The 72,089-nt window shown below is 42.8% G+C and overlaps 1 protein-coding gene across 1 annotated transcript in view; it reads right to left on the minus strand.

Annotated features, from left to right (window-relative positions):
- The window catches only part of Nr2e1 (nuclear receptor subfamily 2 group E member 1), an 18,889-nt gene extending 17,354 nt beyond the window's left edge, over positions 1–1,535 (minus strand). The window contains exon 1 of the mRNA XM_026389668.2: positions 1,511–1,535. Coding sequence (XP_026245453.1) covers positions 1,511–1,535 — 25 coding nt within the window. The remainder of the gene's footprint in view (positions 1–1,510) is intronic.
- Between the last annotated feature and the right edge of the window lie 70,554 nt (positions 1,536–72,089).

Below are 72,089 nucleotides of genomic sequence, written 5' to 3' on the forward strand. Positions count from 1 at the left end.
GCCTGCCCAGGCCCGAAGCTTCGTTTTTTGAAATAGACTTAGAATGCCCCAGGAAAGGCCTCCTTCTGCGCCTCCAGTGAAGGGCAGGCACTCTGGGAACTGGGGCAACAAAAAGGGAGCCCGCCTCACCTCCCGGAGATTCTAACAGCGACAGCAAGGATAGGCCCGAGGGACCCGCCAGTCCTGCGCAAGGGTCGGCTGTGTGTTCCCAGCGAGGCTAAGATCCCTTCTCTTTCTCTCTGCTCTAGCCCGAAATATTCCTCCTTTTCTCTTTTTGTTCACGCTCACTTTGCTCTAATTTTTTTTTAACGGCATTACCCTAATCAAAACAAGTGAACAAAATAAAAACACCACCTACTTCTTGCGGGGGTGGAAGGCAGGGGCGGGAATTGCATCCCTCCTAAGTGGAACTTCATTATCAGTCCTCACAAGTATCTTGGACTCTCCCAACTTTCAGACTCTGGACAATGAGGGCGAGTGAGGGGGGGAGGGGGCGGGAAGGACGCACTGAGCGTCAAAAATGTTATAGGCGAAAACCACACCGGCGGCGGGAGAACTCCGGGATGTGAGGGCTGTGGCAGCCACAGTCCTGTACACTGGAACCCGCAGCCCCCGACCCAGAGAAGGCGGGAACTGAAAAGCCTGGGGGGGAGATCCGAGCCCCGCGGCCGCGCTTTCCCAACGCCGGCGCAGGCCTGCACATTCTCGGGTTCCGCTGGGACTGCACACACAAATGTCCTCACGCTCTCAAGTAGCCCTGCAGTCCCGCAGTGGGGTGGGTACAGGTCAGCTGCGGGTTGGCAGTGGGTGAGACTGGCAGCGGCTAAGGAAGTTTGAGGAAGGAGAGAGCGCGCGGAGGGAGCAGGCCGCGTACTCCTGCCTCTGCTGAGCTTCGGCTCGAAAAGTCCTTGGGATTAGGGATTTGGTTCTCTCTTTGCTAGAGTGGTTCGCCATACTTTAAATTCCCCAGTTATGACCTACGCGGATTTAGGATTAAAGAAAATGTGACTTTTAAATTGTTTCTGCTTCCCAGTTTTGCAGGATTATTTGAAATAGCTAGAAAAGGGGTGCAAAGCATTCCATTCAAAATCCGCTTTGCAGAGAGTTGCTTTTGCGCGCTGGAGCTCCGAGTTTTGAGCGAATGTGTTATTGTGCTGCCGCCTGGAGCTGCGGCCCAGTTCCCGCCCCCGTCGCACCCCTCCCATCCCCAGCACCTGGCGGCTAAATGGAAACAACTCGCTGGACTGGTGGGCTGAGTGGGTCGCAACCTTCCCACCATACCAGAGAGAGGGGGAATCTAGCAATCCAGAAGCAACGAAATTGCTCTCCACTCTCCACGAAACCATCCGACTCACGGTCTACGAGGACCTGGGCCAAAGGGCACTCGCCCGCTGACGTCCCTCTCGGGGGCTCAGGAGCCGCAGCGCACCGAACAGGATCTCCCCGGCCTCCCGCCAGCCCGCCCCAGGCTGCGCGCCTGGGCCCCACCGCGGCGGGGAGAGGTACCCACTTGTTGATCCTGCCGGCTTGCTCATGCTGGCGGTCCCGGGGCGGAGCGGTTGGTGGGCACTGCCGGAGTCCCGGCCGGCAGCGCCCGCCTCGCTGCCGGGCGCCGCAGCTCGCCAGCCGCCCTCCAGCCTGCAAAGCTTCGGGGCCCGACAGGTGGGTATCGGTCGCGCGCGGCGCTGCTCTCCCGGTGCTCAGAATTCGTTCCACAGTGGAAATTTAAGCATCCTTAAGTTTCTTCCCGCCTCTTGCAAAACTGCGGCTGCTGGGATTGCTGCTTAAGATGGACATACACATGGACAGACAGATGGAGAGATGGACAGGAAGGCTGAAGAAGGGAGGACAGTACGAGAAGGGTATTGAAAGACAGATGGAGACACGAAAATGGTCTGCCTATGGAACAAAAAGGGTAAAATCCCTCTCTTTCCCCATTCCTGTCACTCAGTCTTCAACCTCTCCCTCTACATAGGCATGCAGAGTGTGGGCAGATCTCTACAGACCGCTGGTCTTCTAAAGAAAGATGGAAAAACACAACCGCAGGCTCAGAGGCAGATGGGCTCCGTGCTGCCGGAACCCGAGAGCCGAGTGGGAAAACTAGATTGCTGGGAAATCTTCCGAGGGAAGAAACGGCCAGGTCCGGGTTTCCGGGGAGAGCCGCGCACGCAGCGGCAAAGGGTCCCCGAAGTTCATTACCCCGTGACTTTGTGCCTGTCGCTGCGGGCTGGGTCCTCTGAAATATCTCCAGAAGCGCTCTGACAGGCAGCCGCGGGGAGGGGAATAGGGCGTCCCTGGCCCACTTAGCTTTTCCCCCAACTCCTGGCGGGGTCTGACGTCAGCCATGTGCGGGGAGGAGATGGGAAGAGGGAGGGGGTTAAATGCTAATGATATTAATGAACCTCCAAGCGGCTCCCAAAGAAAATGCAGGCGCTCTCGGAGCTGACGAGTTAGAGTGTGAATATGGGAGTGAGGCTCTGTGCGTGCGTGATGGTGAGGACGGTGCTGCTCTTGTAATAAAAAATGAATTATTATATTTCATGGTAAGGGAGAAGGGGAGGGGTGATGGGGCTTTCTCAAAACGCTTTCCCCCCTCTCTCCAGAGTGCCAGACAGATAAAATCGTGGAAGAAATGGGGTGGCTGTGTTTGTGTGTGATTGTGCACGCTGGACATAGCCACATGAGTTGGTTCATTCTTGGTCCCGTGCCTCTTCTGTTGGGTAAAACTTGGATCTGGCCCGAGGTGAGTAATATATTCATTTTGCAACTCTCTATGAAAAGTCAGAGCTGAGGATGCTGTGTGCGGTCATGGGGCCTGGGATGGGTTCTTGCGGAGGCACCGCGTTCCTTCGACCTTCCGCGTGGTGGGTTTGGGCACTTGATGTGTGGGGAGGGCAACGCCAGTTTCTCCCAAGCAAAACCGGCCCATCCGGAACTGAACGAAGCTCCGGTGACTCCGTTATGCACACTGGAGAGGCTGGAAAGCAGAGCTTTCCCTCCCGCAGCTTGTCCCCAGCGGGCGTCGCTGGCTCCCTCTCTCCAGGCTCAGAGATCCTGGAGAGGTCCCCCACTCCCGCCCCATCCCACTAGCCTTCCCGCGATTTCTGAGCCCTGGCGTCCCGGTCCTTGCACAGCGCTGGGAGAGCGCACGCCAAGAGAGCGGTGATCTCCGATCACTAAGAGATTAATTCTCTTTAAGCTCTTTGGGCAGCTTGAACTTGTTGAACAAGAGCTTGCTAGCCTCTCCTCAGGGCGTGGGCCTGGCCAGGGGTCAGGGGTCATGCCTCCGGCCCTTTGCGCGGTGTTCTGGGGTGAAGGAGAGGTGGCCAGCGCTAAGTAATTCCTACCTCCCGCCCCCAGTCCCTGGCCTCCACTTTCTCCCGACTCGGTGTCAACTTGAATCTCCAAATAGAATTTGTGCATGGAAGTGAGTGCTTGAGTTCCCCGAGCCCACGGAGAACGCAGCAGATCGACCCCCCACCAGCGTCCCAGGGGGCGCAGGCTGTTAATTCAGGTTGGCGGCCTCAACACGTGACCTCAACTTTCCACAGCTATCTAGCTGTGGCCTGAAGCCCCAGGCGGCGCACACCACGCACACCAGATCCCGCGTCCTCCTCACAATGCAGCCAGCAGGGCGCGGGGGCCCGGGCGACCCGGAAAGAACAAGAGGTGGATGACTATTTCCTAAGTCATCCTCGGTCTTTCGAATTGGGACGAGATTAGGGCATTGAGGGACAAAGCCATAGCCTAAGAGATTTTTTAGGTAGCAAGCCGAGAAATCAACATTTTTTTTCTTTTTTTACGGTCAAGTTGGGCAGACGCGTGCGCATCGAGCCCTGTGTGCGACTAGGCAAGCTCGAACTCCGCGCCCAGGGAGCAAAAGGATTTCCGGTAAGGGTTTGAGAAACAATTAAGATGCCAGGCTCTGTTTGGGATCCTCAGGTTCTGGTTCCCGCCAGAAATCCACTTGCTGCTGCTGCCGCCGCCACCACCACCACGATCAGGATGCGGAGGCGGAAGGGGGCGCTTGGTTAAGGACAAAGAACTTCAAGAGTCAAACTAATTTGTCTCGGGCAAAGATGAGGGCCGGGGTGGGAGACTAGACCCGGGCCTGTCTTTAGGGGAAAGTTTAAGTGTGTGTAGCCAGGAGGAGAACTGGGAGCTGCTTTGTGAGTGCGGGGGCTCAGAAATAGGACAATAATGGCTTTCCTGGGCTCCAAATCACCTCTTTCCCTATTCCCCCTCCCCACATCCCCACTGCTGGCTCATTTGCAAGCACCAACGCTTATGAAAAATATTCCTGAGACGCACCAAATTGTCACAAAATCAAAATCGGAATGTTCTTTCTTTCTCATGACACCAGTTTCTAATCAAGCCGTGTGTCAAGATGTCCACTGAACACGCGTTTATGTGCGCGCGCGCCTACACACACACACAGACACACACACACACACACACACAATCTATCCCTGGCAAAAGGCACAAACGGGCACACACACCCGCAGCATATGCGTCCTGTGTTCTGAGCGCCCGGCTGTAATTATCCGGGCGCTTTGCATAATTCACAATGCAGTTCTGAAATCATCATGATGACTTTCTGGCATGATTGGTTCGATGGTAACGGCGGCAACAAGCTCCAAGGGTAGGCGGGAGGGGCTGGGACCCACTGGCCCATCAGGTCCCAGAAAAGCCTGGAGCCTAAGTGTCCATCAATCTCTGCTCACACCAAGATGCTGCAGGCCACGAGAACCTTGGCTCAAAGCTGTGGAAAAGTAGGAGCTCTCTTGGGTGCAGGTCAGAGAAGAAAGCCTCTGAGGGGCAAAGACTGTTGTCTTTTAATTTTCCTGTGCATGGTCCCGGCACACTGCCTGACTCACAGTAGGTGCTACATAAATGTTGGGTGAAGGAAGTCAGTCAGTCAGTCAGTGGCAGATTTCCCTAGAGGCCACTAGAGGCACAGCAAGGTTAACCACAGGAAGCCAGATGAGAAATCAGGCCCTGTTCCAACCTGCTGTGAACTTTGGGCAAATGACTAGACCTCTCTTAGCTGTACATAGTTATTTTTAAGGAATTCTGAGTCTGTTCAGCTTTACGTTTCAAAGATTATTCCTGTGAGACCACTAAGGGAAATGATTAGTAAGTGGCAAGTGCCACCTATCTCAGAGATACCTTTTAAGAGAAATAAGACTTTAAGTTCCACCAGAGGGGAAAACCACAGCCCAGAGGTTCTGGAACCCTTCTGACCAGTTCTAAACATAGTTTCTCACTTCCCCTGTAGCCTCTTGTGAGTATGAGTCTCTCAAACAAAATAAACACCAAAAACATAGGGAAGGCATCTTTTATTAAAGGGTGTTTTTATTTAGTCCAGAAAATGAGAAATAAGACCAACAGCTGGCTTTGGGGACTCAGGAGGCTGAGGCAGGATGATCCAAAGTTTGAGGCTAGCATCAGCAATTTAGTGAGACTATGTCTTGAAATAAAAAGAAATATAAAAGGGCTAGAGATGCAGCTCAGAGGTAGAGCACCCTTGGGTACCATCCTCAATATGGAGTAAAGGAGGAGAGAAAGAAAGAAAGAAAGAAGGAAGGAAGGAAGGAAGGAAGGAAGGAAGGAAGGAAGGAGACTGAGAAGGACCATGGTATCAAGGGGCATTTTCTGTCCATCCATCAACCCACTGCATTCATCAAGAGCTTGTGCACCCACTATGTGCCAATTCCTGTGGATATAGATTAATGACATGGCCCCTTTCTCAAGGAGTCTACATCAGGGCAGAGGAGAAGACATTAAAGTGTTTTGTGTTTTAGATTGGGGTAAAACACAGGAAACTCCAGAAAAATATACAAGGCCTTCTAAACCAGTATGCAGTGGGGTGGGCTGTCAGGGGCTCTGTGGAAAACTTCCTGTATTAGAGGACTCTGCTGCTTCTGAGAACTGTCTTGTGATATATAGCTTACTCTTCTGCTAAGGTCTCTTCCAGTCTAAAAAGGGAGGTAGAGGACTGTTACAAAGGTTGTGTTGAGAGAGATGGTAGAAAGCACCCTTCCAATCACCAGACCTCTGGGTTTGATTGCTAGTTCTGCCACTCATTGGCTACTCCAAAAATTAAAGAAAAAAAGATGCTATTTTATCCATTTATCAAATCCCCTTCCTAAATCAAAAGACAAGGGAGAAAGGAAAGGCTTTCCCATCAATGAGCAGATCTTAGACCATTCTGCCTCCAGAAGGCCCTTCCTTTAAAATGCTCTTCATCTTTATCTACAAAGAGTAAGAAATAGACCCAGGAAACTGGGAGAGCCTACTTGCTGAACTTGGCTGAGTTTTAATGTTCAGCCTCCAAAAGACACTCTGACACAAGTTTTTATTTGTTTGATTGTGTACACAAAAGAGAAAGTTCATGTTCATTGGCTTCCAAGTCATTCAACCTATGGTGTTGCTTGACTAATGGTTGGTGAGTGAGAGATGGGTCATGGAGCAGAGTGTGTAGCATTATGTGTGTGCTCAGTAAGGGCTTGCTAAGTAACAGAATGAAAGAAAAAAAGTATTGCCAGCTTGCTCCTGATTCTGCTGTGCACCTCATTATAAATTGTTTTGCTCCAATCTAAGAAAATAAATATGGAGAACAATCCAGAAAAGAGACCCAGGTCTTCTAACTCCAGTGGATGCTGAGTTGCAGAGTTTTAACTTGACACACATTGCAATACTGTGCTCTGTATTCTTAGCACCGTATTGCTAAGTACTTCCTGGTACTTCTCACTCATGAGAAGAAGACCACTGCTAACAGCAACAGCGATGAGACAATACCATGTGCAAGAGGCTTTCCACCTTAACAAATAGCAAATCATATCCCCACATTTATTTGCACCCTCATTTGGCAGAAGAAATTTAGTTCTAGGATCAGGCTGAGCATTCGAGGCTCATAGAGAGTCCCACTGCCCCTTGATATTATTCTTGCTCTAAGAATAAGCAAACAGAAACACCTACCTAGCTCCAGGTACCTGGCACACAGTGGGGCTTTACAACAGTGGGATGTATGAGAAGCTGCCTAGTGGTACTCACAATGAAAGCTGAAGCTTAAAGGGGCTCACCCTTGGTCAGCCCCAGAAGGGAATAGGGATAGATCCTCTGACTCCCCAAACCTTGGGAAGTAGTGCAGTTCATTTTTGGCTTTCTAACACAAAACAAAATAACTAGAGAAACAAGAAGGCAGACTCCATTCAGGAAGAGATTGGCCACCCAGCCTTCTTCAGCCTCTTAATTTTCTGTGATTTTCAAAGTCTGATTTCCATATAGTCCAGAATCACAGAGCACTCAAATTAGAGAGGGCCATAGTACTCATTAATTTAATCAATTTACAGATGAGGAAACCGAGACGCTTCAAGACAAAACTTGTCCTTGGTCACTCATCTAGAAATAGAGACCACCCCAGAACTCAGATCTCTTAACACCGAGTCCAGCGCTCTTTGAAATATTCATTCCACTGCATTGAGCTACTTCTCGTTTCCCAGAAGGACTTCTAGAAGCTCCAATTAAGGCAATTTCGCTCATTTACTAGTGAAGTAATCAAAATTAAGAACAGTGTTTTGTAATCTTAAAGCAATAGTTCAGCATCTCTTCAACTTCAGCCTCCTATGCTTTTTTTTTTTTTTTTACAGATTTTTCTTCAAATTCCCTGTTAGTACTTAAAGTTTGCTGTATCCCAAGGGATAAGAAAGTCTGGGAGGTCTCTTTCTGTTTTGTAGTATGAATGCTGTGATCTACGAGAGAAATACTAAGTGGATGCTTAGTACTTAAGAGGCACTACTCATAGATGTTGAGAAAAAGTCAATGATCAATGAATCACTGAATTTGATCGGTGTAGATTGGCAACCTGGGTCTTTTAGATTTTTAAAAACACTCCTGTCTTCCCTCTATAGCAGGTTTAGGATCTGCTTTATCCAGATTAGTGTTTCAACACTACTAGAAGCGATTGTTATGTAAAACTGGGTAGCCTGGTTTAAATGTGGCTAACATATTTGAGAACAGGCTATGATTCTTTATTATGTGACTAAGTATATCAGGACCACGTATTTGATCTCTGCCAATGCAATGAAAAGCATCATACATTCTAGTATGCTTTGTTTCCAATGGATCTAGTTCACACAGTACTCTGTTATCCTATTCTAGTAAGTAATTTCAGAATTCACATCACTTACAAAGATGCCGAGTGGCTATTTAGGGAAGTCTGTTTCAAAAAAAAAAAAATCCCTCCCAAACAAAACAAACCTCCCCCTCTCCTCTCCCTCCCCCAAACCCCACGTGCTTTGTGCAAGAAGGAGTCAACCAGTGGGATTCACAGGAGGTCCCCAAGTCAAATGCTGCAGCTGCGTTTTAAAAAAGGGTTGGATAAACTACAGCCGTTAATAACATCTGTATCTATGCAAGCTAAGATGATGATAGGGGTAATCAGATCTCATGCTTCAGGGCATAAGATGATTGCCTGCTGGGAGGAGAGGATTTGGCCTTTCAGGTATAGGAGTTCACAACTCAGGGACCAGGTTGCAGACATTGCTCCCAGTCTCTAAAATTTCATATGTAACTACATGAATATGGGGTAGATAAAAAAGGGATTTGAAGTCTAACCTTTCTATCCAGTCAGGACATTAAATAATGAGATATTTGAAACACCCACCTGTACCATGTGTAACTGTGCGTATCTCTTTATAAAGATACAAATATTTAGATGCCTTTTTTGAAGGTTGAGGTTCTTTGATATGTTTTGACCATCTTTTAGTGCTAAGTGGATGCTTAGTACTGAAAAATAACAATGAAAACAGTGGAAGTAATTCAACTTTAGTCCCTGCACTTATGACTAGCTACAATAATGTATAATTACCCAAGTATTCATAATTGTACACATTTGTATTCCTAAATATAAGTATTTCCAATTGCATTAGCTAAATAATAATTGTAATTGCATATTTGGGGTATACAAGAAATGCATTCATTCTAATGTCCTGATCACTAAAGTAATTTTTATTTATTAATTTATTGTAGTGTTGGGGATTGAACCCAGGGCCTAGTGTATGCTAGGCAAGTGCTGTATCACTAAGTGATATCCTGAGAGTCTAAAAGTAATTTTAAAAATTTGATATTTGTCTGGAAGAGAGAGAAAGAAATTATGCAAAATTACCTTACCTTTGCTTTTGATTTTAAAATATTTTTAAACCCCAGGAGGGGTACACTTTACTAGAATGGAATAATTTAATCAATTTTGAAAACACTCTTGCAAGTGGGAGCAGGGTCATGGAGCTCCATTTACTTAGATATGTAAACCATACTGAAGGTCAGACAGCTATCAGCACTGCAGAGACACGGATAATCTTTTCAAGTAGTGGATTTCTAGCAGAGTGGTTAGAGTCGTTTGGCATGAAACACATTCTTACTATGTGCTTCATTGCCATTACTAAACCATTCACTTCAGTTGCACCCAGAGGGACTGTTCTGGAAAATATGGCTGTTAAATGCAATTTTTAAAATGATGCACATAAACAGTTTTTAAAGGGGGGAAAAACCCTGCAGCTGTTTGGCTGCAGACAGACATGAGAAATTAGTCAGAAGCCCAAAGCATCATAGTTAATAACCATTATTCTGTTGTCTGGGATGTTTGTTTAAATACTATTGACACTGTGTATGTATTGTCATCTTCTCTAAATTGTAGCTCTTAACCACTGAAATCTTGTTAAAGACCACCTAGGGTTTCCTCTGTATGATGCTGAAGAGTGTATTCACCTGATGGATAAACAAAACCCAGAATTTGTTTTGTTGTTGTTGTTTCAATTTTCCCCTCATGTGCAACTAGCAGGAAAATTTCTGGACTGAAGGAAGAGATTGCTTGAGTACAGTAGAAACAGACACAGTGGAGTCCCAACCTTTGTATTTCTCGTCTAGTGATAAAAAAAAAAAAAAAATGAACAAACCCATCAACTGATTAATACAATTCAGTTCTGCTTAAAATTCACAGATCTGTTTGGTATGAGACTGTATTTTAAAAGACTCATACTTGCCATTAAGTGTGAAGAAATCAGTAACTATTCTTTTCATCAACAGCGTGTTGGGTTTTTTTTTTTTCTTCCCCATTTAAATTTTGCTTATTAAGTGAGGTCATTTGGGAGAAGAGTGGCTCTGGTAGGTGGTGTGTGTGGGGTGGGTGGAGGGGACAATCTAACAGCCTGACTCCCAAGTCGAGAGCTCCAGATCATGGGCCATTCAGTACAAAGCGTTTTATATCTTGACTTATGAGGAGACAATAGCCGGTCTTACAAAGGCACCACCTGTGATTTAACACGGTTGACATCTTTGTTAAGGGGGCGCGGAGGGCAGAACAGAGACAGCACGTGCACAATCCGGAGCTTGTTACCACGACCCACGTTCGAGGCAGGCGGCTGCCCACGGTCACTGAGGCCTCGCTCCCAGTTCTGGAAGGGGAGGTGGGCAAAGAGAAAGGAAACCGAGGCCGTGCGCTCGGATGGAGCCAAAGCTCTGGACTTCCCGGCTCCCAATCGCCAAGCTGCCCCCGTTTGCCAGATGGGGAAAGTGGAGGTCGGGCGCGCAGCGCGTCTGGCTCTGCAGGTGCGCGCATCCGCGACGCGCGGAGGCACCGGGGCCGAGGGGCTGGGGGCGCAGAGGGCGGCGCGGCCGCGGGTGGGACGCCCCAGTCCTGGTCCCGGGCCCAACCTTCAGGCCGGTGGCTTTTTGCTTCCTTCCCGAAGGTCGCTCCTGACAAATCTATCTATTTGGGGCAAATTGTCAGTGAGAAACTTCCGCTCGAACTGCCCTGGACAAAACCGGCTGTTTGAAAAGGGTAAATCCCGCGGCCCGGCGAGGCCGAACAATGGGCCGCTGGTGCTGCTGCGGTGGGGGCGGCCGGGCGGGCCGCACAAAGGGCGGATTAATTGGGGCCGCGGCTGAGCGGTTCGCTCTAGCTCCACTCAGCCTGCGCCGCGGGGCGCCCCATTGACTGGGCCCCGAGCCCCACTTTTCACAAACTCCAAACAAAAGTCAATTTCTTTTTTATAAGGAGGAGGAGGGGGCCGTGGCCAAGATTCTCCACTCGCTCCTGGCCTCACTCTGGCTGCGGGGGCGAGGGGGGGTGTCAAGGAACTGGAGGGACCTCGGGGGAACCCAGGAGTGGGAAGGACGCGGGTGTGCCTGCCGGTTCCCTGTCCCCGCCTCCGCTATCCCCTCCGGACGCGTGTCGCACCCTCCCGGCTGCACCCTACAGGCGGAAGTTGAGATCCCAGCCAGAGCCCAGCTAGCCTCAGGGAAACCGGGTGGTGACCGGACCCAGGTGGGGATTGGGGCACCCAGTTGGGAGAAGTACAGGCAGGTAGTTTAGAGGAGAGGGAAAACCTGCCTCATTGGTATTTTAGGCCTGGAGTTGTGACCATTCTTTGGATAGTACTGCATTGAGCAACTACTATGTTCCTAGGGAGCTTGACTTCAACATACAGACACAGCAGGTGAGGGAGAGGGGTCCTGGTCTGGGGAACGCAAGAGAAGTCATCAGCTCTCTGAAAAGATGGGAAAAGATGTAGCATATGGGAAAAGATGTCTGATTATTCTTTAGACACACTGTACTTGGAGAAGTGTTAGTGATTTAAAACAAACAAAAACAAATGACATCGGTTGTAGGATTAACATTGTCACTGGTCTAAACACCACATATGGAGGGCCCAGGAGTTCATGTCCTCTTGTTCCCTTCTTCTCAAAATTGGAGAATGAGTACAAAGGGCTCTTCAACTGACACTGAGAGGAGAAGGGAATTCCTTTAACAATAAAAATCGACACATTCCCCAGCAGAGGAGCCTCTTTTATAAGCTGGATTTGGCAGTGGTTACATCTAAGACACCCCAGTCTTTGTGATCAGTGCAAAGGCCACATTCTTCTGTGAGGAGTAGCTCCCAAAGGGAATGAACTTGGAGGAGGGACGATGTGTGTAAGGGAGGTCACCTGTTGGGTGGAGGGCTTAAGCCAAGTGCTAACAGAAGAGGTCCCAAGGTGTTAATCCCACGTGTTTACTTGGAGGTGGGTGGGGTTCTGCTCTTGGGGCACTTGTGCGTTTTATAGCCTGCAAAGTGACTTTGTAAGAGGGTTGAAGTCTTTAAGAGCCAGGCTTTCATGTGGAGTCTCCGTAAAGGCATCTGGCTAGTGTGTTGGCATCCCTCTGGGCGGGCACAGTGAGAGCGGGGATCTGGTGCCAGGTATTGAAATCTGTGGCAGGCACAGTAACGGGTGAAGCCAACGTTCAAGGGACAGATTGAAACTCTGCTGGAGGCAGAGACCTAGACGTTGGTAGTGGGGAAGCAACAGCAGCCGACAGACCTGCTGGCAGAATCCAACCTGGGCTCCTTTTCAACCACATTTTAAAGCTGTCAATTTAAGACAATCTTCTCTGGGCCAAACTGTGAACCCTTCCAGATTTCTGTTGAATCAGAGGCTGTGAAAATCAAGGACAAATATTTATCTAAAGATGTCACAACTTTGAATTTCAATAATAACTTATCTGCTAATCTCTGATGGAAATCTAGAACAGCTGTGCTCTATTGTGTATTTCTGAATTCCCAAAAGACGAATTTGGGAATCAACATTTTTCTTCACCCATTCTCAGTATGCTTTCTTTTAGTTTATTGATGCCTTTGCAAGTTCAAATCAAGTAAATGACAAGAATGTTAGCTTATTTTGAAAGTTGTTAGTGCCTGCCAAAAATTAATATAGTTTTTGACCTTTATTGGAAAGTGTGATAATGCTGAGCAAGTCCATTCCAGCAAAAGTTGAGTGAGGGTGTAAAGACTGGGATATCACATTATTAAGAAGAAAAAAAAAAAAAAACAAGCAAGAATGAGTCAGACCTGAGGAAACTTCCAGGCTGTAGGGATGTGTAGGTTTAGTCAGAATTGATGAGAGTCTTTATTGTCTATTAATAGAAAGCTTATAACCACAGCTTCTAAGAACACTCAGCACAATTGCTTATCATTTCCACTTAACAGAGGAAGGTCGTCAGAGTGGAGGATGCTGGGTAATTTTGGTAGCATCAACCCATGGATGGGGTGAGTGACATGCCTGGTATCAGGCATTTCCATGCCTCCCTGGTTAACCTTCAAGGCTTGATTACTGACTTCTTGAAAAAACATGTTTTGAAGTCACTCAGTGGAGACATCATTGGAGGAAAGTCCTAGAGGTCTAATCAGAATTAAACTTAATACCACCCCCCCCCCTTATGCTTATAGCCTGAGCAAACTCTGTTGGAAAGGGACCTTTGGAGTCTTGGTACCTTAAGGCTTAGATTGCCAGAAAAGTGCAGAAATCTAATATCTAATGATGGCGGAGCAGGGGCAAGTTCAGTATTAGATATTGAACGTGGTAGTCACAAGCTAAAAAAGCAGGAACACTCAATCCTCAGGGTTCTACTATATTGAAACAAATAAGGGAATGGATTTAAAGTGGCTTTTCATTGCAGAGGGAAAACAGAAGAGTCAGAGGCTGAGCCTCAGCATGTTAGCCAGGATACCAGAAATAACACAATGAACATTTGATTTGAAATGTATCATACATATTAAATACTGTCTGAGCATATCTGAACAATTAAAATAATGAACTTAAATGAATGTCCACATTCTAGCAGCTATGTTAAAAATAGAATCTTAGTGTCCGCAAGGAGATCCCTGTGTGACCTTTTGGATGGCACAGCCTCTCCCCACCAACACACACCAGAGGTAATCACCACTTGGGATTGTATTTTACATATTTGCTTGCTTTCTTTATAACTTTACATCTTCTATATGTATCCTTTAAATAGTGTGAAGTTTTGCTTTTTTAAAAAACTTTGGTTCTTTTTTCTCTAACATGTTTAATTTCAGTTTTAAATTAATCCTACACTCATACGATGTGGCATCTTCCTTCCCATTGTCATATGTTATTCCACTGTGGGACTGTGCCACCATGATTGATCCTGCCTTCTATCCCTCAGTTATGAGTGATGCTGCCGTGAACATCTCGTGTGCAGCCTTTCCTAACACTCAGTTTTACTAGAGACTGTCATGATGTTTCCCTAAATGGTTGTCATTTGTGTTTTATTTTGTAGATCGAACCCAGGGCCTGTCTCATGCCAAGCATGTACTCTACCACTGAGCTACACTGCCAGCTGGTCAACACTTGGTATTGATTGATTTTAAAATTTTTTTTTGTTATTCAGATAGTAAAAAGATCTATTTGTGGTTTTAATTTGCATTTCTCTCTTAATAGAGTTGAACATTTCTTAGGTATTTGTGGGCCATTTGTATTTTTTTCTTTTCTTTTATGAAATGCCTGTTTCTAAGTTTTCCCATCTTTTCATTGGGTTGTTTTGATTCATAGGTGCTTAAAAATATTTTGGATACCCCTCCTCTTCATTTATTTGTTTATTTTTATGTGGTACTTAGGACCAACCCAGTGCCTCATACATGCTAGGCAAGTGCTCTGCCACTGAGCCCCAGCCCCAGCCCTCGCCCTCTCCTCCTCTTCACTAAATGGCTTGTCTTTTCACTCTCCTTCCAATGTTGTTTGTTTTTCTTTTTTATCCCTCTGTGACAGGGTTTTCAAATGTCTCCCCCACCCCTGTTGGCCCTGGGATGAAACCAAGAGGTGCTTTGCCATGAAGGTACATTCCCAACCCTTTGTATTTTGAGACAGGGTTTAAGTTGATGAGCCTGGCCTTGAACTTGTGAGCCTCCTGTCTCAGTCTCTGGAATAGCTGGGATTATAGGTGTGTGCCACCATGCTCAGCTCAAATGTCTTCTGATGAACCAAGATCTTAACTTTATGTGGTAGAATTTCTTAACATTTTCCTTGATGAGTTGTTTTTTTTTTAATATTTACTTTATAGTTGTAGTTGGACACCTTTATTTTATTTTATTTTTATGTGGTGCTGAGGATCCAATCCAGGGCCTCCCAAGTGCCTGTCAAGGGCTCTACTGCTGAGCCACAACCCCAGCCCCATGAGTTGATATTTTTTGTCTTCTTTAGAAACTCTTACCCCCTATGAGGTTATATCAATATTCTCCTAAATTGTTTCCTAAATTTTATAGTTTTACTTTCTACAGATAAATCTTTAGTCCCATTAGAATTGACTTTTGTGTTTGGTATGAAGTGGAAATCCAAATTTAATTTTTTAAATAAATTCTCCTAGTGCATGGATTGAATTTTTTTTCACTGCTTATTTCTAGATGTGTAGAATCAAGTCTCTGCACATGCACTGATTTGTTTCCAGGTTCTCTATCATATGCCAAAGGCCCTTTTGTCTACCTTTCTGCCAGGAGCCCATTGTCTAACTCTAGCTTTTATATCTAAGTCTTGCTATCTGGGAGGGTGGTAAGCCTTACCTCATTATTATTCTTATGGAGACTTGGCTAGTTTTGAACTTTTGCTGTTACATTGAAAATTTAGTTTGTCAAGTTCCATGAAAAATATTGTTGAGATTTTTACTGGAATTGGATTTAGTCAGTATGGGGACAATTGACATTTTGGGGCTATTGAAACCCCCTACTAACAATTTGCTATTTCTCCATTTTCTTAAGCCTTTCTCTGGTGTTTTTCAGTAAGGTATAATTTTTCTCTATAAATGTGGTACACAACTTTTCTTAGATTTATAACTAGAATTGTTATATATTTTTGCTATTACAATGGCATTCTTTTAAAAATCATATTTTCTTATTGATAAATTTTTCTTTAGGAAATATATATTGATGGGAAAACTCTATCTGAAATTTCTTTGGGGTTTTCTGTGTGGTCAATAGCATCATGTGCAAATATGACAGTTTTGTTTCTTTCATGTGAATCTTTAATTTTTTTCCTTTTTTTTTTTTTTTTTGGTACTGGAAATTTAACCCAGGGGCACTCCAACTCCAGCCCTTTTTATTTTTTTTTTCATTTTGAGACAGGGTCTCTTTAAGTCACTGAGGGTCTCACTAAGTTGCTGAGGCTGGCCTTGAACTTGCAATTCTCTTGCATCAGCCTCCTGAGTCTCTGCGATTACAAATGTGTGCCACTGTGCTGACTTTCTTGTTAATCTTTTGTGTGTGTGTGTGTGTGTGCCAGAGATTGAATTCAGGGGCACTGGACCACTGAGCCACATCCTCAGCCCTAATTTGTATTTTATTTAGAGGAGAGGTCTCACTGAGTTGCTTAGTGCCTCGCTTTTGGTGAGGCTGGCTTTGAACTGGCAATCCTCCTGCCTCAGCCTCCCCAGCCACTGAGATTACAGGTATGAGCCACCGTGCCTGGCTCTTGTAAATCTTTTAACCTTTAGTTTTTCTCTGTTCTTGTCATTCTATACAGGTTAGGTCTTTGAATATATTATTGAATAACAGCCACAATAGCACTAACTGCATTTTCTTTTATATTCAAGGGAAGTGTATGATTTTGAGAACATATCAGTATAAAATTGGTATACCTTGTTAGTTAATTAGGTAATCCTTTTCATTTCTCATAATTCTTTGGCCATAGTATTTTTAAAAATGCATATATATGTTTAAAATATATACATTTCCATACTTCTAGTAATTTTGGTTTTCTATACTTTGAATTTTAACATTTCTATGATTTTATGTTTTTAGAATTTCTTACAAACAGTGTATCTCTGATTTAAAAAAAATCAGTCTGATAATTTTTGAATTTTCCTACTTTTTCTCCCCTGCCTCCCTCCCTCTCTTTCTTCCTTCCATTTGAGGTTGGGTCTCATTATATTAGCCCAGGTTTATCTTGAACTCATGGCTCATGTGATTTTCCTGTCTCAGCCTCCCAAGTACCTGGGACTATAGTCTTGCCTGAAAATTTTTTGTCTTATAACTGGAATCTTAATTTTGTTTATATTTTGTGTGCTGAGGATTGAACCCAGGGCTTCCTGCACACTAGGCAAGCACTCCGTCAATGAGCTACACCCCTTGACCTTACAGGGAGACTTTAGTTCATATTTATTATTGTATGTACTGATCTACTAGGATTTATTCCTATCACCTTTTTGGTGCTTTATATTTCTCCATTTTGTCATTCTCATTTTTTTTTATTCCTTTGCATTGATTGAAGGTTTCCCCCCTCTTCTCAGTCCAGTCTCCTCTGTTCTTGCTTAGAAGTTATAATCTTTGTGCATCTATTGTTTTAGTGATTACCTGACTAATTTAGTAGTTTCAATTAACAAAGTTTAACAATATTTTTCCTCCTTCTGAATAATGGGAGAACCTTAGAAATCTTTATAGGTCATAATCTCTTTCCAGTTCTGGGATCCAGTTCTAGGCTAATACCTTTCCCCCACAAATTAGATGTCATTGTTTTTATAATCAAATTGAGATTTACTCACATGTTTATATCTTTGCTGATTATTTCTTCTTTATATCAAGCCTTTTATCTGGTAAGGTTTACATTACTTCTTTCTGCAATATAACCTTTGAAATTTTCTTCCTCCTTCCCTTCTTTCCTTCCATACTGGTGATTGAACCTAGGGGCTTCTACTCCTGAGCTACAGCCCCAGCCCTTTTATCCTCCTCCAATTCTTTTATTAATAATTCGAGTCAGGGTCTTGATAAATTGCCCAGGCTGCCCTTGAACTTGTGAACCTCTGGCCTTAGCCTCTCAAGTATTTGTGATTACAGGCATAAACCACTATGACTGGCTTTTACCATCATTATTGAAAGATATTGCCCTGGAGCTATAATTCTAGGTTTGTAGTTATTTTCCTCAACATATCAATTTTACTTTCTTTTGTGCTTTGTTCTTGTTGCTGTTGAAAAGTTAGTTTTCAATCAAAGACAGCACCTTTGTTAGTGTCCATCTTTCATCTGTGCCTACTTTTAATTCTTTCCTCCCCTTTGGAGTTCTGCATTTTTCCAATCATAGTGCTACAGGTGGATATCTTTTCACTTATACTGCTTGAGATGTTCTTGGCTTTTTGGATCTGAGAATAAATGTATCTCTTTGGATTGCCTCTTCTCTACTTTATGATTTCCTTCATAATACTGATTAAGTATTATGACTTTTTTTTTTTTTTGTAGTACTGGGGATTGAACCCAAGGTCTTGTGCATGCCAGATAAGCACTCTATCACTAAACTACATCCCCAATCTTTTTTAAAAAAATTAATTTTTATTTTGAGACAGAGCCTCACAAAGTTGCCCAAGATGGACTTGAACTTGTGATTATCCTGCCTCAGTCTTCAGAGTAGCTAGGATTATAGATGTGTGCTACTACACTCAGCAGGCATTATAACTCTGAACATCTCTTTTATATTTTTCTCTCTCTTTGTTATTTCTGAACTGCTTTCTGGAAAATGTCTTTGAAATGTTTGTTCTGAACTGTTTTACATTCTGTATTCTGTATCTGTTTTCCAGTTCATTAATTCTCTCTCCTACCAGATCTAAACTAAACAGTTTTTTAAGCCTATTACTTCCCATTTTTAAAAAATCCCTGAAGTACTATTTTGTTCCATTTCAAATGTATTTAGTTGTTCCTGACAGTTCCATTCCTTGGCAAGATTTTCAAACTCTTGTTTTATTTCATTAGGCATGTAGCTTTTGTATTTGGTAATTTGCGTCTTCCAGTTCATTCCATGATATCATGTTTTTTCCTAGGTTTTGTGATATTTTTTTTCTTTGAGTGTCTCTTGTCTTGGAAATTTATCTAGGGATTCTTGGAGGTCAAGACTAAAGATGAATTAATACAGAAGGTTTATACTTCTGTACCAGGTGACTTGACTAGAAACCTTCTTTCTAGTCAAGTCACCTGGTATCACTACCAATTTGGGATCCTTTTATTTTGAAATATTCTATTTTTAAATTTAGCTAGTTTGCTATTTTGTTTTGGCCATGTAGATGGTATGAATCCAGATAGGAAACCTCTCTGAGACCTAATTGTGGTTCCAAACTCTTTTTTTTTTTTTTTGGTTGTAGATGGACACAATACCTTTATTTATTTATTTGGTGTTGAGGATTGAATCCAGTGCCTCAAAGGTGTGAGGCAGGCATTCTACTATTGAGCCACAACCCTAGCCCCTGTGGAACTGGAAAAAAGTCCTCTGTAACAAAATGTATACAGTTCAGAAATTGTACAAAACATTAATTTAGCAAGATGAAATTGGTTACAGTCACCAAAATTAATATTCAACATACTGTTCACTGCCACTTCCATGAAGATACTCAGATAAATAATCACTGGCTGAAAAGTTACAATAGGAGCTATTTAAACATTATGCAGAACAGAAAAGGTCAATCTTCTACAACCAAATTCTTTTTTTTTTTTTTAGAGAGAGAGAGAGAGAATTTTAATATTTATTTTTCAGTTATCGGCAAGTTCCAGTTTTTATCTTGAGAGTTTCTATCAGACTCTGGAGATCTAGAGATCTGAATCTCAACTCTGAGATGATGCTTAGGCATTGTCCAAAGTGGGGAACTTGCTTATCTACCAGGGTTACTGCTTTTATTTATTTATTTATTTATTTTGAAACTTGAAGGTCCCTCTTATTTATACCAGCTCAATGATAAATTTAAAGTGTTTTAAAACATGTTTTATCCAATATTAGGTACTTCGTTTGAGTGTATATTACATATGATATTACATACTATATATTACATACATGTTACATACTACACATTGCATGCTATTTATCACATATATTTGTATAACACATTTATCAAATACATGGTAGAGTCAGGCATGATGGTGCATGACTATAATCCCAGCAGCTCAGGAGGCTGAGGCAGGGGGAGTGCAAGTTCAAAGCCAACCTCAGCAATTTAGCAAGGTGCCGAAAGCCAAGTGCCAATGTCTCGGCTTGGCACAGAATCACGAGCCACCACACAGCTTTGTAGGTTCAAACAGCAATTCTTTATTCCCGATCTCACACCAGCCTCCACACACGTTCAGGGGCAATTCCAAAAAAATCCGATCCCAAATCCTACTCCACGAGGCTTTTTCCAAATCCCATTTTAATCTCACGAGAACTCAACGGGAACAAGCAGCAGGAACACCCTAATCCCAGCATCAATAATCTTCAACCTCAACTTCCCTAAAACTCCTATTGTCATGCTCTAAACCCAAGGACGGGGATACTTCCTGCAGGAATACACCCTAATCCTGGATCCACCCTGGTGATAGAGCAGGGTCACCTTTCTCAAACACACAAGCAAGGTCGCAGCAAATTTCCAAGGCAAGTCCATTTAACATGGGGTACACTGGCAAGGATTACGATGCGTCATACCTACTTGGTAATGGCCCTCAGCAGCAAGGTCCTAAGCAATTTAGTGAGACTCTGTCTCAAAACAAAAAATGAAAAAGGGCTGGGGATGTTGTTCAGTGGTTAAGTGCCCCTGGGGTCAATCCTTGGTACCAAAATAGAAAAATAAGAGAAGATATTGATTTTTTTTTTTTTTAAATAAGGAGCTAGCTTATGACATTGTGGGGCCTGTTAAGTCCACAGTTTGTAGAGCGGACTAGCAGTTTCAAGTCTTTATCCAGAGTTCATGTTGTTAATTTTGTAATCTCAGGTCCAAGGGCAGTTCAGAGACAGAATTCTTTCCTCTATGAGGGACCTCAGTCATTTCTCTTAAGGGCTTCAGCTAAGTGGGTGAGACCTATCCATATAATGGAGAGTAATTTACTCTACTCAAAGACTACCTTAAATGTTAACCACATCCAGAAAGTACCCTCACAGCAACAACTAGACTGGTGTCAGACCTAACAACCGGGCAATGTGACCCAGCCACATTGACACATAAAATCAACTATCAGCATTGATCCACCACAGTGCTGGGAACAAAAGGCAGAGCTACACATTTTCATGATGAAATAATAGCCCAATTAAGTAATAAAACACCGTCATGCTTAGAGTCTTCCTTAAGGTTCAATGAGACACTGAGTATCCTCTTAGAAGGCTGCCACACTGTTCTGCTCTCAGTGTTGCCCTGTGGGTTCATAGTGCTCATTATAGGCACTGTAGGTTGGGAGTGTGTGCTCTTCCATACAGAATTACAGGAAAAGGAGGGTAATGTAATGACCTTAGGGTCTAGGCCATTGTGATACAAAGTAACCTGGAAAACTGTATTCTTTATTCAAACTTGTTTGGATCTTTTAAGATTCCAGGTAAGGCCAGCCATTGTCACCAGTTGGCCAGGCTGGGTTGGCCAGTTGAGCTGGGTTCAAAGGAACTGGTTGTATCAATAACTAAGAAAATGGTAAAGAAACCACGCAGCACACGAACATGAGTTTCTAAGAATGAGGGCAGGACGGCTCGGTGACCCCAAGGGTCAGTTCCACGCTGGGCAGCACTGGAAAGAGCAAGAGAGCGAGCACACTGAAACCTCCTATTTATTGGGGGAGGAGACATTTGATAGAATATTCCATCCAAATAAGGCAAGGGGTAGAGTTTCGAAGGGTGGAGTCTTGCTTAATGATGTCTTTTGGTCAGAAGATTAATTGTCCTCTTGAAAAGTCACACTCATCTCAGATGCTGTGTGGGATCATAGGCAGAGCAAAAGGAAAGGCACATTAGTGTCGCACAGTGTATAGCCCAATCAGCGCGCAATGCAAGACCAGTCCCCTCATATGCTTACATACACAGCTCATGGATGGCTCAAGACAAGGCATGGTGGTGCACATCTCTAATCCCAGCTACTCAGGAGCCCGAGGCAGGAGGATCCCAAGTTCAAAGCCAATATGAGCAACTTGGTGAAACCATTTCTCAATATAAAGAATATAAAAGGGCTGGGGAATGAAGCTTAGTAGTTGAACACCCTGGGGTTCATTTGCTAGTACAATATATATATATGTATGAAAAAAAAGAAAGAAAAAGAAAAAGGAAGAAAAATCCATGTGTAGTTGGGGATATGTAGCCCTGGGATGAATATCGAGTGTGAAGTTCCTTGACTGATCTCCAGCATCATAAAAACAGCCAACTCATTAATTTATTTTTATTTTGTTTTACAGTACTGGGTTTAAGCCAGGACCTTCTACTTGCTAGGCAAGTGCTCTACCACCAAGCTATACACCCAGCCCTCCCATGAGCATCTTAAGTTAAAAATATGAAGGGAGGACAGCAGAGACTAACTACTACATGATAGGATGTCAGAATAATGGTCATCCTCATGTTTAAATCTAAGGGGTAAGTGGAAAGATTCCTTTTTTTTTTTTTTTTAAGTTGCTCAGTGGGTGTTAAGTTACAGTTAGGAGTAAGAGGCTCTGGTGTGCTACCACACAGGAGGGTGACTAGATAACAATAATGTACTGCACATTTCAAAAAGTGGAAGAAGGAGTCTGAATGTTTTCCCATAAGGAAATGATAAATGTTTGAGAATATAGATGTAATTAACCCGATTTAAACATTGTACAATATATGCATGGATCAAAAATCACATAGTACTCCATTAAAATGTGCATTTTCTATGCTTTTATGTATCGGTCAAAAATACATTAATCATTGGTTGGGGTTGTGGCTCAGTGGTAGAGCGCTTGCCTAGCATGCATGAGGCACTGCATTCAATCCTTAAAAACCACATAAAAATAAAATAAAGATATTGTGTCCACCTAAAACTAAAAAATATTTTTAAAAAATACATTAATCATGAAAAAGTTGATAGAAAAATATTGACAATTTCTTAGATACCGAGAAATAATGACATAAGTGTAAACATCTAGGTGTTTTTTAACCATTACATATAAAATGTTGATATTTTCACTTTTCAGATCTGGAAAAGCTTTCTGGTTTGATTAGAGTATTTGGGGAAAGCCTCTCTGGAAAGAGAATCCTGCAGCTTCTTCCTCTTTCCTGATATTTCTCTCTCTCTCTCTTTCCCTTTCTGTCATGAAAAACTGAGCCACACCTCAGCAGCAGGCATTATTGCTTTAAAACAGAACACTGAAAGTCTAAAATAGGAGCTTTGCAATATATGCATAGTCAAGGGGCTGGAAGAAAGTATCACCAGTGCTTGCCTAGATTGTGGAGTTACCAATTATTTTTCTTTTTTATCTTCTGTGTTTTTCAAATTTCCTGCAATAATCATAAAATAATTTTTAAAGACCTAAGTTATCTTGAAATATACGTAGCAAAAACCTAAGACAAATTGAGGAATTTCTATTTTATTTTATTTACTTTTGTGGTGCTAAGGATCAAACCCATGGCCTCATGAATGCTCAGCTTGCTCTACCCCCAAGCTACATTTCTAGCCCTAGAATTTTTATTTTAAACACAAATGGGTTTTCTTTATGCATGATATATAAACTAGACTTTTATACTTTATAAAATCACATCAAAATAAGCTGTTTCTGTTTTGGAACAATTGTTTTTCATGCTAGGAAAATTAAAACTCACCAAATATTAACAAATTCAGATAATTTTTATAAGGCTGGGTATGTAGCTCAGTAGTAAAGTGCTTGCCTAGTTGTAGAGAGCTAGTTAAGATAATTTTGTACATTTTGGTAATGTTTAATATGTAGAATAAGCTCTGCAGAATTCATGAATCTTACATCTGCATTTTGCTAAAACAAAATATCTTTGCAGCTTCTAATTTCAGCTGATATTTTGCTTGTCAGAAGCTAAAAGGCTGCAGTCACTAACACTTGTTACATCTTTTGAACCCTCATTGTCTATAAACAGGTTGACTGTAGTTAGAGCTGTTAGAATTCCAAACCAGGAAGCAAGTTCATCTGTAAAAGCTATGATTCTTTGTGCTAAATAATCATGGAAAGGCCAGAAAGACCAGTTTAAGGGCAGAGGGGCTCAAGATAGCTCCTCGGGGAAGTAATTATCTAAGCTAGGAAATGTGTCAATCTGTGAGATACTCAGCAGAGGATAACTACCAACCAAACAGGGAGAAATCGGTATCAGTGGTAAGACTTCCTAGGACTTAACTGCTTTTACTGAAAAGAAAAAAAAAAAAGAGAGAGAAAAAAAGAAAAAAAGAAAGAAAAGAAAAAAGAGTACTAAATGGCTAGATGGAAAAAAAAGTTTTGCCCTGGCATCCCATTGTTTTCTGGAGGGTTATCGGGATGGTGCTCAGTGACCTCTCTAATGCCACAAAGAGCAATGGCATCTGGATTAACAGAGAAATTAACATGTAGAAGAAACTTCAAAGGTCTCTACATATTACCCATAGAATTCTTTAATGTGTCTCTATACAAAACTTGTATGTATATGAAATTAAGCTTTACAAAATATGTCTAGATAGACATGTGGCTTCCTTGTTTGGTGGATGGATTTAGAAAGTGATGTTGGGCCACCTGTAGTTTGTTTTCTACATTTTTTATTGGTGTATTACAGTGGCACATAATGGTGGGATTTGTTGTTACATATTCGTGCACACCATATAACAACACGATTTGGCCAATATAATTTCTAAGTATTTCCCCTTTCCCACCTGTAGTTGTTAGTGTTAAACTGATCTCTCATTCAGCAGAGCAGTTAGAATTTCAGAATATACTACTAAAGATTGGTGTGATAAAAGGCGAGATGAGAGGAATAAAACAGCAGTGTGATAATGTAAGTGAGAAGACAGACACTACCAAGGGGAAAGGAGGAAGGAAAAGAAAATGTAAAGTGAATGAAGGATTAAATTGGGGACATGGGGAAGAATTCATCTCCATAGGGCCTTGCTCCCTGTGAACTGTTAAAATAGAAAACCCATCCCATAAACAAGGTGAAACCTTTCTGCAGAGAAAACACCCAGTTTTCTTAGTTGTTAGAAAGTTTCCTCACACTGATAGGAGATCTTCCTCTTGTGGGTGGGTCTGCCTGATGTTAAGAACAAAGAAAAAGGAATTGATACTAGGGATGATGTGCAAGCTGAGGTTGCCATCCATTTTTTTCTGGCCCAGTTTAGTGATTTCTAACCTTGCTCATGCCCAGGGTGAAAAGACTCTGATTTCTATTTGGCCCTCTCTTTTCCCTTATTTCTGTCAAGGGCAGTGAGAGATAGCTACAGTGTGAATTGATTCTAGTAGAGATTTTCTAATCTTTCCAGCAAATCACTTACTTGCTCATATCTTCTCCACTTTTCCCTGGCTAGTGTATTTTCTCTACAAGAGCAAACAGGAAGACCAATAGGTTATACTGATAAGATCAAAACTTGTGACTATATAAATGATCAAAACCTGCATTGGAATTTGGAAGAATGCACTTGAAAATCTTGTACTTTTCTTTCCCTATACTTGTCTATTCTCATAATACTTTTGTGTGTGTGTGTGTGTGTGTGTGTGTGTGTGTGTGAATTCTGGTGATTGACCCAGGGCTTTGCACTTAATAGGCAAGTGTTCTACCACTGTGCTACATTCCCAGCCTTTTAAAACTTTGTTTTGAGACTGCATCTTACTAAATTGCCTAGGCTGACCTTGAATTTGCAATCCTTCTGCCTCAGCCTCCTGAGTAACTGGGACTACAGGTGTGTGCTGCTTTGCCTGGCCCTTCAAATAATATTTGATGTCATAGCTCAGGAGAGATGTTTTGCTGTGGCCACTTATTGTCCATTGTTTGTCCATGTGTGATATGATGGAAGAACCTCATTTAGCTTGCCATGAGCTTTCCTTTCAATATCCCATTAACAACTTATGTGATGTAGGGCAAATCACTTGAAAACTTAAGTAACATAGGCCAAAGCTGACTGGTTTACAAAAAAAGGCTTTTGGTATTTTAAAATTCATGAAATAACTGGGAAAAAAGTAGAAATTCAGAAAAATAAGGTTTCAGACTAAATCATTTATGGGAATTCAAATCTATGATATTTTGTATTTTTTACATATTCAAAGGCTGTTAAAAAATCTTATGATTGCCAAGTCTGAGTTTCCAAATTTTTGCTTTTAAATCTGAAAGTCAGCATTCTCTTTTTCTTCAATTTTATAATAAGAAAAAAGTATATATTTTAAAAATAATCACTCAAAATTTGTTCCTGACAACTGGTAAGAAATTTCTATCTGGGCTGGGGATGTGGCTCAAGTGGTAGCGCGCTCGCCTGGCATGCGTGCGGCCCGGGTTTGATCCTCAGCACCACATACAGACAAAGATGCTGTGTCCGCCAAATACTGAAAAATAAATATTAAAAAAAAAAGAAATTTCTATTTCTTGTGATGAGTGGACATATGGTCCCCAGATACAATAATAACAAAAATAATTATAGTAACAACAAAACCAAAATAAAACAGTAAAAACTATCTCTGACTGTTACTATGTGGCAGGAACAATGCAAGGCTTTAACTTATCCATCACACTTAATTCTCACCTCTATCCTATAACTGCTTTGATCCCATTTTCCAGATAAGTAAATGATGGCCTATTTTCAAGACTAAACCAGAAGGGCTAATTAAGAAGATGCACCAGCATCCATTCATTTCTTTTGTGTACTAGGGATTAAATTCTGAGCCCTTGACCACTGAGCCACATCTTCAGCCCTAATTTATATTTTATTTAGAGACAGGGTCTCACTGAGTTGCTTAGCACCTCACTTTTGCTGAGACTGGCATTGAACTCTCGATCCTCCTACCTCAGCCTCCCAAGCCTCTGGGATTACAGGTGTGTGCCACTGTGCCCAGCAAGTCACATTTATTTTTCCAGATTGGCTCTTAGTTGTGTCTCTCTCTTTCTCTCTTTTAGTTGTAGCTGAACACAATAACTCTATTCATTCATTTTTATGTGGTGCTGAGGATTGAACCCAGTGCCTCACACATTTGAGGCAAGCATTCTATCACTGAACCACAACCCCAGCCCTTAGTTGTATATTAATTTTGGGAAATAAAAGCAATTATAGGAGTTATTTATTTTTAATGTTTTATAATAGCTTTATTGAGATATAATTCATGTGCCATAAAGTTCATCCTTTAAGTCATATGGTGGTGGACATCTGTAATCCCAGCAACTAGAGAGGCTGAGTAAAGAGTATTTCAAATGTGAGGCTAGCCTCAGCAATTTAACAAGGCTCTAAGCAATTTAACAAGACACTGCCTCAAAATAAAAAATAAGGGCTAGAACTGTGGCTCAGTGCTCAGTGGTTAAATGCAGCTGGGTTCAATCTCCAGAACCAATAAATAAGTAGTACAATTAAATAATTTTTAGTGTATTTGGAGTTGTACATCCATCACTCAAATTTCAGAACATTCTCATCACCCCAAAACACAAACTCCTTACCCTTTAGCAATTACGTCCCATAGGAACCCTAATTTACTTTCTGTTGCTATGGATTTGCATACTCTGGGCATTTCATATAAATGGAAGCATATATTATTTTTTTGTGTTTGGCTTCTTTTTTGCTTAGCCTAATGCTTTCAAGCCTCATTCTGCTGTAGTATGCATCAATATAACATTTCTTTTTATTGATAATAAAAACTTTTTATTGCCAAATAATATTCCATTGTACAGATATGCCACATTTTATTTATTCATTTATTAATTGATAGAAATGAATTGTTTCAATTTCTTGGCTGATATGAACATTCATATATAAGTTTTTATATGGATATATGTTTTCAATTCTCTTGGATATATTTCTGGGTCCTGTGATAAATCCATACTTAACTTTTTGAGGAACTACCCAACTATTTTCCAAAGTGGCAGTACTATTTCACATTCTCACCAACAAAATACAAGAGTGTAATTTGTCTACACCATCACCAACACTTGTGTCCATCTTTAGTATAACCAGGCTACTGATTGTAAAGCAGCAGGTCATTGTGGTTGTCATTTACATTTCCTTAATGATTAATGATATTGAGGAGTCATTTATTTTTATGATTTAAAATAATCTTTATGGAGGAGCACAATAGAATTACTCTTAGAGCTTTTACAAAGTACTATCTGGGCTTCACACGGCTTAAAGTGGTGAAAATATTTGCCAAAAAGACCTACTGATATTTGAAATGTAATAGAAAACCCATTCATAATGGCTAACCAACAAAGAAAATTATGATTTCAGGTAGCAAGAAGGAATTACTGAATTGTTTAAAATAGTAGCTCAGTACTATCATCAAAATCCAACTTCCTCCCGTGTGCTGTGCCACCTTAGCGTGCCCATTTTGAACGTGTACTTTCAACCTTTGTGGGAGCAAAATGGCTACTGAAATTCCAGGAAGCCCATCTGGATGGAAAATGTCCCATGGAAGAGAAACCTTTCCCAAAAGTTTCTGACTGTCTTTTTTTTTACATCTCATGGGCCTAGAACTGTATGCTACATGCTCACATCTAAACCAATCACAGGCAAAAGAAACGGGAATTCTACATATATGACTTAGTTGAAATGAGATTTACTACTTTCCTAAATGGAAACTAAATGGGAATTCTACTAATGGACAAGGGAAAAATGAATGTTGGACTAGTCAACTAATAATGTCTCGGCTACAGACTACAGCATCATGATGAGGAAAGATATTCAATTGAATCTTGAAATTGCTGCTCTTGAATCACTGACACAACACTAATTTCATATGGTTCAACCTAATAATTTCCAATGCCATTTAAACAGACAGATTTGGTTGGGGGTAGGGAGAAAATAATATTGGCCCCAGGTTTTAGTTCAATCACTTAATATAGCTCATGAAGTGTGAATCACTTAAAATGATTGATACAAGTAAATCAGACTCCTGTGAGCAAGAAGAATTTGCATAATATCTTATCTGATTTTTTTTAAATCTCTTGCTTGGCACATCTCAAATGTTAGGAAATATTTCCACAAATCCAAGGCCCAAAGCCATTTTGTCCTCTTGTATGCAACAATGAAGTCTGTGAATGTTTTATTTGTACAGATTTAACACTGTTAAATTTTAATTTTGAACAATTAAATCACAGAATGCATTATCCTGTTTTTATTAAAAACATTTAAATATTTCAAAGTGAAAGTTACTGTTTATATTCCATTTTAGGAGTCTTTTTATTCTGGCAGACTTTGAGAAGTCTAAAATACACTATTTAGTATATGGTAGAGATGGGACTCTTTGAAGATTGGGCCATCCTTGAATTGTACAGAGCTATGCAAGGGGCACATTGAAAACTGGCAACCATTTTTTAAAATATTAAATTTATAGTTTCATTTTTTTAAAAATAGTACTGTATCAGCACAATACAAAATTCAAGAGATATAAAAGTTTTAGTGAAGTCTCCCTCCCACAGCTATTCCTCAGATATTCAGTTCTCTTTTCCAAAAACAACGAGTACTAGAAGAAAGTTTTTACATCAAACCTCACATTTCCCTACAAATATTAGTATACTTTATACAATATTCTGCTCCTTATTGTTTTGGTTATTTACCTAACAGGCTATTTTGGAGACCATTCCAAATGGGAACATAAAGAGCATCCTTGTTTATTTTTTGTAGTTTGCCTAATATTCCAGTCTATGGAGGTACTCTATTTCTTTAACCAGTTTCCCCTGGATGGAAATTTAGATTGGTTTCAGTCTTTCACTATTATGAACATTGCTGTAAAGAATAACTTTTATGAAACACACACATATATAGTTTTGTACATATGCAAGTATACTTGTAAGGAACAACCATTAGAGGAGAACTGCTACATTAAGGGATGTTTGTTTTTTAATTTTTGTTTTGTTTTTGCCACACCCATGAATAAACTAGGACCTCCCACAAAGACAGGCAAGGGCTCTACCACTAGGTTACATCTATAGCCCAGCATGTACATGTCTGTCATTTAGACAGATAGTGCCAGCTTACCCTCCAGAGATGATGTAGATATTTAAACTCCAACAGCAGTACCTGAGAACACTTGTTCCCCCAACAAGGGGCAGTTTTCTAGAGGAGAGAAGTCATCAGGTTGTCCCTCACCTTCAATCTGGAATGTGGGCAGGACCCAAAAAAGGATCTTGCCCTCATTTTTAATAACACAGAAAAATACTCATGATACAGTATTAAAGTAGGAAAAGGAAAGATACAAATCTGAACTGTATAGAAATTTTGCAGAAAAAAATGGATTGTTATAATTGAAACATTGACCACATTTAAAGGTTTATATTTTTTCTACAATTAGCTGAAAACAATAACGAAGTAGCTGGTGGTGTCATACTTGGGTTAAGAATCTCAGTCCCTACAAGGTATTTCAGAGGAAGCCCCTTAGAGCAAAATCCTTTGAAGGAGGCGCCATATGGCTCCATTTTAGGCTGAGCTCCTACTCTACCTTCAGTGTCACCTTCATATTTCCCCAAAGACCAAGGGGCTAGAGTGGCATCTCATCTGTCAAAAGTAAAATTCCAACAGGAATGTATCTTTTTCTTTCTTTCTTTTTAAAAATTTCTCTGAGCCAGCACCTGTAATCCCAGCGGCTTGGGAAGCTGAGACAGGAGGATGGCAAGTTCAAAGCCAACCTCAGCAAAAGTGAGGTACTAAATAACTCAGTGTGACCCTATCTCTAAATAAAATACAAAAGAGGGCTGGGGATGTGACTCAGTGGTTGAGTGCCCCTGAGTTCAATCCCTGGTACCAAAAATAGATAGATAGATAGATAGATAGATAGATAGATAGATAGAATAATAAAAATTCCTCTGGTTTGCTGATTTTACATTTTCCACATTAGGTTTCCATCATGTTTTCTGGCTTCCCCCTGTGGTTTTCTTTTTACTAAGACCATTAAAAGTATTTCCAGGGACTTGAGGTATAGCTCAACAGTAGAGCAGGTGCTTAGCATGTGGGAGACATGCTGGAGCTGGGTTGGATCCCTAGCACCAAAAAACCAAACAAGAAAAATCAAAACAAAAATCCCAAACTGGGTGTGGTGGTGTATGCCTGTAATCCCAGCTACTCTGCAGACAGAGGAAGGGGGGATCACTTAAGTCAGAGTTAGAAACCAGCTTGGACAACACAGGGGGACCCTGTTCAAAAGAAAAAATTATGAACCCTAAAAGACCAGTCTATCTAGGAAAAAAGTGCTGCTCTTTTGCTAATAACCAATCTTTGAGTCCCTCAGGCACCTAGAACTCAGCCTGGCAAGGGTGATATATTTGGAGCATTTCTCCAGAGAGGTGCCTGGAGGTACCCATGGCCCTGGCCTGTCTTGCACTCACTCAGCATAAAGGCGGATGGCTGTTGCAGTTGCAATTTTCTCTCTAAACCCAACTTCTTTTGTTGACTTGCAGAGGCTTACATTCCAGAAAAGGTAATTTGAAAGTGCTGCTGAATTTAGATGCATTTTGCTAATTTGTTTTTATTATGCAAAGAAATATTGGTATAAAAGGTGTTTCAATTATTTTCTAAGGGAGGGACCTATGTATTCTCTGCAGCCACAAAGCTTTTAAATGGAGTTATTTTTCTCGGCCTATAATCGTCCTCCCTTTTAAGTACCCAGCAGCAAAAGTAAGTTGACTGCTCCCGGCACAATGGGCCTCTTCACTTTTTAGGTTTGGGAGACCTGGGTGACCTACGAAAGTTAATTAGAAGGTTAACAAAGACGAAGACAGAGTCGAATCCATCGCCTCTCCTTCAGCCAAAGATGTCATCCATTAATTAGGGAAATCTTTAAGGTGGCCTTTATAGAATCCATAGAAAATCTGTCGGTGGCGGTCCACAGTTTTGATCAGATTTTCCTCTCCCCCATAATGCTATCCTTAATGGTACGAAAAGCAGAGGGCTGGGGTGGGGAGAGGGCGCGGGGAGGGGGTGGGAAGGATGTGTTTCAGCAACAGTACAGTTAACCAGCCGCCGATTGTGACGGCTTTGATTCTCAGGCCGCCCCGCATACTTGCTCCATGATGTAATCCTTATTGAACCTGCGAGCCGAGAGAGCGGGAGGAGGCGGGCGAAGCCGCTGCCACCGCCTCGCAGCCACAGGAGGCCCCGGGAGTTAATAGCGCCAGCCCCTGGGGTAGGCTGCGCCCTCGTCTGCAGCGAACCGCCGCTCAGCTGCCGGGAGGGGACCGGTCCCCGCGGGCGCTGGGCTTCCGCGGCTCGGTGTGGGGGCGCCTTGCGGCCGCGGTGTGGGGCCCGACCCTGGCAGTGGCTTTGGGGAGGAGTTCTCAGGGCCCTCCGGGGTCTTCCCTGGTTCTGTCTTTCTCCTTAGTTCTGTGAGTCTGTGACATCAGAATTGCAGTTCAAGGAGGAACAAAGTCCTCCGACCAGAGCTTTGCCTATAGAAAGGCGGGTATGCGTCCTGGTCCATGGACACAACCCTCCTTGTCTATACGTAGTTGAACCCAGAATTTCTGCTTTGGACGGTAAAGGCTGCAGGGCTTGGGTTTGGATAGTATTTATATAAAGATGGTGTTAATTCTGAACACGGAATGCCTTTATTTTAAAATGTGGATTTTTTTCCTTTTTTCTTTTCTTTTTTAACCTTTTAAACCATTTTGAGGTACAGTCACAAGGTTGTGTGACCCATCACCACCATCCATTTCCAACACTTTTTTGTCTTCCCAAGCAGCAATCTCTGTACGCATTGTAGAACTCATTTTTGAAACTTGCATGGGTTTTCAAGTTATCAACAAATTCTATTAAAGAAATTTGCATCTTTGAAGGGGCTGGTAGTTTTAGTATAGTTCTCCATGGCCCTAGGTGGAACAATATAACATAGCCCTGGTCTACTGTGTAAAAATTTCCTGTACTTTTAGCCTCACACCAGATTGCTATTGAGCTGTTCTGTGTAAAAACTCACCCAGATAATAGGTTGCTTTTTGGGTTTGCCTTCTTTCCTTGCTGGTAGAATAGGTAAGAGTTTCTGTCCCTCAGAAAACAGGTGTCATTCTCAGTTCTTAGCAGCACAGAAGAAATTTAGTATTTGTATACTAAATATGCAAACTATATCTGGTAACTCCATCTATACCCAGGTCCTAGTCTCTTTCTCTCTGGAGTCTGTCTCCCAATCATCCTCCCAGCCCCTACCTCCTCTTCACCCTGCATGAGACCCAAGTCTATAAAGATCAGACCAGGGCAGGGCACTGGCAATGGCCAGTGGAGGCCCTGCCAGGTGTCCCCTTAGCCAAATCATCCCTTCTTTCCTGGCTGTGGGCACAATACTGGAGAAAATGAGGGAGAGGAATGTGCTCCCAAGTGCCCAGACAGGAACTGTTCAAAATCAGCTGAGTGGTTATAAGTGCAATAGTCAACTACATTCTTTATGAAATGTGAGCAAAAGTGCTACTTGTTGCCAACACTGTAGATTAAAATAAAAGCCCACCATTCCCAAGTCCAAAGAATCTCTATTGCCCTGCCCAAAGCTCTATGCCTTTGTTGTTGTTGTATGTGTTCTTAGCACCTATGTTGTTAAACTGTTTGATATTTCTTTGCAGTTAAAATTAAAAGGGTATGAAGGCCCTCAGGGGAATGCTGGAGGCTGAACCCTGAGCCTCACAAAAGATAAGTACAGGCTTTATCACTGAATTACACCCCCAGTCAAGGAGCAGAATGTTAGCAGTTGGTGGTGGCTCTGGTGCTGAGTCACACAAAGAGCTGCTGTGTGGCTTCCTTGCCCCACTAACTTTGTTAGCTGAGATTTCCATGTCTGGCCGCCCTTTATGGCACAAGAAGAATCACCTGAGAGGCTTTTAAAATTCCCAAGATCTGTGCTGCATCTCAGACCAATTACATAGAGTAATTCTAGGGGTGGGATTAGTGTATAGCATATTTTTAAGCTCCCTAGGAGATTCCAGTTTGTTTAGAAATCCGAATGATTTGTGGGATTGAAAACTCAGAAGGTTAATTTTATGTATCAACTTGACTAGGCTACAGGATACCCAGTTATTTGTTGAAAACATTATTTTGGGTGTGCATATGAGTATGTTTCTGTATGAGTTTAATATTTAAATTGGTAACCAAGTAAAGCAAATTGTCCTCTCCAATGTGGGTAGGTCACACCCAATCAGTTAACGGCCTAAAAATAACAAAAAGGCTGAAAGACCATCCATGAATAAGAGGTAACTCCTGCCTGACTGCCTTTGAGCTGAGACTATTGGTGGTGTTCTGTCTTTGCATTCCAACAAAAACTTCATATGTTCCTGGGTGGATCTGCAGCCCACTGGCCTTCAGACTGGGATTGTACTGGGTTCAGCAGATCTTTCTCATTGAATATATTAGCACTTGTCATTCTCCATAATTTTTGTGAGTTAAGTCCACACAATTTCTGTGTGTGTGTGCTTAGCTCCTGTTACACTTTCTTATTTTCCTTTTTGTCCCTTGAGGACCAGGAATGTCTATCCTATACCTGTCCTCCAGGGCACCTTGGAAGCACATGGTTTGTCTGTTTCACGGGTTAACAATTAGAGAGAAATTTTGCCTCAGAATGAACAGTGCCTCAAGTTGAGCTTCACCCATGGCTGATTCAGATGCTGATTTAGAAGAGACTTGGGATTTTAAACTTTAGCTTGATACCAGAATGAGTTAAAACTTTGGGGGCTATTGGGATAAGATGCATTTATTTGTTAGAAGGACATGAATTTTGAAAAGCCTGAAGGAGAATGTTAGAGGTTACATGTTTGTGATTCCTCAATATTCATATTGAAGCCCTAACCCCAATGTGACTGTATTTGGAGACAGGGCCTGTGAGAAGGTGATAGAGGCTAAATAAAGTCTAAGGAAGGGGCCATGATCTAATAAGGCTGGTGCCCTTATAAGAAGAGGAAGAAATCAGACATGGTACCTGTGATCCCAGCTACTTGGGAAGTTGAGGCAGGAGGGTCACAGGTTTGAAGTCTACCTGAGCAATTTAGCAATACCCTGTCTCAAAGAAAAGAAAAAGGGCTAGGGTTGTCGTTCAGTGGTAGAGTGCTTTCCTAGCATGTGCGAGTTCTCGATTCAATCCCCAGTATCAGGGGGAAAAATGAAGAGGAAAAGATAACTGAGTATTTTTCTCTCTCTCTGCTATGTGAAGTCACAGAGAGAAGCAGCCACTTGCAAGCTAGGGAGAGAGCCTTCAGCAGAAATTGAATTAGCTGGCACTTCAATTCTGTACATCTCAGTCTCCAGAATGTGAAAAATTTCTGTTGCTTAAGCCACTTCGTCTATGTATTTGTTATGGCAGCCCAGTAGACTAATACAAGAACCACATAAAGGAGGCACCAATCACCACGTCACTCAGATTCCCTTCTAAAATAATCCACTCTGCGCCCTGGCCCAGCTGCCCTGTAGATTGCATTCTCCTGCACCCTGAGCTTATTGGCCAGGGGTGAGAACCTGACCAAGAGACTCCCTGTGTGGCCTCAGAAAGTTCCACCAGTTAGAACTTCTTTTAAGGTATTAAAATTCTCTTCTGAACTGCATGTCATGTTAAGATGTATTAACCTGGTGGATAACTGGAATACCTGCCTGAAAAGCTCATTCTAACAGGCCTAGTAGCTGTTCAGACCTTTCAGGAGCAAAGGTGAGGAGGGCAGCTGTGAAGACCTGGTTAAGAAGCTGGCCAGGGAGGGTGATGGGGAGACTGGGAGTATGCATGGCTCCTGTGGCTACATTGAAGTTTTTCTCAGGACTTCAGATCATACAGAGCTTCTATCCATTCTCATGCAAATCATCTTGAGGGTCGTTTTTTGTCATAGCTGCCCTCTTCAAAGATCATTTGATCCTAAAGGTAAAATGCCCATTCAAACTTACCTGTGCTTATGGGTGGAGCATAGTTAGCAGTGGATAACGGGGGTAGGTGAGGCTTCTTAGAAAACTACAGCTAATGCCTCCCTGTCTCTCTGTCTCCCTCTCTCTCTGGCCCTGTGCCTTCTTGTGTTAGCTTACCTGGGCAGGCCTGTCCACTCCCTCTGCACACATAGCTCTCAGCCACCCCCTGCAGGGCTGGACCTTGCAGAGGGTTAGTTATCAAGTATCCACTAAGAAAAAGGAATGCTAAAAAATTTTATTTGCTTTTTTAGAAATAGCCAAAAAGACATTATCTTTTTTTCTATTTTAAATCCTAAATAATTAGATTCAAATTTGGATTAATGAGTACATTGGGGAGTGAAGTATTCTGACTTATAATATTTTCTGGATAAAATTTCCATGCTAACCAGAATTTTTTTTTTTAAGAATCTTGCACAAAAAGTGTTTTTAGAATGTTCACTTTCCTTTTGGTAAACATAACAATATTTGCACTCTCCTGGTGACCTGTGAATCATGAGTTTAAATAGTAGTTCCATGGAAGAGATCACAGGGAGAAATGCAGTTCTGGGTTTAGAGTCACAGACCCCCTTACCCCCACTGGGTTGTCATAGGAGGCACCACAATGAACCTCTCTCTCAGAGCCCTACTTTCCTACTATGAGAAGGGGAAATGGAGGAGGTTATATTTGTCTTTTTAGCTCAGGCGTAATGAGGTTAATTAGTAAATTGAAAGTTTAAGTTATTGTTTTAGTCCTTGGCATCTAGGACTTGCCCTATTGATGTTTGTTGAGTGACTTCTACAGAGCTAATGATTTCAGATACAAGGTATGGGTAATGAGGCTGATCTGTACAAATCTCAGATCATTATTTTGAAAAGTTGAGGCCCATTTTTTGGATACTAAATTCCTCATATGGGCTAGTTCTGTTAGCTTCTTTCACAAAGTGAGATGTAGAAGCATCAGATAAATTGAGGGTTCAGTTTGTTAAGTTCAGGTTTAATTGAAATGCTAGCATATAAGAAAGTCACAAATAATTTATTGCTAAAAAAAAATCATTTTCAACAAATATTGCCATAGGAGGGGCTGGGGATGTGGCTCAAGCGGTAGCGCGCTTGCCTGTCATGCGTGCGGCCCGGGTTCGATCCTCAGCACCACATACCAACAAAGATGTTGTGTCTGCCGAGAACTAAAAAATAAATATTAAAAATTCTCTCTCCTCTCTCACTCTCTCTTTAAAAAAAAAAATATTGCCATAGGATACCGAGAATACGTTGTTGAACAGAAACAAACATAGTCACTGCCCTCATGGAACTGACAATCTGACTCTCAGTCACATTAAAAAGGCAAAAGCTATTTGGGAGGCTGAGATAAGAGAATTGCTTTGGCCTAGGAGCTCAAGACCAGCCTGGGCAACATAGCAAGACCCAGTTTCTCAAAAAAAAAAAAAAAAAAAAAAAAAAAAAGCAAAAAACTGGGGAGGTTTATGAATGTCACTTTTTTTTTCCTTTGAGACAGGGTCTTGCTATGTTGGCCAGGCTGATGGGTTTAATGATCTCACCTCAGCCTCCCAAGTAGCTGAGTAGCTGGAACTGCATGGTGCACTATCATGCCCAGGGATGAATGTCATTTTTGACTAGGGTCTGGCAGGTGAGAGGAACAGGACAAACACCAGAGTCCAGTAATGCAGAAAGCAGGCCGGGGCCCATACACAGACCCCACACATAGACTTTTTGATTCCTGCCCTGGCTGAGGTGGAGAAGTTTTGTGTTCCTCCCCACCACCCTGCCCACCTCCCACCCAGCCTCCCACGTAGGCTGGAGGACATCCTAAATGACTCTGTTTTAACAGTATCCAAATTTCATGTCTTGGCTTAACTTCAATCTGACATAATAATTTTTGAGAATCTACAAAGGGTCAGGCACCAAGCTGGACAGATTCCATGTTTTGTCTTTAATTATCAAAACAACCTTTTGAGGCACATGCTATTATCATCCTCAGTCTGCATTTGAGGAAACTGCAGCTTGTGGACATGGCCAAGGTCATGACTGGTGGTTATACAAGAACTAAACCCAGCTCTGTCTGGACAGCTTTCCTGCCTCCTCCAAAGTCATACTGGCTCTTTATCCTTTCTTCCCACTTCTCTCTTCTCTTTCTTCCTCTCTTTCTTTTCTACTGGGAATCAAACCCAGGGTTCTGCACATAGTTGGCAATTGCTCTAGCACTGAGATAAATCCCCCAACCATTTTTTAAAAATATTTTGAGGCAGGGTCTTTCTAAGATTCTTAGACTGGCCCCAAACTTGAGACCCTTCTGACTCAAGCCTCCTGAGTAGATTTACCACTGAGCTACACTCCCCTGACCTTTTATTTATTTTTATTTTGCTACAGGGTGCTAAGGCATAATATTTCCCATAAAGCTGAGTTTTCTCAATGGGTTAATAGCACTCCTTAAGAGGAAAAATTGAAGAAATGAAGAAGCATTTTCTTTACCACCTCAGGCAACTGACAGAAAAGTTAAAAATTAGTTTTAAAAAATTGAGATTTTTTACATCTTCATTTCCACTGACTGGCTATTTGGATATTGGGCAGTGGTATCCAGGCACTAGCTGCAGTGGTTAGTGTGAAGGCCTGGAGGAAAGTCTTAGGGCATCAAGGCATCCAGCAGTGGCTCTTAACCTCAGTCAACTAATGTCTCAGCCCAGAGCACTCCCCTTTTTCATTGCAGAGACACACAAAGACTGCTGATGTCCTCAAGGGAAAGCCTAGCCTATGGCTATGAAGTATTACTAATTAAATGACTTAATTGTACAGAATATAACTACTAAGGTTCTACTTTCCCCTGTCTTTGCTACACTGCAGGAAAAAGTTTCCATGGCAATTGGTTTGTATAAGCAAAAACCAAAATTAAATTAAGAGGTCACATGCCAGTAGCAAAGACAAAATCAGGAAAACATTTTCTAATCAGAAACTGCAAAGAAATTGGGGCTTGAACATAATAGCAAAATTAGGGTTTGGATGGTGGTATTCTTTCAACCAACTTTTCACAAATATTTCCTGGAACTGGCCCAAGGAATGTATCCTAATTTAGCCTATTCTTCAGATGTAATTGAATTCACTTGTTTAGGTTGCTGCCTCTCCACCTTTCACCCTGATGGCAAGGTCAGCAATGCTCAGCTGTCACTGGGCACACTGTGCCATTTCTAGACCATGCTGGGACTCTCTTCTCCAGGGATCCCCCAGAGATCTCTGAGGCTTCTTAGTCTTTTCTTCCACTGTCATTTCCCTTCCTTGAGAGATCCTTTCTGGCCCTGCACTTCCTCAAAACTACCCATAGACTTGCTCCTCCAAGCTTCTGCCACAGCCAACCACCAGAGTTACCCTCCTATGACGATGAGTGATGCCATTGGTCATCTGGGTAATAAATACTGTCTGTCTGGAAGGAATATGTTGAGAGGAAATATGAGAGAAGGTCCAGAATCCCAGATGGAAAGCACTTAGGATTGCACTAGAGATACTGAGCAGGATCTTTCCTCCTGGCTGAGGGATTCCAGAATTGTAAGAAAGAAGATAGCTTTTGTAGTTTGGGGCTGGGGAAAGGATTTAGCAGTACACACATCAAGTGGGAGTGAAAGGTCTCTAAGGACGCATTCGTTCCCATGTTAGCCTCCAGACAGCAGGCTACTGGCTAGGCATCTACTTAGCCTGGAGACCCAAAAGCCATCTCCACAGGGGGGCCAGGGCATGCCAAACAATTCCCTGCTCCTAGAGGTTGTACGTGTTCAGACAATCTCAATCTCTCCCTCTGCCTCTCCCTCTCTCTCGCTCCCTCCTTCTCTCCTCTCTCCTCCTCAGTGCTGGGGAAGGAACCCAGGCCCTCACAAAAACTAAGCAAGTTCTTTACTGCCCCCTTTTTCTTTGACTGAAGGTGGTGAGGTAGTTCTTAAGAGGAATTTTATTTGAATGTAAAAACTAAAAAACAAACAAACAAACAAAAAAACCTAACAACTTCCTTCCCTCTTTGGAGATTCTCTTTTCCTACTGCATCTGTCAGAGACTAATGTTGTTTGCAATTTGTACGTGCCCACACGTGTGTGCACACACCCATCACCCACCCTCCCAGCAGCATCCCGGTGTGCAGGCAGTCTGTAGTCTCACACTCACTTTTCATTTCATCCCCAAGGGGGTCTCCAGGACAAGAGCCCCACAGTCACTGGGCAGTACAGTTTGGTGAGTGGCCAGGGGCTGGTGGGCCCCTCTGCTCTTACCATGAGTGGTTCTTTAGCCTGGTTCTCAGCAGGAATCGCAGTCTGCGTGATTCCTGCCATGGCTTCCCAGAATCTAGTTGTCCCGTCTCCAAGTGCAGGCTTCTACGTGCAGCAAGGGAATGTGGGCATTTTTGAAACTGGCTTTTTAGACCAGAAGCACAAGCAGCCAAGTGTAAAGGGTGTCAGCAGTGGTGGCCAGCTCTGAGGGAAGATATGGGACCAGCTGGGCTCTGTGCCAACTGCAAAAGAGGGGAAGCCTGACCCAAAGGAAGGGGGGTGGTTCTCCAAGGAGAACTTGCTCCTGACCCATCTTTTGTCATTCTAAAGCGGTGCCCACATTACTGGTCTTGCTCTGGCCCTAGGGCATGCACTACTTTCATTCATTAATGTATACTTCAAAATCAAGTCATTCTCATACAAATTGTGTTAGACCTCCCAATCAATTGCTATAGTTGAGCAGCATCCCTATTTTATTGAAGAAACTAAAGCTTCAGTGTGATTAATATGTTCTCCAAGGTGAAGTTTTTAGTAAGGGCAAGAACAAAAGAGGTGTCAGGCCTCCTGATTTTAATTTTTTCACTTGTACCCCTTTCAATGGACAAGTGTTACTGAATCCTTAGCATAGGACCAGCATCTATGAGGGACTATTGAGGTTTCAAAGACACTGTGACTTGGTTCCAGACATTCTGGCACTTACAACTTGGTTCATCGCAAGTGAGAGATAAGGAAAGGCTGAGTCGTGTGCATTTTAATAAGATCTTGGTCTTTGGCTCAGTAAATGTTTCTTGAGCATTATGTGCAGACACTGGAAATTGGAGCAGAGGGACACAAAGATGAAAAGGATGTATGTAGTCTCCATTCTCCAGAAGTTCAGTCCAACAAGGAACCTCCCTGCTCAGAACCATTCAATGGCTTCCTGCTGCTTCCAGGGTACAATCCAAAGTGCTTGTGTGGCCCACAAGGCTGCTTGGGAGCTGACCTTTGCCCTCTCCCAGTCTCACTGCTCCAGCCCCACTGGGCCTCCTTCAGTTCCTTCTGGGTAAACTTTATTCCTTCCTTGGGATTATTCTGTCCTGGGATAACTTTACAGATGTGTCACTTGAACAGGGCCTTGAAGAATGAATAGGTTTCCAAGCAGAAAGCCATGGGGAGGGAGGAGGAATTTGACATAGAGGAGCTTGTGGGGTGTACTGAGGAGTAATAGCTGGGAGGGGGGGAAGTTTTGCAGAAAAGGCAAAACATTCTTTGTGCAAAACCAACTTTGAATGTGCTGGTCTGGCAAGGCTGGAGGTGGGCCTAGGGTGGCAGGATGGATGGGAATTTGGGTGTGGGAGAAGGAGCACCTCAGCAAAGTTCCAGAGCTGAGATTACCTGAGGACAACCAGGGGCAGAAATGCAGCCCTAGAGGCAAGTTGGGAGGGAGTGCTCTGTGGGCTGGTGTGGCTTGTCAAGCAGGAGACTCAAACTCCAGTTGCAGCTCAGAACTTGCTTTGATGTCTTTGCTCCAGCCATTTCTCTTCCTCTGGGCCTTGGAATTTGTAAGGAAGATGGAGTAAATAATCTCTGTCTCCTTTCCAGATGAAATGTGCTCCTTAAAGGTCAGGCGATTTCAGTGACTTGCAGAAGCTGGAAGTATGCAAGGCATTGGAGGAGAGAACAATTTCCAGGAGGAGAGAGATCGGGCCCATGCAGAGCACTGGCTTCATAGGACTCTGCAGCATCCTGAGTTCTGTGCAAAAAGGATGGAGGGGAAGCAAGGGACTAAGGGTCCTGCCACTGGATGGGGTGGATGAGGGTGGCTGCAGCCTGTAACTCATCCCTGTCCCACCAGGAACAGATCAACCCCCCATGGAATATTCCTGACGTTTCCTCCCTACTACCGTGATCTCAGTGTGGGGAGAACCAGGCCCCACCACCAGGGGAGAAGGCTGCTGTGGGCCCATAAAACTGAGGGAAAGGTTGGACATATTCAAAGAGTAAGGGGGGAGGGTGAAGAGCTGAAGGAGCTCTCTGGACTGTCCAAGTGACAGAATAAGCCCCTCACACAGGTTTTTTCTCTACTGACCCCTTTCTGTTCCATGGATGTCACTTGTCCCCCCCACCCCCTTGTTCTTTTTCTTTTTTTGGAGCTTTCAGGGAGGGGGAGCAAGGCGAAGAGACTTTTTTTTTTTTTTTTCACATGAGCCTTCAGAATTACAGTTCACAAACTATTCAGTAAACTGACCGGCCTCAACCTCCCCTTCAACGGCCTAATCTAAGGGGTGGATCTATGTGTTTTGTTGCTTGTCAGAAACAATCGCTGCGCGGCCCATTACATTTACAGCACGTCGCCCTTTAATTGGTGTAACACGCTGAGGCCTGAAAGGAGGAGAGGCCCACAAAGGCGCCGTGAATGAGCCTTGACTCACACAAAAACACTCTGCAGAAGTTCAGAGCTGGCCACTAACAAGGAGGTAGGGAGTTAGTTTGAAAAGGGGGTGAAGTTCAGAAATGTGTCACCTTGAGGAGCGTCCCATCAAAGCAATGGTCGCATTGACAAGCTGCAAAGAAAAAAGTTAGACCTTTCAGCGCTATGGACCTGTCTGCTGGATTTATTCTTAAACTTGAGGAGGGACAACGAGAAGGGAGTCTCTTTTTTCTCTCCTTACCCGCCCTGGATTCTTTGCTCCCCTTTATTTCAGAAAGCCTTCAAAGAGTCGGAGTGAAAAAAACACACCTTCCACTCCCCACCCCTGCTAAGATACACTATTTAAAAAATAAATGTATCAAAAGTCAGGAGGAATGAGGCGGCCTTAGGCTGTGAAGGCTGATTTCGGCCTCGGTGCGAAGGGCGGGTTTTTTCAGTACCATCTTGTCTCTCCCGCCCTCCGCGTCTTCAGGGCCAGTGCCGAGGCCAGGGCCAGTGCAGAGGCCCTGGGCTGCGGGCGCTGAGGCCTAGGCCCGGGCGCAGCGCGGAACTGGAGATGCGCGGAGAAGGTGCACACCAGCGTAATGAGGGTGCCCTGCCTCGGGCAGAGTGGACTGGGGCGGGCCACTTGGAAGCCTTTAAGTCAGTTGGGTTCTGAATGCAAATGTCTTGTGCTTGCCCAAGGAGGACCCTGTTTTCCCTCTTCCGGCCTGTAACCCACAAAACAGCCAAGTGGGTTTCCAAACTTAGGTACCGGGCCCAAAATTAAATATCCTTAAGAGAAATGTGCAAGGGCCAGGGGTGAAGGGCACCCTTCCTCCATCAGGATGGGCTCAGCTCCTCCGGGAGCACCTTCCTCGCTCCAGAAGCCCAGATTTTACCTAGTGGTGGTAGCGCTGGGGTCAGCCTCCTTTGGTACCCACTGGTGCACCCTCCTCCTGCCCTTCCTGTGGGGGGCACCGCACCACGCCTGCGCCCGAGTGGACACCTCTGTGTCCACTTCCCCTGCGTGCGCCCTGAGCTCCCCAGGCACCCTCTCGGCTCACCCCCTCCCGGCCTTTGTCTTGCGACTGGACCCCCGCCCCTCGCGCTGCTCCTGTGAACCGGCTGCCCCGTGTGAAGGCGGGGGCACTTTTCAATGCCGCGCCGCAGCTCCCTCCAGATTTGTAATCCGCCAAAAAGCCGCTGATTGCTGCAATCGTTACTTTTCATTAAAAAAACTTAGAAGCAATTTGGGAGAACCCTTCTCAATGAATACATTTACCCCCGAACGGTCTTTATTCTCCGCCTCCACTTGATGAGTTTCTCTGGCACGAATCCGTTCTTACAGGCACAGAATGGGCAATCCCTTGATCCCCGTCAATTGTCATCCCGAGTCGGGGCCACTTTGACCGCCAATAGTGGGGAAGTCAGAGCTAATCCTCAGAAGGAATCACGGGAAAAGAAAAGCAACAATAACCAAGTCAAGCGTAAAAAATGAAAGAGAAATCTCTATTATCACTCACTACATTTCCCAGCTATGTACTGAAAAAATCAGCTCGCTTGTCATTCGAGTCAGACACCCGCACAAGAATATGGGGTCGTGGTGGGTTGGTAGACTCACACGACGTAAGGAGCGATATTTGAGAGCGAAAGGCCTCTCTTCTGCCTCTGCCAAATCCCCCTCACATCCGCCATAACCATTAAATACAGACTGACTTTATTCTGTATGGGGAGGCCCAGGGGTGGGTGGTGAGGGAGCCCCCCAGCTGTGCACGGATACAAAAAAAAATCCCTGGAGAGTAGGATGGGGGCGGGGTAGGGACGCGGAGGAAACGCGCCCCTCTCCTGGAACCTCCCACTCCCCGCCCGCAGGCGGCTCTGCCAAGCCTTTAGCGGTCCAACCACCGCGCGGGCATCTCCTAGGCGCTCTGCCCACGACCCCCGCACTCCGCTAGCGCGTGTAGCCTAGGCGGCCGTCTAAGCTCTGGCCCAGGTGCCCTGTGCGCTAGGCGCGTGGTTGGCTCAGCCCCACGTCTGGCAGGGAACCGTGGCCCTCGAGCTGTGGCTGGGTGCGGCGTGAGAAGTCTGCGGAGAGGGGGAGCAGACACAGCGAGTCTTGCAACTGTGCAAACATTTCCACTTTCCACGGTGACACCTACAATTATCTGACACGGGCCTTGATTCCTTTCTGTCACAGTCGAGTAAGGGGCAAAGTTAGTTCTCATGAGGCGGATGTCAAGCAGGCCGCCGCGTCTCCGGGGAAGAGTAGCCCCAGCAGCGGACCCCCCCCCCAACACATCTTCGAGGTTAGGGACGGCTCCTGTACCAGTAGACGAGGGGGTCCACGTCCATACTCTCACTCGCATCGACTTGGTAGGGCCCCGGAGGATCTGAAGCCCAAACTGCCTCGGGCGGAGAAAGCTCCCGGGCCGCGGTGTGGTTCTGGCTCGTGCAGCGGCCTTTCCACGTTCACTTCTCTGGTTATGTTAAAAAGTCGGTCTTTGGGCGTCCTTGTGGCCACTTTCATTTTCTTTGAGTGGGGAGAGGGAAAGATAAGGCAATGGAAAGGTAAGGCTGCCTTTCCTGGTTGCTCATAGAACCGTAGCAAAGGGCGCGTACTGCACCAAGGTGTTTCCTTTCTCACCCTGTCCACCCGACGGGTGCAGCTGCAGACGGAAGCTCTGCCTCCTGCCTCCTGCTGGGTCCCCTAAAGGGCTTCGGGGCGTCCCGAGGCATTGAAGGGATCCTGTCTTACCCCTGGTCTCCCAAACCTGTGAAACTCGCTGTGCTTCTCTCGCTGGGGAACCTCTCCTGTTTGTCACCTCCCTCCTCCGCGCCACACTCCACATCACACATCACATACACGATATCCTATGTATATATTACATACACTACGTTTCATTTACACACTTGTGTACACACATGCAGAAAAAACAAGTTCACGCAGTAACAAACTTACAAAACATATCACACTTATAAAAGAGTTGAACGCACTCCCCCCCACACACACATTCCTGCACACACAAGCACAAGCTGCACGTGCACACTCCCGCGCATGCTAGCAGTGTACAAGTACGCGCCCTTGGGCGCCCATGAACCGGCTTTGTCCGGAATGGCGAGTCTGGCAGAGGGGACTAGAAGGAGCCACCCAAGTGGTGGGGAGGGGATCACAGGCTTTGGCCTTGGGCCTGGTTTGGGGATCCTTGCTAGAGAGCAGGGCCTGGAACTTTTTGTGGGGTCAGCGCTACACTCATAGGGCTTATCCTTCGAGCACTGCAGAGTTGGGCCTGTCTAGGGGCTTCACCGACTAGGTTAGAGCCCTCAGCAAGGACCCGCTCACAGAGGCACTGGACACTCGCCCATGTGCCCCCAAAGGAGTTGGACAGGATTCCCTACCCGGGCTGCGGGAGTGTGGGTGGGATGGGCAGAAAAGGAGGAGATCCAGTGAGCACCATCCTTACCCAGGTTGGGCAGCCTGGGGGGAAGGCTTAGAGGGCGGGGGTGATAATCACAATCTACAAAGCCATTGAGAGCTTTCAGTCCTGCCCCAGATTTACATAAATGGAATCCACGCTTGGTCCGTGGTCTGGAAAGGGTGCTTGCAGAGAGGGCGACACTCTGCAATCCTAATTAGTGATTTTTGTCCCCTTGTTACTGGGCTCAGCATCTCATGCAAATGAACTCTTCATTTCAGCCACATTACCCCAGCTCCAGAATTAACTGACTCTTATCTTTAATGATATGCTGCTGAAGTTCTCCGAGCCCGGCTAGCTTTTTATCTTGATTACTCTAATCAATAAGAAATGATAGAGTAGAATTATAAACTCTATTGGCTTTTAAATGTTGCCGACAAGCCCTCTAGATGCCATTCCTGTTCATTGTTATTTATTAAAATGATCCTCAGCCTAACAGCGGATGCAAATAGAGAGATGAAGAAGAAGAATTGGCCTTGGGACTCGTCCCAGCCAGTCCCTGACATCACGCCCCCCCCACTGCCCCGCCCCCGGGAAGATTTCTCGCACTTTGGACTTGAGAAGGTGAAAAACACCTCCCCCTACATACATTTAAAAAGCTTTCGAAAGAAAATTGCTCTTTTGAAGTCATCAGAGAAAAAGAAAAACAAATGAAGACCCCCCCCCCCACTCCATCCAGATAGACCTCCTTGAAGGTAGAAGATTTGAAAAAGGCATTTGGAGACATAGAGCCTCATGCTCTGGGAATAAAAATCTGTAGAACACAGGCGTGGGCACACCCGCGGGAAAGCACAGGCACATACACTCTTCATCTGTCGACCTCCCCACCCCCGCATGGACTTTCTGCATACCAGTATCTCTAGATTTGGGGGTAGGTATAATTTCAGGCACACCTCGCAAATGCAATTTTCCTACCCACTTCTGGGAAAAAAATGGGGATGAGGGTACCTTCACTTTTGCAGAAGTTACTTCAACTCTAGTTGGTAGGTGGGTGGTGGTTGGTCAAGGCGTCAAAACGCTTTGAATGGAAAGTTTTGGTGATTCCTAGACCTCCAATACCAGATACTCCGAGATCAGAGCCCATCCTTTCAGTCTCAGGAAGTTCATCACCCACACCAGCCTAAGATCCAGAATCCAAGACCCTTCCCGTCGTTTTAGTCTCACAGACCAAATTCGAGAGGCACTGTTTCCCAAGAAGCCAAAAAAGAGAAAGAGATGGCTCACTGAGAGTGAAAAATGGGTTGTGAAATGAGTTCACAGAGGATAGGAAGCTTTGCTCCCCATCCTTCCCCCAGCTTATTATCTTCTCCTCCCTCCCTCAGCTATGAGTTTGGTTTCAGGTGGGGTGGGAGCTTCTCAGGGCGTTCCACGAGGGCCCGAGGCTGCTGAGAACACCCGGCCGTCAACACACATCAGAATCATGTACGAATTTCACTCGTTTTCGTTAAGAGCCAATAAACATCCATTAAGAGTCTACTCTGCGCGCGGCACACTGTCAGGAGCTCCGGACAGGCTGGAGAACCATTTCCTTTGCTCCTTGACCTTCTGCCCCTTTGGCGCTTTGGGTGGGTTCTGGAAATCCCTAGCATCCAAAGCCCCGAAAGCACGCAAGGAGGAGGCGCGCACGCACTACTACGTCCGCGCCCCCAATTCGGTTGGCCGGTGCGCTGCCACCCAGCAGGGCGCACCATGAATGTCTAGTCACGTTTCTGCCCATCCCTACTCTCCCACCGCTGGACGACGAGTCCCCGAGCGGCCAAGCAGCCGCTTGGACCTTTTAGCTAAGAACTCCATTATCTTTTCTGCCCACCCCCTCCCGCGCCCCCAGCAGAGCCTAGAGAGCAGGTTGGCTCTCTGGCCTCGGCCAGCGGGGAAGCTGCGCGCCGGGTTCCCCAAAGACCGGCGGCTGCTGAGCCTGGACTCAGCAGTCAGCAATCTGCCAACGCACTGGCTAGGGGCTGAGAGCTGGGAGCGGAAGGGACCGGGACCCAAACTCAAGTCCTCGCCATGGCCGCGGTTGAGCCATGGAAGGAAGAGTTGGAAATCGCCGAGAAGCTAAGCCTTTTTTTTTTTTTTTAAATGACACATGGGGGAAGGGCTGAATGTATCAAAATCATGTAAAATTTCTGTTCTTAGCAACATCCTTGTTATTAGGAATGATGACTAAACCGCCAGGATTATTCTGGACTGTAAGTTATCAAGAGCCCACTAATTTCACATTAAAGCCCATTGACTGCAACGGCGTGATTGAAGGGTTTTTAACAATTAACATAATCAGAAAATGAGCTGAGATAATTTTTATTCAACTCATTACTTTTTAATCATGTATTTCTTTTAATTAATATCTTCTCCGTGAACATAACACAAAGCAGAGCCCCAGTGCTGGCCCAAGCCAGCCTGCGGGACTGAATTTGACACAGCCAAACATTTCACCAGCCTCATTCATTGCATCTCTATTGTGGTGTGGGTGAAATAGAAAAATCTTGTCCAAAAGTCACCATGTTGTTTTGAAACACAATTTAAAAGGTGTGGGGGGGCTATTGGGAGCTCACAAGCCATACAATTTTAATTCGACTTGACTTTTATATTTGGGCGCCTCTCTTGACTTGCAGCCAGAGAGATACAAATGGGAATAAACAAACAGGAAGAACAACAAGAAGAAAAGGCTTTTGGCGGTGAATACCTGGTCCTGGGTTCGCAGGGAAGTAGACTGGTTCCCTGCACCCATGAGGTGGGCGGGTGGGACAGACCTTGGCTTCCAAATCGACCCTAAAGGACGGATATCGTCAGGGGTTACTGGTCCGGGCCCTTCCATCACCATCATCCCACTGGTGATGGAAGGGACCCAACCCCGCCAAGTCTCTCCATTCCCCCAGTCTCAGCGACCCGCGCTCCTTTCTTTAGGGCAGCCTCCTGAACCACTGCCCAGATCACTGTGTGCACCCACTGTGTGCCCAGGTGTTTTCATTAAGGTCTGGTCAGAGCCATGACCTCATCTGTTCCACAAGATTTCCTGGTATCCCCAACCCAGGAGACTTGATTCCGTTCAAATGCCTCACATGGAGCAGAGAAGGAGCAGTTCTGGTAGCACTTCTGGTAGCATTTTTTGGAAGTTTCAGCCTCTTTCTTGGCGACCCTCTCTACTCACTCAACTTTGAACCTAAGGTCATCTCTCCTGTGGCCTGACCACCACGTCTTTGGTACCTCCAAAAGGGTCTGTTTGTGCACTAAGATGTCTTGCAGTATGAGAGCAGCATCAGCCTCTGAAAAAAGAAACAAAGCCGACCCCTGGTGGAAGAACATGAAAGTTTAAGAATTTTAAGGTTTGGGGGAACTTCATGCCACACACTTTGTAGGAGACAGGAGGGAGAGGAATATAGAGCAGAGGGATAAAAAGAATAAATAAAAGGAAGATTGGAAGAGGCAGAGAACTGGAGAGCCCACATAGCTGGTGAATTCGAGTGAAGAAAGGTGGGAAAAGTGAGACTCAGAAACTGAGCTTTTAGGCCCTTGGGTCAAGCATGCTTTCTCCATCATTGTGGTCTGGTCTGTTTGGTGTCAAGCAAGGATATCCAATTTCCTTTCTTAACATCAGGGATCTGGAAGCTCTGTGATTACAGAGAAGAGAGATGTTTCAGTCTGACACTGGCACCTGCTAAGATCTGCCTGCCCCAAGGAACATCCATATTCCAGAATCATCCTCCTCTTCCTTCTAAACAAACCTCCGCGTCCACCGTTTTGCCCTTTTAGCCTTCAGTATCTGATATTAACGAAAGAAAAATTAACCGTCCAAGGGGAAAGTGGATAAGAATACAAGCCCCATTCCTTTGATATTTATTCATTTTTAATAGGGACCATCTGGGGCACAGGTTTGAGCCCAGATGATAGAGGTATTTCAGAATCTAAAGCAAAACAGTGAGAGGAGACCCACAGTGAGCCTCTGCTGATGTCCAAGACCAAACAGTTAAAAAGAAGAATAAAGAAAAGGTGACATCAAAAATAAGGTCTCACTGATTAGCATGTCACTGTTTACCTGGAGTGAGCACTTCAAGTTAATCAAGGAAGTGCAAAGGATGGCATTTGTGTCCTTGAGCTTTTTAAAGCCTCTCTTGAATTCACTATCAAGATGTACCTCAATGTTGCTCCCTTCCTACCTTATCTCCTATACAGTGTATTGATCTTCAGGGATTTTTTTCCCCCACACATCTTTCCTGCAAACATTTTCTTTTCTTAATTTTTAAAGATTTTTAAGTTTTTTATTTGTTCTTTTTAGATATACATGAAGCATTTTCTTTTCTTGGAAAACTCCCCAATCTGACACTTTACTGGAAGCTTACCCATCCTTTAAGATAAAGGTTCAATGTCACTGGTCCCTTAAAGACAACTTTGTTATTTACCCACCTTTCAACTCTTCTCATATAATACCGTTTCCTTTAATTTTCCTCTTCTATCATAGCTACTTCAATAAGAGAATTAATTATATACACTTTACCTTTTCTACTAGTTTGTATGTCCCTAAAGTGGGTATTGAACATAGCACTGAATCCAGGACTTGGGTCTGTTCACAGGGAATATTTTTTGAATTGTAGGCTGTTGGCTGGGATTCAGGGTTTGGCATTTTAAGCCAGGCTTAGGAGCACTGTGGTTTGGGGCTGGTCTTTTTGAGATTGGGTGTGAACTACAGCCACTCCTTAGCAACTGAGAACAACACTTGCTGTGATGAGGATGCAGCTGGAGGTTGTGCTTGAGTGTATCAGGCAGGAAAACCCTCACGCTGTGCTTGTAACTATGGTGTAAGTGCACATGTGGGGACAAAACAGGGGCAAGGCACATGGAGAGCATATGACTGAGGCTTCAGATGAGTGCTGCCAAGGCCACAGAGGGAACCCTGGCAAATCCATCATGACCCCTGTGACCACCCTCTGGGCCAGAGGTAGAGCCCTGTCCACACCACTTTGGCACAGTGCTCTCTGCCCAGCCCACCCTGTCTCATCTGTCAGGCTTTCATGGACCCTCATCAGCTGACCTCCCTTTCTGTCATTGGAGCATCGTGACGCACTTGGCTCAGCTTAGTATTTTAACCACTGTCCTGGTGAAATGTCCCACTGCTGCTCTGACTACTTTCAAAGGTGATTTCTTTTATCTAGTTTGGACTGAGCCTAAATGTACAAAGCAAAGAGAAGAAAGTACAGTTATCAAAACAACTGCAGTTTTTAGACCACCAGAAGCACAATTCAGGTCAGAATGTACACTTAGAGATGAAATTACATGAGTTGTAAAACCCCTGCCCTCACCAGCAGCTAACTAATTTTTCTTTGCTTTCTGTTTTATAGACACATGTTTGATTTTTTGGGGGGTACTGGGGATTGAACTTGGGGTGCTTTATCACTGAGCCACTGATCTATATCCCCATTTCTTTTTTTTTTTTAATTTTGAAACAGGGTATTTCTAAGTTGCTGAGAGTCTCATTAAGTTGTAGAGACTGGCCTCAAACTTGGGATCCTCCTGCCTCAGCCTCTTGAGTTTCTGAAGTTATACCTAAAATGATATTTTCTTATAATTACCATGGCAATATCACACCTAACCAAAAAATAATTAGGCTTGGGTATACTTGTGCATTGCTCTAAATACCAGCAACTTGGGAGTTTGAAACAGAAGGATTGTTAACTTTGAAACCAGCCTGGGCAACTTAGTGAGACTCTGTCTCAAAATACAATAAAAAGGTATTGGGATGTAGTTCAGTGGTAGAATGCTTGCTTATATGTGTGAGGCTGTGGGTTCAATCCCCAGTCCTGGGAGTGGGGTGGGAAGGAACAACAATTAGTATCATGTAATAGTCAGTTCATCTTAAAATTTCCCTGAATGTCTAAAAAAAAAAAATCTTGGAAAAAAATACTAGTTAGTTTGAAATGGGATGTAAATAAGGTACACTTGTATTTGGTTGTATGGCTCTTAAATATTTTTTTTGGGGGGGGAGTACTGGGGATTTAACCCAGGGGTGCTTTACTTTTGAACTACATCCCCAGCCCTTTTAATTTTGAGATAGGGTCCCACTAAGTTGCTTAGACCCTGCTAATTCCCTAGGCTGAGCTAAAACTTTCCATCTTCCTGCCTCAACCTCCCAAGTCACTGGGATTAGAGATATGCACCACCACACCCAGTACCTCTTAAATCTTTTAAAATATTTTGCTATTGTTGCTGTTGTTATGGGCTGTAAGTCTTTAAACGTCTATTATAATATCTCCTTTCTCCCACCCTACTCTTTCTTTTCACATGGTATTGGCTGTTTTTCGGAAACCAGTTTAGGAGTCCTGAGAAATGTTCCCCATTTTGGATTTGGCTGTTTTTGTCTCCTCACGTTGTCGTTTGGTAATGATTTCATGTGTCAAGTAAGCAGAAATTTAACTTGTTTCTTTTTGTTTGTATTTCCTTGAGAATGAAGTGAAATCCTAAAACTTAAATAACTTCCGGCTGCCCCACCCCTGCCTGTCTTTTGGGGCAAGAATACATCAGAAATGGATTCCGTATAGCAATGAATCAGAAGGCACAATGTCTTGTTTTGTTTTGAGTGCAGCTCAGCTTGATCAGTAGGCTCAGGTGATTCACCCCATCCTGTCTCGTCACCCGGATTACTGATAACATTGAATTGGGTATTTCATTATGCATTAGGATGGCATCTATTTTAAAGAGTATTTTTAAGCAAGTGATTTCTTTTTTACTTGCCTCAGGTAAGAAGGCTATGCATGGGGCTGGGGATGTGGCTCAAGCGGTAGCGTGCTCACCTGTCATGCGTGCGGCCCGGGTTCGATCCTCAGCACCACATACCAACAAAGATGTTGTGTCCGCTGAGAACTAAAAAGAAAATAAATATTAAAAAAAAAAAGAAGGCTATGCATTATTTCCTTCATTATACAGCGGAATGGCAGAGAAGTCACTTTGGGGGCTACATAGTGATTTGAGGGCCCACACAAAATCAGAATCCAATCTGCTGATTCTGATTCCAAACTCTCCTGTGGCAGAAAACATGGCAGGCAACAATGCTTCCTGATGCCTTGCTGTTTGAAACCCAGTAGAGTATTTTTAAAGTGAGCTCAGGTTATAGATCTTAATGGGGGATTTAGTGGAGAATCCCAACCAGTTTGGGTCACTTTGTTTGGATTACCAGACACAAGAAATTTGATCTGCTTGGTTATGGACATCTGAACCATCTCCATTGTGTGAATCAACTTTTTTTCCTCATGATTTTGGCCAGATAAACCAAAGACAATACTCTTCTCACTCAGGAGTACTCTGGTTCCCAGTACTGAGTTATTTACAATAGAATTGTATTCAGCTAAAAATATGAAAATGTCAATTTGAGGGGCTTAAACAATAGGGTCTATTTTTTCTCACCCAATAAGAAGACCAGAGGTTTTCTAGGCTTTGTTTGCTTTAGACTTTCCCTAGTGGTCTCAAGATGGCTACTATATCTTTAACCATCATCTCTGCATTCAAAGCAGGGAGAAGGGTGCTCAGGAAAGGGTAGTAAGAGTCACATCTGTCCCATTTAGTAAGGAAAATATGCTGTATCAGAAGTCCTCCTAACAGCAAAGGAACTGAACAGACACTTCACAGAAGAAGAAATATGGTCAGCAAATATCTGAAAAAATGTTCAACATCTCTAGCAATTAGAGAAATGCAAATTAAAACTACACTGAGATTTTATCTCATTCCAGTCAGAATGGCAATAATCAAGAACACAAGTCACAATAAATGTTGGCATGGATGTGGGGGAAAATGTACACTCATACATTGCTGGTGGGATTTCAAATTGCTGCAACTACTATGGAAAGTAGCTTGGAGATTCCACAGAATACTTGGAATGGAACCACCATTTGATCCAGTACCACTCCTCGGTATATAACCAAAGGACTTAAAATCAGCCTACTATAATGACATGGCCACATCACTGTTTCGAGCAGCTGAGTTCATAATAGCTAAGCTATATAACCATCAACCGATGAATGGATCAAGAAAATAATACACAATGGAATATTACTCAGCCATAAAGAAGAATGAAATTATGGTATTTGCTGGTAAATGGATGGAACTAGAAGCTATCATGCTAAGTGAAATAAGCCAATCTCCCCCAAACCAAAGGCTGAATGTTCTCTCTGATATGTGGATGCTGACTCACAATAGGCAGGGGGAGGGGGAGAGAGAAGGGGATGTTCACTGGATTGAACAGGGCGAAGTGGGGGAATGGAGAGGGAATGGAAATGGAAATGAGTTGGACATAACTTTCCTATGTTCATAAACGAATAAACGACCAGTGTAACTCCATATCACGCACAGTTACAAAAGTTATACTCCATGTATATATGTCAAAATACATTCTACTGAATGTATAACTAAAAAGAGCAAATAAAAAAATTAAAAAGAAAAAAAGAAGTTTCCCTAACAGAATTCTTTTGGATCAGAACTGGGTCATATTGAGATCTTGAGCTGCTAAAAGCTAGGGAAGCAGTATTTGGCTTTCAAACCTCCGTAGTAGAGGTAGCAAGGGAGATGGGGATTGGGTATTGCCGGGTTTCTGTTCTCTCGACTAAAAGGCTCAGGGGTCACTCCAGGTAAACTGGGCTAACTGGGCTGTGCAAAATAACCACACAAGAGACCTTTTCCTTTGGGGTGGCTGTGACGGCTGTTCTGACCTTCAGGGTCCACAGGAAGAGAGAGAGTGAGAGAGCATGCCCTTACCTCTTTTATTGAGGAGAAGCTATTCAAATGAGGCAAGGGGTCAGGTTTCAGGGGGCTGAGTCTATCTTCATGATGTCCACTGTCATCAGGTTGACTGACACCTGGGTAGGCCACACCCAAGGGCACAGTAAGAGAAGGGGACACACACAAGGCACTTCCATGGAAGATTCTATCCTAAACAGGGCAAGGAGTTATATTACAAAGGAACAGATGAGCATAGCTTCACCCATGGGGCTGTAGCAAGACACACCTATGCAGGAGACACCGACCCTCCTCCAACCCAAGATGGGTGGGGAAAGCTCTGCCACATTTCATTGACTGAGTGCCTCAGCACCTAGCTGGGGAGTGTGACTCAGTCAAGTGCAAGGTTGGTCTCCCACAGGGTATGAATGAAATGTGTGGCTACACCAATCTTTATCTCTCTGACATTCACCATCTCCTACATTTTCATGAGAACAACTTCTCCAACTGTTCATTCTGTAAGACAAATGGAGAGGAAAAATGGTGTCCATAAACCCTTTTGAATGACCACAAGGAATAGTAATCACACTTGGGCTGGAGATGTGGCTCAGCGGTAGCGCGCTCGCCTGGCATGCGTGCGGCCCGGGTTCGATCCTCAGCACCACATACCAACAAAGATGTTGTGTCCGCAGAGAACTAAAAAATAAATATTAAAAAAACTCTCTCTCTCTCTCTCTCTCCTCTCTCACTCTCTCTTTAAAAAAAAAAAAAAAAGAATAGTAATCACACAAATACTGTTCCAGCCTCTAGAAGAGAATAAGTATTTTGGAAGCTAAGAGATATGCATCTGAATGTATCTCCCAAATCGTATGTTAAAATATAATTACCAATGTGATGATGGTACTAGGAGGTGGGACCTTTAGGGTGAGCCTTCACTGAAGGGATTATATGAGGCCTTTTTAAAGGGCTTAGGTTGGGTTTGCTCTCTTACACTCCTCCACCAAGTGAGGGCACTCATTTCCCCCCTTTTTTCGCTCTGTTCCTTCAGCCTTGTGAGGGTACTTAGATGGTGTCATCTATAAGGAACGGTCCCTCACTAGACAGGAAATTCTATTAAATCTCTATTATTTATAAATTACTCAGCCTTGCTGGGTGTCACGGTGCAGGCCCGTAATCCCAGCTACTAGGGAGGCTAAGGCAGGAAGATCACAAGTTTGAGAGTAGTCTGGGCAATTTAGTGACAGCATGTCTCAATATAAAATAAATTAAAATGAACAATAAAAATAAATAGGGTTAGGAATGTAGCTCAGTGGTAGAGCACCCCAGGGTCAATCCTCAGTACCACTGGAAAAAAAAATTACCCAGTCTCAAGTGTTTTGTAATAGTAACACAAACGGACTAAAACACAAAGTTAGATAACATTGCATTTTGACTAGTTTGTGGATTCCATGTTGGCTTAAGAATATCAAAAGACATCAGAACACGTTTGCAGTGAGAGTGAGTGTCAGGAGCAGAAGACAAAATAGAAGCCAGGGTGCTGAGTCAGAAAGCACCCCTGATGTCAGGAAGTTTGCCCTGTAGAAAGATTTCTAGTTACTTCTGACCCCAAATGCCTCCCATGAATGATTTTTTTTTTAATTTTAAAATGTATTTAAAATTTTTTTATGGTTGTAGATGGGCAGAATGCCTTTATTTTATTTTATTTATTTTATTTTTTTAAGAGAGAGTGAGAGAGGAGAGAGAGAGAGAGAATTTTTTAGTATTTATTTTTTAGTTCTCGGCGGACACAACATCTTTGTTTGTATGTGGTGCTGAGGATCGAACCCGGGCCGCACACATGCCAGGCGAGCGCGATACCGCTTGAGCCACATCCCCAGCCCCTTTATTTTATTTTTATGTGGTGCTAAGGATCAAACCCAGTGCCTCACACATATTAGGCAAGCACTCTGCCACTGAGCTGCAGCCCCAGCCCATGTATGATTTTTTTAAATGCATGAAACCTCCTCTTACAGTGGGCAAAATCTAGCAAGCTAGCAATAATGTCAAAATTAATATTGTTCTGAAAAGGTAAACATAATCTTACATTTTTTTCAAAATATAAAAGGCCAAAAGGAAAAATAATGTCGTTATTTAAATGTTGAGATTCTTCACCTCCAGGGTGAAGAGACCAAGAGTAGGAAATGAATCCCCTTTTTTCCTGATGCACGCTGAGATCAGCTTAGAACGTTATGCAAAGATATTACTCATGACTAAACAGCAGAAAGCATGATAAGAAAAATAAACAGTTAGTGGACAGTACAGTTTCTGAGATACAATTTGTGCCCTGTGACTAAAGACCTATATCGTTAGGGAGACCAGGAGAAGAGATCTTTTGAAGGTTATGTACCTTTCTTGTCTGGTTGCCACTCTTACCTCCATTACCTGAGTAACCTCTGGGTGCTAGTGCCATTTAAAACCCTTGGCACCTAAGGAGACGGGGGGGAGGGGAGAAAAAGAGAGGCCAAGCCTCCCTCTTATCTCCTTAGAGCCTTAGAGCTCTGGTTTCCTATCTGATCTCCCACAAATCATCCAAATGACTGACCCTCCCCCCCCCCAATGACTTTCCTCTTCAGATGAGAAGTGGACTCACAAAATTGGGGTTTTACTCTGACCTTTTTAGGATATTCATATTAGAATAAAAGACACTGACATTCACACATAACTGGGGGACAGAGAATCATGGCTGGAGGACGCATTTGGAAAATAATGTCCCTACAGCTTCTCTGATGGGGGAAGGCTTATCTGAAGAAGAGAAGTGAGGTGGAACTACAGATGAGGCAGTGAGCAGAAGGACATGTCCAAATCGGGAAAACATAGGTCTCCTTCTTCAAATGGGTAGTATGAGAAGCTCATCACCACAGCAGTTGTAGTTAGCACTTCTTTGTGGGGACTATAAGTGTTGTGTGTGTCCTTAGAACTAGTTGTGTGGCCATCCTGGGGCATTCTCCCGTTTCCTTGGCTGCACTCTGGTGATATATAGCATGGCTGCCTGCCAAAGTCCCCATGCTGGGCACTGGCTGTGCAGGTCCCCTGATCCCCATTAGGGCACGTTCCTGGTCCTTCTTCCATCATTGGCAGGTCCTCGATGCTGCCTGCAGATTTGTTTATACTGATGCATCCAGGGACTCAGGTTCATAATGTCTCACAGACAGTATGATATATAAAAAGTGAAACATCTTTTAGTTCTTGCCGGTTTATTGTAGCTCTTTTGCTCAGAAGAGGAGGAAGCTCAAAAGGCTGGCCTTGGGAAATGAGTCCATGCAGAACTTCTTGGAATGTGAAAAATCTCTCTTTCCTCTACCTAGCCCTTTGTCTTGGGACTCTATATCTAGACCTTGTCCCTGAGAATCCATATTTCCCAGCAAGCCTTGGGTTTTTCAAGCTCCAAGCTCTACTAGTTTGTCTCACTTCCCCCACCCTAAGATGCTCAGATGTGGGAACCTCAGAGCCCACACCTGCCAGGCATACTCCAAAACCATTGCTATGTATGCTTCGTCTGCTTCACTACTTTTCTGTTTTTTCCCCCCTGCTACTATGTAGGTCCCCCTAAAAAGTCAATATTAAACCTGAAAAATATATGTAAAAAATAAGGGAAAAAAAGCAATAGGTAAAATAGTATTAGAAACAATTATTTAAAATGTGCATAAGCAACAGCATTCATTTAAAGTGTTTAAAAACATCACTGAATTTAAAAACTATGGAATGATGTCCACCTCATTCCACTGTCTTTCTTACCCCTATATCCCTTCCCTTCCCCTCTCTCCCCTTTGCCCCATCTAAATTTCATCTATTCCTCCCATGATCTCCTCACTATCCCCATTATGAATCAGCATCCTTATATCAGAAAAAACATTTGGCATTTTTTTAACCTTTATTTTATTTATTTGGTGTTGAGGATCAAACCCAGTGCCCCACGCGTGCAAGGCAAGCACACTACCACTGAGCCACAATCCCAGCCCCTGTTTTTTTGGATTGGTTTACTTAGTATTATATTCTCCAACTCCATCCATTTATGGACATCATTATCCTAAGTACATGTATGAAGATATAAATGGTGTGACTTTCTTTGCGTACACCAGAGACATGAAAAATTGTGCCCTATATGTGTAATATGAATTGACTAGCCTTCTGCTGTCATGTATAACAAATTAGAATAAATAAAATAAGGGCTGGGGATATAGCTCAGTTGGTATAGTACTTGCCTTACATAACCAAGGCCCTGGGTTCAATTCCCCGCACCACAAGAAAAAAAAAGAATAAAATAAAACAATTATAGAATGAATAGAACATTGTATTTTGACATTGTCTTAAATCACATGGCTCTTATTTGGATAAATAAACTGAGGCTCAGAGAAATTAAGTGACTAGTCTGGAGTCACACAGTTTTTAATACATATTTTTTAGTTATAGGTGGATACAATGTCTTTATTTTATTTTTATGTGGTCCTGGGGATTGAATCCAGTGCCCCACTCGTGTTAGGTGAGCGGTCCACCACTGAGCCACAACCCCAGCCCCAGAGTCAAACATTTGAAAAGTGAAAGGACTTAATTAACTGGAATATGTGGATAGGAATTGCACGAACTATATTTTAACATATTCTATTTTGAAGGGGGTGAAGAAAGCTTCTTTTTGGTCATCTTGAGGTTTTGCTGTTATTAATGAGAAAAAAATGAATTTGAGTTTGAATATTTGCCTCTCTTAACAAATCAGCACAATGTTCTTGGCTAGGCTATAAACAAACAACAGCATAAAGTCAATCAGCCTCAAGTCACAAAGAAATGGAGTACTTCCAATTTTACTATAGCAGACAATGCAATTTCTTTTCACTACCTTGGGAAATTCATACTACAGTTTACTGGAGCTTATCAGATGTCTTTGGAATAGGAGTACCGGATGACAATCAATGAAGCAGAGATTTGCAGCCATTTGGTTCATTTGAACCCTTGGGTAGCTTACCTGGGGTAACTCAGAATACAAGGCCTGGATTTCCTCATGTAAATCACTCTAGCTCTTAGCATAGGTGCACAGTGGATGCTTAAAACACTTAAAGATGAGGGTAATGATTACATATGCTGGTAATATAAATAGCATAGTCTACTCTATCACATCTTCTTACACACCAAGTATTCATACTATAAAAACTTCACTGTATACTGCATTCCCAATATAAATGTAAATGCTGGAAGACCACTGAAAGCATTTATGTTTCTATCTCAATCATCAATTTATTTTTAGTGTCTTATTTGGAATTTGTCTATGAAGGGAAGCATAGGGGGATGCCTTTCTAAGGATGCAAACATGTTCTGATGGTTTTTCTTCTTGAAAATATTAGAACAAGTATCAAGAAGGAATGGAAACACTCATGTGGAGTCAATTTGAGATCCCAGGTGCAGGATTAGATTTCCAGTCTAGAGTAGAGCATGAGCACCTGTCTGTTTGAACTTAGTGACACATTTACTCCTCCTCCTCCTCCTCCTCCTCCTCCTCCTCCTCCTCCTCCTCCTCCTCCTTCTTAGTGTTTTTAAAAGAAATACCTGCAGCATGCATCCCTGGAAAACGATTCATCTACATAACATTGAAGCCTTTATCACATTGGATAAAATTAGCAAATATTCCCCATTATTACCTAATATCTACTTTATAAAACTAACTCACATTAAAATTTCATGAGTGAATGGAATTATGAACATCAAGTGGAAAAACCCATACTTTAGCTACTTATTATCATCTTTATTGATTACAAAGTTTATATGAATAGGTAGCACCTAGAGCTGAGGACATCTGGGTGTTTTGGTAAGACCACCGACAAGTTGCTTCATTTCTGCATGTCTCAATTTCCTTGTTTGTAAACAAAGAGGACAGAGGAGTTCAGTTTCACTGGGGTCTCTTGGAAGAATCCCTAATCTGTAGGACTAAAGATTTGGCCTAAAGATTATTTTTCTCTATTTTTAGGTAGTGAGAGGGTGATCCAGAAATTGTCCTTCATAGTCACACTATTATTTTTATTTAAGCTAGTATTCTTTTCTTGTTTCACTAAAATTCCTTATTCCTTTTTCTATGATATATCTAGGTGAGTTAAAGTGATAGTGTCACTATGGTAACTCCTTAAAAGAAACTGAACCAGAGGGTTTTCTAACTTTCCCAGGTTGGCACAGAAAATATTCCTAGGTTTTCATTTCTTGACCTGTGTGATGGTTGGTTTTACGTGTCAACATAGGTAGGTTATGGTACCCCAGCTTCCAAGAAAGTATTTTGTGGGTGTAGTTAACATTTATAATCAATTGACTTGAAGTAAAGATTATTTTCAACAGTACCAGTGGGCCTCACCTAATCACTGAAGGACTAAAGAGCAATTCTGAGGTTTCCTGAGAAGAAACTCTGCATCAAGATTGAATCATCAGCTGGGCATGGTGGCATATGCCTATAATCCCAGCAGCTCAGAAGCCTGAGGCAGGAGGATCACAAGTTCAAAGCCAGCCTCAGCAATTTATCGAGGCTCTGAGCAACTTAGTGAGAACCTGTTTCAAAATAAAAATAAAAATAAAAATAAAAAGGGCTGGGGATTTGGCTCAATTGTTAAGTGCCCTGGTACAAAAAAAAAAAAAAAAAGATTGCATCATCAACACCTGTCCTACAAATTTCAGACTCTCCAGCTGAGAGAGTATAAATCAGTATCTTTATTTTTTCCATAAATAAATCTCTTAATATACATGGCAGGGCCTGGGGTTGTGGCTCAGTGGTAGAGTGCTTGCCTAGCATATGCATGGCCCTGGGTTTGATCCTCAACACCATATAAAAATAAATAAAATAAAGGTATTGTGTTTAACTACAACTAAAAAAAAATTTAAAAATATATGGCATAATATGTCCTACTAATTCTGTTTCTCCAGGGAATACTGACTGATACAACCTGTTCACTAGACTTTTTTGGGGGGGTGTGTAGGGAGGTGCTTGGTATTGAGCCCAGGGCTTCAGGTATGCTACCTGTGCTCTACCATTGAACTACACCCCCAGACCCAAGACCACTTTATTTTGAACATTATGTATGTTATACTTTGTGAATTAATTTGGCTTCCTCAGATTTGGAATTTAATTAGTGTGGAATTTGAATTATTTAGACATGTTACCGTGAAGTCTAAGTTTTTATTATCTATGAGAAAAAGCATTGAACAAAAATCATAAATCAAAATGGCAGTGGTTTATTCAAAAAGAGCATAATGCATGGCATTGAATAAACATCTAATATGTATCCAATCAATTCTGTGTGTGTGCGCGTGTGTGTATGTGTGTGTGTGTGTGTGTGTGTGTGTGTGTGAGAGAGAGAGAGAGAGAGAGATATGTTGGTGATCAAACCCAGGGCCTTATATGTGCTAGGTAAGCATTTTTGCTACTGAACTACATCCCCAGCTCCTGAAATCATCTCCTAAATAAACTACCAGAGAGCAAATCTTTAGCTCAGGCTCTGCTTTTTGGAGGCATATGAGCATATGAGAGAAATTTGCCATCAAGGATGGCCTCGATAAGTTGACTCAACCTGTGATTAGAAAGAAGAATTCAAACTCTGTTATATCAGAATCTTTTGGGGGACATTTTCAAGCATTAGTTTAGAACTCTTTATTCAAAGAAATAATACCCAGAAGTCCAACATAAAAATAGAGAGCTGGACCTCTACCTCTGTACTTCTTCCAACAGTGCCTAAGAGGGCATTTATATCAGTGTGCTAGGGCTTCCGTAACAACGTACTGAAAACCGGGAAACTTAATAAATTTATTGCCTCATAGTTCTGGAAGTTGAAGTCTGAGATCAAGATGTCCTCAGGGTTGGCTCCTTCTGTGGCCTGGGAGTGAAGGATCTGCTCCAGGCCTCCCTTTTTAGCTATCTTCTCTCTGTGTCTCTTTCCCTCTATACAGGTCTGAGTCCTAATATCTCTTTATAAAAACACCAGTCATATTCCTTTAGGGATCACTCTAAACGACTTCATTTTGATTTTATTACTCCTATGAAGGTCTTATTTTGCCAGGCATGGTGGAGCCCACCTATGATCCCAGTGGCTCAGGAGGCTGAGGCAGGAGGATCGCCAGTTCAAGATCAGCCTTAGCAATTTAGTGAGGTCCTAAGAGAGTTATTGAGATCATGTCTCAAAATAAAAAATAAAAAGGGTTATGTCTCAGTGGTCAATGCCCCTGGGTTCATCCCCCAGTACCAAAGAAACAAAACAAAATAAAAAAAGAAAGACCTCATCTGTGAGTAAGATCATATTCTGAGGTACTAGGGGTTGGGACTTCCACAGATGAGCTGGAATGGGTGGGGTGGGAGTGGAGAAGACACAATTCAATCCTTAATAATATTTAGAGACTTCCAGATCAGAAAGAAAAATCACTCTTCTCATGATTCAGTTGGATAATTTAAAATAATCCTACCCATCAGGTTAACATTTTGGTTACAGAGGAACACATTATGAAGACACTTAGGATTATAATGCCACCCAAAATTAAGCATTCCACATGGATCACGTCAGCCTTCTTTTATATAGGAAACAGTTCATATGGAAACTCCTGACCTCAAAACTTAATGGTTGTCTTGGGGCGTGGATCTATCTGGGAAATTTGGCCACGTCTGTAGAGCCCTACGTGATCACACAAGTCCTACTATACCTGGCTGTTAAAATAGCTGGACCTTCTAGGAACCAGTAGTACAGACCACCCAAGTCCCCCTTCTCTACATTCACTGCACAGGATTGTTATATGTCCAAATAAATCGCACCTTGACCAAGTTTGGAATTTGATAAAGCAAAATATTAAGAAGAAGAAAAGCCTAATGTAAATATTAATAAATGAGTAAAAGGGGAAACTAGCTTAAGCCATATTTTAAAAAAATAATAAACTTTTTTCTCCCTTTCCTCTCTCTCTCTCTCTCCCTCCCTCTCTTCTTTCTTTCCTTTATTTTTTAGGGTGGTACTAGGGATTGAATCCAGGGGCATTCTACCACTGAGCTACATTCCCCAGCCCTCTTTTTTAAAAAATTAAATTGTTGAGGCTGGCCTTAAATTTACCCTTCTTCTCCTTTAGCCTCCAGAATAGCTAAGATTTTAGGTATGTACTATCATACCCAATTAAACTTGATTTTCAAAGAATAGTTTAGGTTAATTTAAAAAAAAAACTAAGAAGACAGTATAGAGAGCTCCCATATACCCCACCCTGTTTCTCCTGTTACCAATATCTTATATTAATACAGTACATTTGTTCCAATTTCTGACCAGGCTTACTAACTAAAGCCCATTGTTTACTCACATTTCCTTAGTTCTAATATCTTTTTTTTTTTCTCTTCTGGGTTCCCATCCATGAAACTACATCACATTTAGTTGTCATATCTCTTCAGTTTCTCTTAACTGTGATAGTTTTTCAGATTTTCCTTTTTTTTTTTTGTTTTGTACTGAGAATTGAATCTAGAGGTGCTTTCACAGAGTATATCCCCTGCCCATTTTACTTTTATTTTGAGACAGAGTCTTGCTAAGTTATTGAGGCTAGCCTCAAACTTGTGATCCTCCTGCTTTAGCTTCCTGAGTTGCTGGAATTATACTCATGTGCCACTGCACCCAGCTAGATTTTTCTTGTTTTTTATGATCTTAGCAGGGTTTTTTTTTTTAATTACCTAGGATCATTTTAATAATGGAAGGAACTTTAGAGTCATGCAATTTTTTTAATGAAGATTCGAAATGAAAATAACTTATACATGGATAACACCACTTTTGACAAAATTATTTCATGTTTGCAATCTAATTTCTCTTCATTACAGACTAAAGAAGGGAAATTGCTTAAGTTAATAAAAGTCATGCTGGCCGAGCATGGTGGCACATGCCTGTAATCCCAGCGATTTGGGAGGTTGAGGCAGGAGGATTGCAAGTTAAAAGCCAGCCTCAATAACTTTGTGAGTCCCTGAGCAACTTAGTGAGACCCTTTCTCAAAATAAAACTTAAAAATGGCTGGGGACGTGACTCAGTGGTTAAGTGCCCCTAGATTCAATCCCTAGGACTAAAAGAAAGAAAAAAGAAAAAGAAAAGTCATGCTTGTACAATAAGATTGCAATTCAGCTGAGAAGAGAAATGGGATTAATTAAAGCCAATAACAACAGGAAACGAATGAGGGAAAATATCCATTAGTGCATGCAAATTTAACTTTAAACTTTAGAGATTAGGGAGGGAGTAAAAGAGTTTACAATAGGCACTATTCCCAATTACAGAAGTATGAATTATTCAAGTTTATGGTGGTATATTTCCTATTCCTTCCACTGGACAGGGATGTGGGGAGAGAGAGCAGAGCAGCCCCAACACCCTGTCTTGATGGGGTGAGTCCATATTCCTAAGAGTAAACCTGTTATGCTGAAGAGTGGCTGGCACTTTCTTACAAGCTGTCTTCCTCAGCCTACAGGTTCAAGTGCATGATTCAACAAACGTTCCATAGTTAAGAGCAGGTGCTAAGCCACATAAGAGACCAGAGCCTTAAATCTGAGTTTCTAAGTCTACCCACATGCATCACCACCAAATAAATGATCAGGCTGGCGAGGGGCCCACTGGGTTACCCTCTTCAGCCAAGGCTCCAAGTCAATCCTGGAGAAAGTTTGGTGAACAGCAGCAGTTTAGGAAACACAATCAAGACCTTTCTCCACTGTAGACACTGCAGTATGCCCATTCTGAAATTCCTCATCTTCGGGAAAGAGTAGGAGGTGAAAAGATGGGCCCTGGACAGGTGCACCAGGCTGTTGACACACAGGTAACTTGAGGAGGTTACCTCTGGAGGATATTTACCCAAATGGGTGTCCCACACTGTGTTAAGGACATAATTTGTAAATGTCTACAAGAACGTGATGCATATGAATCTTCAATACTGTGGAGAATTCTTATAATTACATCATTGTAAATTTCTCATTCTAGGAGTAAAACCCAGAAAATTCATTCTGGAACATGCAGACATGGAAGATGGATAAACCTAGTGAACCAAAATGTCTTCCACTACAATTCCATGTCATTCGTATAAGCATTTATTGACATGTTTTATCTCCCTGTCTTCTGATCCAAGACTTTCCTGCAATTGCTTGATGGTATAAGCTGATCTCCCCCTTACGCTCCTTCAGGGCTGTGTTTCCTGCCCAACTGAGCCCTGTAGCTAGCAGCCTGAGTCATCTTAGACTTAGCTTGGTTCCTCCCACAGCAGGTCCCTCTGTGCCTCACGTGAGGTAATAGGAACCATGTCCTTCATTTCCTCTCTACCAACAGATTTAGTATACACAAAACACACGTGTCCCTCACCATTTTCACTTTACTTTCCTCATGAGCAACTGTATCAATTACTTCTGGCCTATGACTTAGTATGGAAAATGAGCTTTCATTGTTCAACCATCCCAAATTTCTTTCTTCAAGTTAGGGGGTACACTCTACTTCCAACATTGGAGACTGTTCGACAAGCATTCCACCTGAAATGCCTCACAATAAAGAGCTGGCACTACCGCTTGGGATGAGCGGATGGAGGACAGAGACCTGCCAAGGGTGCCATGCTTGAGGCAAGGTGGCCCAGCATTCCCATTCGGCATGACAAGGATGGCAATGATCCAACCCAGAGTCCTCTGCCATCAGATAGCTTTACTGGTGGGACACAGTGTTGACCTTGAGATCAGAATATCAGAGATAGAGAACAAGCTCTCAAGTCACCCTTGGAAGCCTTGGATTCTGAAACGTCTGAACCTCACTCTGGACTTCTTTGTCATATCAATCAACAAGTGTCCTTTTTCTGTAACTAGTTTTGTTTGTTATTCATACTCCATAGACACCTGTTCAATGTAGTCATTCCCTAACAGAAGAGTCATCTTAATAAAAAAGGTGGGAGGACAAGTACTTTAGCATATGACACACACATGCACACATTCACACAAGGAGCTCTATGTAGTTTTTGTTTGTTTGTTTGTTTGTTTGTTTGCTGGTTTTGGTACCCGGGATTGAACTCAGGGGCAGTGGACCCCTGAGCCACATCCCGATGAGAAGTGAGAATTGTCTCACTGAGTTGCTTAGTGCCTTGCTTTGCTGAGGCTGGCTTTGAACTCATGATCCTCCTGCCTCAGCCTCCCAAGCTGCTGGGATTACAGGTGGCTCTATATAGTTCATGTTGCAAAATACTGACTAGATCTCCACCACTGCAGGCCTCCTTAACCACCCTTACAACCTCCAACAAAGGCTCTCTCGAGCAAGTTGTGGGTACAAGGAAGAAAAGAAGCTGATGATCTATGCATTTCACCTGCCACTAGGAAGCATCTTCAGGAGAGTCATCATTGGGCAAATGGGGAAGAAATGAATTGTAAAATGGATTTAGAAATCACAGTGCTCACAATTGCCACTGAGTAACATTGAAAACAATTTTATTCACACTCCTGGGATATGGCCCACAGTGGGAAATACATTTCATGGTGAATACAACACATGAGGTCAAAGCAAAGGTTTATGAACTAGCCTTGAAATGTGTGACATTTTCTGTTATTTCTTTCTTTTCCCCCCAAAACAGCAATCACAACCTGTTAAATTAATTTTATGACCTGTCTTTTGAAAAACATAGATATAAAGAACTTTCGCTTAAAATCTAGATTCTAGCCAAAAGTCATCTGAAACTCAGACCTATTTACTCTACTTTATGCAGGATAAACTGAGTCCCAGAGGGTTAGTGACTAGTTCAAGGCCACAAAGTAGGTGTGTTCTGCCCCCGTCAGCCCAAGGGTGGCTGTCCAGGTTGGGACCCCCTTTTGCAATGGCAGTTTACATTTCTCTTTTCTTTATTTCTTTTTTTTTTAAATATTTTTTTAGTTGTAGGTGGACACAGTACCTTTATTTTATTTATATGGTGCTGAGGATTGAATCCAGGGCTTCACACATGGGAGAGGAGCACCCTACTGCTGAGCCCCAACCCCAGCCCCAGTTTCCATTTCTTGTGATAATGATTTGCTACCTCGAACTGCACAGAAAACATTTCAAGTCTGAAGTCCCCAAATTCAACTCAACTTCTTCCTGTTCTTTTACAAAAGACAGTGCAACCTCAAAGGACAATCCACTCAAAGGCATATGTGTGTTATTCCTTGGGTAGGACAACTGAGACATTAGCCATACAAAAGGATGTGGGAATTACTAATTGGCATTTCTGGAAATTGCATAATAATGAATCTCTTCCCTGGCACTGGCTCCGTAATATACCTGTGTGTTTCCATGCAACAGCAGCTAGAAACAAATAAGGAATTTCATCCTTGAGTACAGACCAAGAAGAGGAGGGTGAGCACTGCAAAGGAGGAAGGGTCTGGACACCTGTTCCCACAGTCCTTCTGACAAAGCAACTGCTCCTGGTCTCCATCTTTCCCATCCTGGGGCATCTTTTAGTACCGTGAGGTGTGAGGCCCAGGTCAGCTCCCACACAGCACCACCTTCGTCCAGCATTAATGCTTAGGAATCTTCATCTCATTTTACAAAGGAGAGCATTGGGATTTATAAAGATTATGTAGCTTGCCTGAGCTCAAGGACAGAATTAGGTGGGACTGGACCTGAGCCCTAGGAGTAGACTCCTCAGTTTTCTTTCAGGTACCTGGTTCCACCCAAGCCCAGCTTCCTCCCACAGCCCAAATCCCAGAGCCTTTCTACACTGGATGACCAGGCTAATACATGTCCAAGAAAAAAGAATCACAGATTAACATAGACCTAGGGTAAACTAGAAGAAGGTCTTTATAAATATGTTATAGATCAAAGAGATCAAATGGTAATTTACTCAAATTGTTTTAATCCATTTTGTTCCATAGTCCCAGATGTGGAACCCCTATAAAAACTAAAGTTGGCCTGTAATCCCAGTGACTCTGGAGGCTGGGGCATTAGGACTGGAAGTTTGAGACCAGCTTGGGCAATTTAGTGAAAAACCTGTCTCAAAAACAAAAACAAACAAACAAACAAAAACATAAATAAAAAGGGATGGGGCTATAGCTCAGTGATAGGATGGTGAAGTTCAATCCCTAGAGCCCCCACCACTACCAAAAAAACAACTTAAATTGAACAACAAATATACCAATTATGGTAATGGTAACTCTATGCACTTGTGTTAATTTTGTTGACATATTTGCAAAATCGAAAATTTGGGATTTAATACATTGATTTGAGTTTAATGCTCAGATTATCTAACCAATCTCTGAAAGAGATATATACTTATTCCAAATTTCATACTGATAAAAGGCATCCCTTAAGGAATTGATCCCAAGGACCCCTATTACTGGTGCTGAGGATCAAACTTGTTGCCTCACATGTGCCAGGCAAGTGCTCTACCACTGAGCCACAGCCCCAGGCCATTATATTATTTTTATTTATTATTATTATTATTTTTTTGGTACTGGGAATTAAATGCCCACGGCACTTAATCACTGCGCCACATACATCCCCAGCCCATTTTATTTTGAGACAAATTCTCACTAAGTTGCTGACACTTGCTTTGAACTTTTTTTTTTTTTTTTAGTTATACATGGGCACGATATCTTTGTTTACTTACTTTTATGTGGTGCTGAGGATCGAACCCAGGGTCTCACATGTGAGAGGCGAGTGTGCTACTGCTGAGCTACAACCCCAGCCCTGCTTTGAACAGGAAGATCAAAATCCAAGGCTAGCCTCAGCAACTTAGTGAAATCCTGTCTCAAAATAAAAAATAAAAAGGGGCTGGAGAGGCAGCTCAGTGGTAGAGCACCCTTGGGTTCAATCCCCACTACTGTAAAAAAATTTAAAAGGAGTGGTTGATATGGGATTAATGGAAACATAGCAGCTGTGAAGGTTTACACCCTGGGATATTTGAGGAAATGATACAGCAGGGGAAGACGGCTCACTGCACTTACATGTTTAAATGGAAGTTACCTACTTTATGAAACTGTTATCTAAACAAAGAAGTGGCCAGGGAGCCAGAGGATGCAGGTGGGCTGAAGTTTTTCCAGAGCACAGGCACAACAGTCTCTCTGTACTTTCCCCACCTCTGTTGGCCACAAATTGAATTATATTAATATCCAGACTTGGGAAATGTGTTCTGGCTCCCAGAAAGGTGTGTGCCAACAATCAGAATGTCCTAGGAAGGGAGTGGTAGGGTGAGCCAGGCAGCAGGACTGCCAGGGGTGTGGAATTCCTGACAGGGTGAACGGGGTCATGCCCCTGGACTCCATTGACCAGAAGAACCAGTTGATGCCAGTCACTATTACTAGTGTTGCTAGTTGCCAGGGCCAATAGAAATAAGGCTTGAAAGGTCTTTTATTGGCAATCAGATGCTCCAGGCAGAATGTCTGCTCAAAACTTTATAAGTTTTACAAGGAGTTAAAATAATATATACAGCTGGTGGTGGTGGTGGTACACACGGGTAATTCCAGCAACTCAGCAGACTGAGGCAGGAAGCCACCAATGGATTTGTAGTCTGCACAATGAATAAACCTTTTCTGGCCAGGCACCATAGTGCAGGCTTGTAATCTCAGCTACTCAGGAAGCTGAGGTAGAAGGATTATAAATCCAAGGCTAGCCCCAGCAACTTAGTGAAATCCTGTCTCAAAATAAAAAATAAAAAGGGGCTGGAGAGGCAGCTCAGGGGTAGAGCACCCTTGGGTTCAATCCCCACTACTGTAAAAAAATTTAAAAGGAGTGGTTGATATGGGATTAATGGAAACATAGCAGCTCTGAAGGTATACACCCTGGGATATTTGAGGAAATGATACAGCAGGGGAAGACGGCTCACTGCACTTACATGTGATACTTTGAATATTCTTAAAATAATTCATGCTTACTAAGAAAACATTAAATTACCAACAACTGGGGAAAAAAGAGAGGAAATCTGTTTTTTTCTTTTTTCTTTCTTTTTTGGTAATGGAGCACTTTACCACTGACCCACATCCTCAGCACCTTTTAATTTTTATTTATTTTTTATTGGTAGGTAGTATTCCATGATAAGCTGTGTCTTGATGTGTCCACATAGTGGCAGAATTTTTCACTGTAATTTCTAGTAATTGACTTTTAAACATAAAGCTGCTATGAAATGTAATGAACTAGTATTAAATGGAATATGATTTCTCTTGGGTAAATTCTTATCAGTGAAATGTTTCTTTAAATGATATATGTATGTTTAACACAGCCAAACTATTTTCCAAAGTGATTGTAATAGTTTACCTTCCCCACAGTGGTATAAGACTAATCTAGTTGCTTCATGTGCATGCCAGCACTTTGTACCTTTAGCTGTTTCATTCATTTTGGGTTAAGTTCTGCACTTGTTTATTTTTTATTTTGAGACAGTGTCTCACTAAGTTGCTTAGGGCCTCAATAAATTGCTGAGACTGGCCTCGAACATGCAATCCACTTGCCTCAGCCTCCCGAGTCACAGGGATTACAGGCGTGTGCCATCACGCTTGGCAGATATTTGGTTTTGAAAAAGGAAAATACCTTAAATTGTACAAGTTAAAAACAAAAACATTTATATTCAGAAATTTAAAAATTACCCAATTTGGAAATATTTTATATAACTTGGGTACTCTTATTGCAGGGAGCAATATAAACTCACATTGTCATTTGGGATATAATTGGAACCCATATTAAGATTCACAAAATTGCCATCTTCTGAGCCAACAATTACATTTATCAGTATTAATTTCAAGCAAAGAATTTAAAAGAGAAAAATGTTAAATGTATGAAAATGTTTATGATAGGGTTAATTTACAAATAACAAATGGAAAACAAAATTGTATGGTTATTATGAAATTTGTACGCAATAAAATATGCTCTTATTGAATGTTGTAAGTTTAAGGACATTTGGAAGTATTAAGTAAAAAAGATCTGCTAGATAAGATATATAATTGCATGTATGAAAATATAGTATACCATGACAAAGACATATATAAAGAATGTTGATAGCGGCTGCTCTATGATGTTGAATTATTACTGGGTGCTTTCCCCCCACTTTCCAGTATTCATGTAATACCATTATATAAATTTACAGTAGTTATAACGTGAAAAAATACTAAATACATGGCTTCTACAATTTACAAAGCCTAAGAAATATGCTCTCATTCAATAAAGATATAGGCAAATGTAAGGATAATGGTCATCTCCAGGGCACAGGCAGGCCTCTTGGAGATGAGAGCAGAACTGGGGGTTATGTACTGGGACACTGGAGATGGCAGGTGCCCCCACATGGAGTCCTGCCTAGGTGAGATTTATACTAAGGGATTGTAGAGAAAACTCAAGCTCTTTATTGGTCATCCATTCTCAAGAGAAAAAAGAATTCAACCAAATGTTCCTAGTCCTTAGGAGAATTTAAAAATTCTTTTAAAACTTACCAATCAAAAATTCTCCCTACCTCCAAGACAGTAGCATAATTAAAAGAGTGGAGAGAAGCCAGGAGTGTTATACTGAGTTTTTCCTACATTGGAAGTTTTGGCAGTGGGGCACAATAGAAAACATGAAATTTTGAAAATATAGAATCAAGCATTCATATCCAGAAGCTATAAAAAATCTGCAGAAAATTTCCCAAATCTTGAGAAGGAAATGGAAATTCAAATACAGGAAGCATAACGGACTCCAAATATACAAAATTACCAACTCCTAGGCAATTATTATGAAAGTAATATCATAATCATTAATATTGCTGTTTTT

This window comes from Urocitellus parryii, chromosome 8, assembly GCF_045843805.1.
Source record: "Urocitellus parryii isolate mUroPar1 chromosome 8, mUroPar1.hap1, whole genome shotgun sequence".
Taxonomy (NCBI): domain Eukaryota; kingdom Metazoa; phylum Chordata; class Mammalia; order Rodentia; family Sciuridae; genus Urocitellus; species Urocitellus parryii.